Source organism: Bufo gargarizans, chromosome 1, assembly GCF_014858855.1.
Source record: "Bufo gargarizans isolate SCDJY-AF-19 chromosome 1, ASM1485885v1, whole genome shotgun sequence".
Lineage (NCBI taxonomy): Eukaryota > Metazoa > Chordata > Amphibia > Anura > Bufonidae > Bufo > Bufo gargarizans.
In genome coordinates, this window is record NC_058080.1 from 596,582,044 (window position 1) to 596,654,132 (window position 72,089).

The following is a 72,089-nucleotide window of genomic DNA, read 5'->3' on the forward strand; positions in this document are numbered from 1 at the left end:
ACAGCCACTCTGAGAAGCTCTTGTTATACCCAATCATGTTGCCAATTGACCTAATTAGTGTTAATTGGTCTTCCAGCTCTTCGTTATGCTCAAATTTACTTTTTCCAGCCTCTTATTGCTACTTGTCCCAACTTTGTTGGGATTTGTTGACACCGTGAAAATTTGAATCAACGTTTTTTTCCTTTAAAATAATACATTTACTCGGATTAAACATTTGATCTGTCATCTACGTTCTATTACAAATAAAATATTGACATTTGCTATCTCCACATGATTGCATTCAGTTTTTATTCACAATTTGTTTAGTGTCCCAACTTTTTGGGAATCCGGTTTGTACAACCACATGCATCCATTCAGAACGGATACGTTTGTATTATCTTTAACAATGCAAAAATGGATCCGTTTTGAACACTATTGAAAGTCAATGGGGGGCGGATCCGTTTTGCATTGTGTCAATGAAAAGGTATCTGTCCCCATTGACTTACATTGTGTGTCAGGACAGATTTGTCTGCCTCCGCATCGTCAGGTGGACACCAAAACGCTGCAAACAGCGTTTTGGTGTTGGCCTCCAGACCGGAATGGAGGCAGAACGGAGGCAAACTGATGCATTCTGAACAGATCCATTTTGGACCGCTTGTGAGATCCCTGAATCGGATCTCCCAAGCGGAAACCAAAACGCCAGTGTGAAAGTAGCCTTATTGCAGCACAATGCGTTCTTTAAAACTGCAGGCATCGTAATGCAATGCGTTAACTGAAACCATTATATTGACGCAGATATAGTAGCACAGTGAGTTTGGTAAAACTGCGGTTTCTTCAGGCAATATAATGCATTAACTGAAACTGATATATTAATGCAGTATTACAGGGCTGACCAACCTGTGGCTCTCCAGCTGTTGTAAAACTACAACTCCCACCATGCTTTGCTGTAGGCTGATACCTGTAGGCAGTCTGGGCATGCTGGGAGTTGTAGTTTTGCAACAGCTGAAGAGCCTCAGGTTGGCCATCCCAGCAGTATTACATGAAAGTTTGTTAAAAAAAAACTGAAGATATTTTGAAAAAATACAATGCATGGAATAAAACTGCTATATTAATGCAGTTATTGCATCACTAAACCTTATAGTGCCTTGCAAAAGTATTCACCTCTCTTGAATTTTTTTGTTTTGTTACATTACAGCCTTAAAGGGGAACTTTCATGGGTCCGAACATTGTAAGATAACTATCTAGACATGTAGAGCGGTGCCCAGGGATCTCACTGTACTTAGTATTATCCCTGGGCGCCGCTCAGTTCGCCCGCTGTGGCCCCGTTACCTTCTCCCGCACTGTAAAGCCCAGATCTCAATCCAATAGAAAATCTGTGGTCAGACTTAAAGATTGCTATTCATAAGTGCAAACCATCCAACTTGAAGGATCTGGAGAAGTTTTGCAAGGAGGAATAGGCAGAAATCTCAGTGGTAAGATGCGGCAAGCTCATAGAGACTTATCCAGTGACCTGGAGATGTGATTGCCGCAAAAGGTGGCTCTACAAAGTATTGACTTTATGGGGGTGAATAGTTATGCACATTTACTTTTTCAGATATTTTTTCCATATTTGTTGGCTTCACAATAAAAAAAAAATCTTCAAAGTTGTGGGCATGTTCTGTAAATTAAATAATGCAAATCCTCAAACAATTCATGTCAATTCCAGGTTGTGAGGCACCAAAACACGGAAAAAGTCAAGGCGGGGTGAATACTTTTGCAAGGCACTATAATAAAACTATACTGTATCTTGATGTAATATCTTTACAGCAGAATGCATGCTATTGATGCTGGTGCTGGAGATGCTGACAGTAAGCCTATAAAACATTTATGACTAGAGATGAGATAATTTTTCAAAAATTATATTCGCCAGTTTGCCAAATAAAGGTAAAAAAATTGGTTCGATCCGAATATATTTGCGGCGAATTGCGTTAAAAAATTGGTATTTCCTCGCTGCAGAGAGCCTTTATAGTGGCGTAGAACACTGTGCCTTCCAGTAACACGCATAGGGAGTCTGCTTTGGTAGTGAAATAATACTGTGAGTCCGTATGACATGTAGATCACAAGCGTCGCTCTTAGAATCACTGCACTCTTCACTTCTTTGGGCAGTTACGGGGCCAAAACTGACCAAATAACTCAAGTGTGAACTTGATGTTAGCGTCAGGTATAAAGAACTGTTCAGAGGCCCAAGATCCTACTATAGCGTGAAAAAGCGCACTCCTTTTACACCGTCGTCAGCTGATTCCACATAGATGTCTACAGAACCTATTCTATTAAACGCTTATACAAGAAGAGCCCCCCGAAAGAGTGGAGAGGGTGTCAGCAGTTTGTTTGTGTTGAAGTCACTGATTATTTTGCCCTTCCCCTGATCCGTCAGAACAATACCCCCCAAAAAATGGATCCTGTCTGTTGAGCATCCGCCTGTCTGTCAGCATTTGGTCAGTAATACATCAATATTGCTAATGCCCAAAAAAAACAGGAGTGGAACCAAAACAGAGATGACACATGAATGGAATATTTGCATGTCTTCTGTGTTTTCTACCCACTTCTGCTTTTGGCCACCAAATCTTAAGCCAATTCTGATGGGACCATACAGGCCTTACAGCTACGCAGCCAATAAACGTACAGGTGAGTACTGCCCTCACTGTAATGCCGTAGCCATGTTGGCATTACAGTAATTGGCTGGCTGGAACTCGTCATCGGGTACTATATAGCACCTGATGACGCGTGTTCGGCTCAGTCTTAGTCAGGGAGAGCTGTGCTGAGGAAGGGACAAACAGTGTAGGGAGCGATATAGGAATAATTTTATTAGAAAAACTTTTCAGAGACCCAAAAGTCCTTTCAAGGACTATTGTTGTGTGTGGCAGCAGCAATATCTATTTTTAGCGCAAACTGCGCTAAATAGTTAAAACTATACAGACCCAAAAGTCCTTTTAAGGACTGTTGTGTGTGGCAGCAATATCTATTTTTAGCGCATCCTGTGCTAAATAGCGTGCAATAGTTAGGCCGCTCCAGACAGCGACATTAGCTGCGCCACATTTCCAGTGTAAAGTGTGAACATCCCAAAAATATCTGTGACATCCAGTGTACTTTTTTCGTAGACAGTGTCTGCTGCGTACAGTGACATTAGCTGCACCGCATCTCCTGTGTAAAGTGTGCGCATCCCAAAAATATCTGACATCCAGTTCACTTTTTCCGTAGACGGTGTCTGCTTCTGACAGTGACATTACCAGTGCCACACCTGCAGTGTAACGTGTGTGCTGAAAAATTTTTATCTGTGACATACAGTGTACTTTTTTTGTAGATGCTGCGGTACCGGTGGTACCTCTCCTGTATAACCTTTCCTCATCCCAAATACCTGTGATATTCCCTGTAATTTTTTATTAGCTGCTGCTGACCGCATTGACATTTTCTGCAGGATATCTCCTGTGTGATGTTTCCACATCCCAAATACCTTTATAAATGTGTATGCGCATACACTTCCAAATTCTACGCTACTGTACGTGTGACAGACTTTAGAGCATATATAACATTTAATATGAAGAAGGCAAGCAGTAAGGGACGGGGCAGTGGCTGTGATGCTGATGGTGCACGTCGTGGCCCTGGGCGTGATGAAACTATGTCTGCTGCCAGAGCACAAGAAAAACAATCATCCACGATACCTAGCTTTATGTCCCAGTTTGCAGAGCGGCGCAGGACACCACTCTCAAAGTCAGACCAGTGCGACCAGGTGGTCGGTTGGATTTCAGCAGATAATGCTTCCAGTCGCTTAAGCATCACCCTGTCTTCCACTAAGTCCAGTCTCCATAGCTAAGTCTGCTCAACACAATCCTCACCCTGATCCTCCTTCCTCCCACCATGGAGAGTCTGGGCAAACAAGTGATGCCACACTTGGATATTCTGAGGAGCTCTTTTCAGCGCCATTCCTTGGTTTGGTCCTCTCGCCAAGCATGCTTGAAGAGGGACAAATCTTGTGCCCCGATTCCCAAACTTTTGAGAATCCACAGTCACAAGAAGATGACAGTGGGGAATGACAATTACTGTTTAATGAGGTGGATGATGATGAGACACAGTTGCCAATAAGTCAATGGCAATTACTGTCCCAAGAGGTTGATGAAGAGACACAATTGTCAATCACTGAGGTTGTGGTTAGGTCAACAAGTGAGGAGGATGAGGATAGGGAGGAAGTGGAAGAGGAGGAGGTGGACGATGAAGTCACTGACCCAGCCTGGGAAGGTGGAAATGCGAACTAGGACAGCTGTACAGAGGGGGAGGGAACTACTGCACCGCAACAGGATGGAAGTGGGGTGGCAAATGGGAGAAGGCGGGCCAACACCAAACTTAACAGCAATTACTGTCTCAAGAGGTTGAGGAAGAGGATGAGACACAGTTGTCAATCACTGAGTTTGTGGTTAGGTCAACAAGTCAGGAGGATGAGCAGAGTGAGGAAGAGGAGGTGTTGGACGATGAAGTCGCTGACCCAACCTGGGAAGGTGGAAATTAGAGCAAGGACAGCAGTACAGATGGAGAAGGAGGGCCACACCAAACAGGCCTGCAACTGTTCCACGGAGTACCCCCTTGCGGAAATCTCCCTTGCAAAGGGGTAGGTGTTCCGCAGTATGGCGCTTTTTTGAGGAAAGTGCATACGACAAAAGAATAGTAGTTTGCAACCTGTGCTGTACCAAAATGAGCCGGAGCATGAACACTAGCAACCTCACCACCACCAGCATGATCTGCCACATGGCTTCCAAGCACTGTAATAAGTGGGAGGAACTCCTGGGTCCACAATCTCTGTCTGCGGGTTAAACCACTGCCTCCTCTTTCCCTGAGCTACCAGCAGGCCAATCCCCTGTTGAAGGCGCAGGCCCGGATGCCTCCCGCTCTGCACCTGGACCTTCACAAGCACCATCAGCGACCACATTCACTTCCGTGTCTCAGCGCAGTGTCCAAATGTCCTTACCCGAGGCCTTTGAACGCAAGCGCAAATACCCAGCCACCCGCCCACAGGCCATAGCACTAAATGTACAGCTTTCCAAATTAATGTCCCTCGAAATGTTCCCAGCCACCACTATTTTTCAAGGTGTGCCATGCCCGCCTTACACCAACATGTATCCCATAATATCACACGTGACCTGACCAATGCCGTTACTGGGAAGGTCCACTTAACCACGGACACATGGACAAGTGCATTTGGCCAGGGACGCTACATTTCCCTGCCGGCACACTGGGTGAATGTTGTGGAGGCTGGGAGCGAGTCGTACCCTGGGATGGCACAGGTGCTACCGACGCCAAGGATTGCAGGCCCTATGTCGATCAGGGATTCTGCCAGCACCTATAATAGTGGCTCTAACCCCCACTTCTCCTCCTCCGCCTTCTCCTCCACTTCCACCTCTGAATTATCCGTGTGCAGCACCAGTCAGTCATCAGTCGGTACCTGGAAGCAGTGTAGCACTGCAGTGGGGAAGCAGCAACAGGCCGTGCTGAAGCTGATATGCTTAGGGGACAAACAGCACACCGCCGCAGAGCTGTGGCAGTGGATAAAAGACCAGACTGAGCTATGGCTCTCGCCACTCAACCTAGAAACAGGCATGGGTGTGTCTCATAATGGCCGTAACAAGCTCACACACATCCCATGCCTAGCCCACTTCTTAAACTTAGTTGTTCAGCGGTTTCTCAAAACCTACCCCAATTTGCCTGAGCTACTGGTGAAGGTGCACCGTGTGTGTGCACATTTCCACAAGTCATCGACAGCTTCAGCCGGTCTGTCAATGCTGCAGGAACGCTGAAAATTGCCAGTTCACTGGGTTTTCTGCAACGTGAGCACGCGCTGGAACTCAACTTTCCACATGTTGGCCAGGAGTTGTGAGCAGCAGAGGGCAATAGTGGAATACCAGCTGCAACATGGTCGCTGCCTCTCCAGTCAGCTTCCGCTATTCACAAGTGAGGAGTCGGCATGGATGTCTGACCTCTGTGAGCTATTAGGAAACTTTGAGGAATCAACTCAGTCAGCGGCGATAACACTATTATCAGCGTAACCATCCCACTTCTGTGTCTACTCAAACGCTCGCTGCTCACGGAAGGAAGACTCTTTGCATCTGGAAGAGGTGGAAATGGGGGAAGACATTACACAGGGTGATAGCCAGACCACCCTCAGTTCGTCTTCTCAGCGCAAATTGGACGATGAAGAGGAGAAGGAGGAGCAGAAGACGGTTACCTCCGCTATAGAGGGTAGTACCCATGGAAGTTTAATTCCATCTGTTCAGTGTGGGTGGGCAGAAGAGGAGGAAGAGGATGAGGAGTTTGAGAGTCCTCCTCCTGATGATGACAGCGAAGTCTTGCCTGTTGGTATTCTTGCACACATGGCTGACTTCATGTTAGGATGCCTTCCCAGCGACCCACGCGTTATACGCATTTTAGACAACACGGATTACTGATTGTTCACCCTTCTCGACCCCCGCTTCAAAGAGAACTTCTCATCTCTCATTCCTCTGGTGGAAAGGATCAGCAAAACGGTGCAATACCAGAAGGTTCTTCTAACAATGCTAGCGGCAAAGTAGTTCCATGGGCAACCGAGGAAGGGAGACAAAGGGAACACACAGCAGTTCCAACAGAGGCAGGGCAACACTCTCCAAAGCCTGGGACAGTTTCATGACACCCCGCCAGCACCCTAAACCTGATGCACGGCCTACTGTCACAAGGAGGGAAAAATGCTGGAAGATGGTGAAGGAGTACATAGCAGACCTTGTCAGCATCCTCAATGGTTCCCTCAGTGCCTTACAACTAATGGGTGTCCAAGCTGGACACGTGGCATGAACTGGCGCTCTACGCCTTGGAGGTGCTTACCTCCCTGCCGCCAGCATTTTGTCTGAGCCGGTATTTAGTGCTGCTGGTGGCATTACAACAGATAAGCGTATGCACCTGTCAACTGAAAAATAAAAACTTATAAAAATGAACAAGGCCTGGATTGACCATGACTTCTTGACTCCACCAGAGGAAAGCTGATGAACATAAAGGCACTTTAAATGTGTTGTTTATAATGTACTGAATACACTGTATTCCCATGCACCCCTTCCACCACAAACAAGGGTATATGGTTGAATCTTCCTTTTGTCCTCCTCCTCTTCCATCATATCAACATACTTATTCGTCGCATTATATGCTCTTGCATATAAAGTTTTACAGGATCAGCTCACCTGCAGGCTCTTGTATTTAATTTTTTTGAGGGTCAGCTCACCAGCAGGCCCTCACCAACAATCTTTTACAGGGTCAGCTCACTTGCAGGCCCTCACATATAAGTTTTTTAAGGGGTCAGCTTACCAGCAGGCACTCACCTACAATCTTTTACAGGGTCAGCTCATCTGCAGGCCCTCGCATATAATGTTTTACAGGGTCAGCTCACCTTCAGGCCCTCGTATATAATGTTTTACAGGGTCAGGTCACCTGGAGGCCCTCACCTACAATCTTTTACAGGGTCAGCTTACCTGCAGGCCCTCATCTACAATCTTTTACAGTGTCATTTCACCTGCATTCCCTCACCTACAATCTTTTACAGGGTCATCTCACCTGCATTCCCTCACCTACAATCTTTTACAGGGTCAGCTCACCTGCAGGCCCTCACATATAATTTTTTTGAGGGTCAGCTCACCAGCAGGCCCTCACCTACAATCTTTTACAGGGTCATCTCACTTGCATGCATTCACCTACAATCTTTTACAGGGTCAGCTCACCTACAGGCGCTCACCTACAACCTTTTACATGGTGAACATACCTGCAGGCCCCCACCTACAATCTTTTACAAGGTCATGTCACCTGTAGGCCCTCACAATCTTTTACAGGGTCATCTCACTTACAGGCAATGGCATATCATGTTTTACAGGGTCAGCTCAACAGTAGGCCCTCACCTACAATCTTTTACAGAGTCAGCTCACCAGTAGGCCCTTGCATATAATTTTTTAGAGGGTCAGCTCACCAGCAGGCTATCAATCATAATTTTTCAAGGTTGTATGATGCCCTCCTTTATGTGTAATAAAGGGTGTATTGGAGTGCCGAATCCTTGTAATTTTTAGCAGCCCTTTCCCTTAGTGCATAGGCTTTATGAGTGTAGGAGTCCCACTACCTGAACAATTGTACCACAATGTAAATTAGGCACTCCTTTATGTGATATACAGGTTGTATCTGAGTGCCTCTTCCTTGTAATTTTTAGCAGAAGTTGCACTTTATATACAAGTAAATGTACAGGAAAGAATGTTTCCTAACAATTTTACCTCTAAAATCAATTTTTGGTTTTGGTTTTGTGCATATTATTGTCAGTCTGTAAAAGTGGCGTAATACTCGGACAACATCATTACCAGCAGCGACCTGGGAGTCCAAGATGCATCCAGACATCCTCCCCATTCTGTTCCTGAACCATTTCAGTGGTGTTTCCATCAATTTCTTACCTTTTCATGTGAACCAGACACCCTCCCCTCTTCAGAGCAGGGTGTTACTGGTTTAATGCTTGGGTTCTCCCCTTGACTTCCATTGTAGAGCACCGGAGAATCCCGGGGTGTTCGACCCGAGCACCCGAGCACTTTGGTGCTCGATTAACACTAATAGCAACCCGACAATTAAAGAGAGATGTAAACCCAGTAACATGTGGGATGCCAAGTCCGGGGAACAGCCTCCACGATTACTGTGCTCGATACAGGGAAGCGGCTTCAATACCAACTACTCCTTCTAGCGACAGCGAAGTGGTAACGTAGCTACATAGTAGCAATAATAATCTCATGTTTCAACTGGAAACTACTATTTGATACATATGGTGCAAGTGTTTTAAACACATTATTAGTTACAGGCACGCTTTAACAATCGAAAATATCACATGAATTCACATGTATTGATATAACCAATCGAATTTATATATCATTAATTAACAGAGACATTTGGAGACTACCACCTATCAAATCATGTCTCATTTCTATACAAGTTGGTTTATTTCATATCTAATCACCAACATTTTTTGGACTGTCTGTGGGACAAATATTATTTTGTGTAGATCACAAATATATATATTTTTGGACTCTATACATTTTTTGGACTTTATATTCTTTAGAATTTTATATGGATTTTTTGTAAATACTTTGGGATTCCTTTTAGATATATTTTGGAATCATGTAATTTACAAATTTTCTATTCCAGCATCATGAGATAACAGATATAATCAGGGAATTGAATTTTATTTCCTGAAGCTTGCTGTACTAAGTGGGCTGCTGAATAAGTGGCGTTTAAAGAACCAGAGTTTAAGACAAGGAGCAAGAAACTAAGGTTTGATAGATTTTCATTGTGTATTGTTGGCTTGATTCTAGCTAGTCCTCTAACTACAGCAGACAGGGTCTAATTCTAACTCATATTTACTGTTTTCCTTCTTTACTGTCCATCCCCATTTAAACATGTGCTCCATGGACAATGCTACTAAGAGTGTGTCCTGTGCAATGTATGCGTGCCTTGAAACACTTAGGGGCATTGCAAACCTGGAGAGAGGCTTAGACCTCACTGAGCAGGCACTGACTGGGGTCAGTGAAATGGAGGTGGGAGGAGGAGGGAAAGATCAGGACTATCAGATCAGCAGGGTTAATGTAGGAAGAAGGGGTAGAGGGAAAAGTGCCAGGAAGGCTAGTCCTGAGCTGGAACGCCCTAGTAAATATTTCTGTTTGGCTGATATTAGGGATGAAAGCCCAGGGCCAGCAACACTAGCAGGGCGTTTCTGCTAGCAACCAGGAGGATGACAGCAGCAGGAAGGATGGGAAAAGGAGTGCAACAAAGGTTAGACAGATGCTGGTGGTAGGGGACTCTATTATTTGGAGGACAGACAGGGTCATCTGTCGCCGAGACTGTGAATGCCGAACAGTGTGTTGTCTGCCGGGTGCTCGGGTTCGGCATATTGTGGATCGGATTCACAGATTGCTGGGTGGGGCTGGGGAAGACCCGGCGGTCATGGTACACATTGGCACCAATGACAAAGGGAAAAATGGTTAGACCGCTGGAGGAGCTTTTAAACTAGGATCTGGGGAGAGGGTGGGGGATCATACTAATAAGGGGGTAGATAGTGTAGAGAGAGAGTAGGATGTAGAAGGGGACAGTGGGGATTTAGTGGGGGCTGGGGTTAGCGAGGAAAGTAGGGAGAAGACTGGGCATAACAATTAACTTATGAAAAATAGAACTGCTGGTAACAAGAACCTGTTACATACAAACATTAACCAAGGTAACCAAAAATCCCAGATATTCACTTTACAGGTAATAGTAAATTAAAATGTATTTTCACAAATGCCAGAAGTCTAGCTAGCAAAATGGGGGAGCTGGAGGCTATGGTACTAGAAAAACACATAGATATAGTTGGTGTGGCTGAGACATGGTTGGATTCTTTGCATGACTGGGTTGTAAATATTAAGGGTTTTACACTATTTATGAAAGACAGGGTCAATAGAAAAGGTGGCAGCGTGTGCCTGTATGTGAGGAGTAATCTGAAGACAAGTGTGAAAGAGGCAATTGTGGGTGAGGATGTGGAAACCTTAAGGGTGGAAGTTCAAAGGGATATAAACACTGAAAAAATTATACTTAGTGTAATCTATAGACCCCCTAACATCACAGAGGATATAGAAACGCAACTGTATAACCAAATGGCGAGGGCTGCACTAGCTGGTACAGTGGTCTTAATGGGAGATTTTAACTTCCCAGACATTGACTGGGGTCATGATTCAGCCTCAACCACAAAGGGGAGAAGATTCCTCAACTTGCTGCAGGACCACTTTGTGGGCCAGTTTGTAGAAGCTCCCACTAGGGGCGATGCTCTGCTGGATCTGGTAATTTCTAATGATGCAGAGCTTGCTGGAAATGTTACTGTTCAAGAAACACTAGGTAATAGTGACCACAATATAATTATATTCCCCCTAAACTATAAGAAGCAAACTCTGTCAGTCAGAGCAAAGATACAGTACTAAATTTCAAAAAGGCTAATTTCCCTAGGTTGAGGGCAGCATTTCAGAGCATAGACTGGGAGCAGCTACTGTCACATAATACTGAGGATAAATGAATGAGCTTTAAATTCAAATTGAGCAATTGCACAATTTATTTTTATTCCTTTAGGTAACAAGTATAAACGGCTAAATTAAACCCCCCATGGCTTACAGCTACTGTAAAAAGGGCAATAAAAGACAAAAAAGGGCATTTGAAAAATACAAATCTGAGGGGTCAGCTGGAATGTTTTGAAGATTACAAAGGGCTTAAAAAAATCTTTAAAAAGGAGATAAAATTAGCAAAAATACAAAATGAACAGCAGGTAGTAAAAAAGAGAGCAAAACAAATCCTGAAAAATTATTTAAATATATAAATTCTAAAAAACCTAGGTCTGAGCAAGTAGGTCCTCAATCTGTTTGTTCGCAAGCTTCGCTGGGATAAATTCCATAAATTTGAACAGCAGGAAGGTCTGGGACCTTTCACCAATCTCAAGCTTAAAAGTAATAAAATGCCACCTAATTCTGGTGAGTTGTCGTGTGTGGATGTTTTCCTCAGCACGGTTTCACAACAGATTGAGGACTTACGTCCTTCACACTGTTCTAATATTGACCAGGCCTGGGCCAATGTAATTTACAATCTTGAGAATGATCACTCTATAGTAATCAAACCCTCAGATAAAGGGGGAAACACAGTAGTCATGGACCACGGTCAATACAGTGCTATCTGCAAGACCTTGCTGAGGGACTCATCCACATATTAGGTTCTGGCACATAACCCTTTGGAAGAGTTCAGAGCAAAATTGAAGACCATTTTGGACGAGGCTAAGCTATCACAGATTATCACGGATGATGAATACAAATTCATGCTACCTTCCCATCCCCGTTTGGAAGACAATAAAAAGTTGCCAAAGTTACACAAGAGGACGCACCCTCTTAAGGGGCGTCCCATTGTGTCGGGGCTGGGCAGCCTCTGCCAAAATGTGGGGATTTATGTGGACCGGGTTTTGGCACCTTTCGTCACTGCGCTTCCCTCTTATACCCGAGATACCACGCATCTGTTGAAACAGTTAGAAGGGATCCACATAGAGGAGGAGAATATGCTGGCTAGCATCGATGTGGAAGCTTTGTATTCCAGCATTCCCCACACCTTGGGTATTAGGGCAGTTGAACACTTTTTGAGCACCCGTGGATGTCAGTACCGCGCCCACAGCCTTTTTGTCCTCTCCCTATTGGAATTCACTCTGACCAGTAATGTGTTCTCTTTTAATGGGAGGATCTACCACCAGCTCAGGGCAACAGCGATGGGGAGTTCATGTGCCCCATCGTATGCTAATTTGTTCCTGTGCTGGTGGGAAGAGACCTTGGTTTTCAGGGAGGACCGGTCTGTACTTATGGACCAGGTAGGCTTGTGGGCGCGGTACATTGATGACATCTTCATCATATGGAGCGGAAGCGTACCTTCGTTCCATTCATTGGTGGAGATGCTCAATGACAATAGCATTGGTATGCATTTTACCTGTGAGGTGGACGGTAAACAGCTGCCCTTTCTTGATGAGTCCCCAAGGCGGCGGAGCCAGGGGACCCTGTGGCCCACACTAGCATGAGCAGCTCTGGGGTTCGTACTAGTTTTCCGGCCCACCAGATAAGTCCATCTGAGCCCCCTACCGGTGAACTTGTCTTGTGTACCCCAGAGGATTTTGAACCCATGAGTCCTGACTTTGTTGGCCAACCAGGAATCCAGATACGCACAGTGGGCTTCACTGAATATAACTTATTTAGGTTTTTTTCAGTGACCACTTTGTAAATCTGATGGTGGAGAAAACGAACTTGTTAGCACAACAGTTCATTGCTCAACACCCGGGCTCCTTTTTGGCTAGGTCCGGTGGCTGGACTCCGGTCAGTGCAGCCGAGATGAGAATGTTTTGGGGCCTCGTACTGTACATGGGCCTAGTCGAGAAACCTAGTGTCAGGCAGTACTGGAGTGGGGACGTCCTCTACCATACCCCACTCTACTGTATGGCCATGACACATTCCCATTTTGAGGCCAGATAATGCATCATGTCCCCCCCCCCCCGAGGTGATCCTGCACAAAATCAGGCCGGTCATTGATCAGCGGGCGAGGTATGGCGTGTAGCTGTACAAACTTTGTGAGAGTACCTCAGGCTACACTTACAAGTTTTGCGTGTATGAGGGGTGAGATTCCCGTATTGAACCCCCAGAATGTTGCCCCACTGTGGATGTTAGCGGGAAACTTGTGTGTGACCTTATGCACCCACTGCTAGATAATAGTTACCACCTGTACGTGGATAACTTTTATACTAGTATCCCCTTGTTCCAGTCCCTTGCTGCCAGATCCACAAGTGCTTGTGGGGCGGTGCGGAAAAATCTACGCGGCCTCCCTACCCACCCCCTCCAGGTACCTATCCCCAGGGGTGAGAGGTGAGACACGTGCCCTTACCAGTGGAAACCTGTTGCTGGTCAGATATAAGGACAAGAGGAATGTCCTTGTACTGTCCACAATTCACGGTAACGGCATCACCCCTGTCCCTGTGCGAGGTACTGCGGCAATGGTCCTCAAGCCCGATTGTATCGTGGACTACAATCGGTATACGGGAGGAGTTGATCTCTCTGATTAAGTGCTCAAGCCATATAATGCCATGCGCAAAGCCCGGGCAAGGTACAAAAAAGTTGCGGTCTACTTGGTACAGGTTGCCTTGTACAACTCTTTTGTGCTGTCCCGGAGCGCTGACAACACAGGGATATTTTTGCAGTTCTATGAGGCAGTCAGTTCTATGAGGAAAGAGCAGGCCAGAGTACCTCGAGAACTAGAGGCGCCCGGATCGTCCCAGGCCAACACTTTCCAGGTGTGGTCCCCCATACTGGTAAGAAGGGACGGTCCCAAAAAGAAGTGCAGAGTGTGTAAGGAGGGGGATACGGAAGGACACCACAACTCAGTGTAACATGTGCCCCGATCATCCGGGCCTCTGCATTGATGCTTGCTTCAGGGAGTACCACACTTCCATGGAGTAATACATTTATAATCCCCTTTCCCAATTTTAATTCTATTTGGCCAGAGACAATCGTCCAGAAAAAAATAAAAAATAAAAAAAAATATGGCTCTCAGACTTTGGAGACACTAACAAACATATTTTTTTTCAAAAATGTTATTATTTTGTAAAACTAAAATAAATAAAAAAGTATACATATTAGGTATCACCAAGTCCGTAAGAACCTAAACTATAAAAATACCACATTACCTAACCCATCAGATGAACACAGTCAAAAAAATGAAATCAAAACGGTGTAAAAAAAGCCATTTTTTTGGTCACCTTACATCCCAAAGAGTGTAATAGCCAGCGATCAAAAAGTCATATGCACCACAAAATAGTGCCAATAAAACTGTCCTCTCATCACGCAAAAAATGAGCCCCTACCTAAGATAATGGGCAAAAACAAAAAAAAAATGACTCTCAGACTATGGAGATACTAGAATGTTTATTTTTGTTTAAAAAAGGATATTATAGTGTAAAACCTAAATAAATTTCAAAAAGTAGACATATTAGGTATTTCCGCATCCGTAAGAATCTGCTCTATAAAAATACCACATGACCTAACCCGTTAAAGGAACACGGTAAAAAAAAAAAAAAACTGTGCCAAAACAGCAATTTTTTACCAAATTTTCCATTTTAATATTTATTTTTTTCGTTAACAAAGCAAGGGTTAACAGTCAAATAAAACTATTTTTATTGCCCTAATTCTGTAGTTTACAGAAACACCCCATATGTGGTTGTAAAATGCTGTATGGCCAAATGGCACGGTGCACAAGGAAAGGAGCGCCATACGGTTTTTGGAAGGCAGGTTTTGCTGGACTGTTTTTTTACACCATGTCCCATTTGAAGCCCCCCCTGATGCACCCCTAGATCCTGGAGTATAAACTCCATAAAAGTGACCCCATCTAAGAAACTACACCCCTCCAAGGTATTCAAAACTGATTTTACAAACTTTGTTAACCCTTTAGGTGTTGCACAAGAGTCATTGGCAAATGGGGATGAAATTTGAGAATAAAATTTTTTTGTAACCTTGCCTCACAAAAATGTAATATAGAGCAACCAAAAATCATATGTACTCTAAAAATAGTCCCAACAAAACTGCCACCTTATTCCATAGTTTCCAAAATGGGGTCAGTTTTTTGGAGTTTCTACTCTAGGGGTGCATCACGGGGGCTTCAAATGGGACATGGTGTAAATAAATCAGTCCATCAAAATCTGCCTTCCAAAAACCATAGGGTGTTCTTTCCTTCTGCGCCCTGCCATGTTTCCATACAGCAGTTTACAATCACATATGTGATGTTTCCGTAAACTACAGAATCAGGGCTATAAATATTGCGTTTAGTTTGGCTGGTAATCCTTGCTTTCTTAGCTTAAAAAAATGATTATAATGGAAAATCTGCCAAAAAGTGAAATTATGAAATTTCATCTCCATTTGCCAATAACTCTTGTGGAACACCTAAAGGGTTAACAAAGTTTGTAAAATCTGTTTTGAATACCCTGAGGGGTGTAGTGTCCAAAATGGGGTCACTTTTTGGGAGTTTCTACTCTGGGGGTGCATCAGGGGGTCTTTAAATGGGACATGGTGTAAATAAACCAGTCCAGCAAAATCTGCCTTCCAGAAACCATATGGTGTTCCTTTATTTCTGCGCCCTGCCGTGTGCCCGTACAGTAGTTTACGGCCAAATATGGGGTGTTTCTATAGACTACAGAATCAGGACAATTAATATTGAGTTTTGTCTGGCTGTTAACCCTTGCTTTGTTACTGGAAAAAATGGATTAAAATGAAAAATTTGCCCAAAAATGAAAATTCTGAAATTTCATCTCCATTTGCCAATAACTCTTGTGGAACACCTAAAGGGTTAACAAAGTTTGTAAAATCTGTTTTAAATACCTTGAGGCTGTAATTTCTAAAATGTCATTTTTGGGTGGTTTCCATTATGTAAGCCTCACAAAGTGACTTCAGACCTGAACTGGTCCTTAAAAAGTTGGTTTTGTAAAATTTCTGAAAAATTTCAAGATTTGCTTCTAAACTTCTAAGCCTTGTAACGTCCCCAAAAAATAAAATGACATTCCCAAAATCATCCAAACATGAAGTAGACATATGGGGAATGTAAATTAATAACTATTTTTGGAGGTATTACTATGTATTATAGAAGTAGAAAAATTGAAAATTGGAAATTTGCAAATTTATTTTTTTTTGTTGTAAATTTGGTATTATTTTTATAAATAAAAATGATTTATTTTTTACTCCATTTTACCAGTGTCATGAAGTACAATTTGTGACAAAAAAAATCAATCTCAGAATGGCCTGGATAAGTAACAGCGTTTTAAAGTTATTCACACATAAAGTGACTCTGGTCAGATTTTCAAAAAATGGCCTGGTCCTTAAGGTGAAAATGAGCCCGGTCCTTAAGGGGTTAAAGAGCTCATTTTAGTAATTGCTGTGTCCCTGTTTATAATTTTTTAAGATTCTCTAGGTACGGGTACAGTGCCAAGTGATTGGCACAAGGCAAACTTCAAAAAAGGATCAAGGTCCTTCACAAGTAATTATAGACCTATAGGCTTGGAAAGTATAGTTTGTAATTGGATTGAAAACTGGCTAAAGGACCGTGTTCACAGAGTTGTGGTCAATGATTCCTATTCAGAATGGTCCCGGGTGGTGTACCCCAAGGTTCAGTGCTGGGCCCTTTATTATTTAATTTACTTATTAATGATATTGAGGACGAGATTAATAGCACCATTTCTATTTTTAAAGATGATACTAAGCTATGTAGAACTGTACAGTCTATGGAAGATGTCCATATACTACAAGCTGGCTTGAACACTCTGAGTGATTGGGCATCAACTTGACAAATGAGGTTCAATGTAGACAAATGTAAAGTTATGCATCTTGGTAGTAATAATCTCTGTTCTTCATATGTCCTAGGTGATGTAACACTGGGAGAGTCACTTGGAGAAATATCTGGGTGTCCTTGTGGATGGTAGATTAAATTACAGCATACAATGTCAATCAGCTGCTTCTAAGGCCACCAGGATATTGTCATGCATTAAACGAGGCATGGACTCGAGGGGCAGGGATGTAATACTACCACTTTACAATGCGTTGGTGCGGCCTCATCTGGAATATGCAGTTCAGTTCTGGGCACCAGTCCATAGAAAGGACACACTACAGCTGGAAAAAGCACAGAGGAGAGTGACTAAAATGATAAGTGGCATGGAGGGTCTTAGTTATGAAGAAAGAATTGAATTTATTTAGTCTTGAGAAGAGCTATCTAAGGGGGGACATGATTAAACTATACAAATATATAAGTGGGCCATACAAAAAATACGGTGAAAAACTATCCCATGTAAAATGCCCTCAAAAGACAAGAGGGCACTGCCTCTGATTGCAGAGGAAAAAGTTCAGTCTCCGGAAGCGTCAAAACTTCTTTACTATAAGAACTGTGAAGCTGTGGAATAGACTTCCTCAGTACAAGGTTACAGCAGGAACAGTGGACAGTTTTAAAAAGGGTTTAGATTAATTCCTAAATGTAAACAACAATAATGCTTATGAAAACGTGTAGAAATCTGAGTCTCGATTCCTTCTGGGATTCACATCCCCACCTATCCCTTAGTTGAACTTGATGGACTTATGTATTTTTTCAACCGTATTAACTATGTAATTTAACACATGACGTTATACAGGTCCTTCTAAAAAAAATTGCATATTGTGATAAAGTTCATTATTTTCTGTAATGTACTGATAAACATTAGACTTTCATATATTTTAGATTCATTACACACCAACTGAAGTAGTTCAAGCCTTTTATTGTTTTAATATTGATGATTTTGGCATACAGCTCATGAAAACCCAAATTTCCTATCTCAAAAAATTAGCATATCATGAAAAGGTTCTCTAAACGAGCTATTAACCTAATCATCTGAATCAACTAATTAACTCTAAACACCTGCAAAAGATTCCTGAGGCCTTTAAAAACTCCCAGCCTGGTTCATTACTCAAAACCGCAATCATGGGTAAGACTGCCGACCTGACTGCTGTCCAGAAGGCCATCATTGACACCCTCAAGCAAGAGGGTAAGACACAGAAAGAAATTTCTGAATGAATAGGCTGTTCCCAGAGTGCTGTATCACGGCACCTCAGTGGGAAGTCTGTGGGAAGGAAAAAGTGTGGCAGAAAACGCTGCACAACGAGAAGAGGTGACCGGACCCTGAGGAAGATTGTAGAGAAGGACGGATTCCAGACCTTGGGGGACCTGCAGAAGCAGTGGACTGAGTCTGGAGTAGAAACATCCAGAGCCACCGTGTCCAGGCGTGTGCAGGAAATGGGCTACAGGTGCCGCATTCCCCAGGTCAAGCCACTTTTGAACCAGAAACAGCGGCAGAAGCGCCTGACCTGGGCTACAGAGAAGCAGCACTGGACTGTTGCTCAGTGGTCCAAAGTACTTTTTTCGGATGAAAGCAAATTTTGCATGTCATTCGGAAATCAAGGTGCCAGAGTCTGGAGGAAGACTGGAGAGAGGGAAATGCCATAATGCCTGAAGTCCAGTGTCAAGTACCCACAGTCAGTGATGGTCTGGGGTGCCATGTCAGCTGCTGGTGTTGGTCCACTGTGTTTTATCAAGGGCAGGGTCAATGCAGCTAGCTATCAGGAGATTTTGGAGCACTTCATGCTTCCATCTGCTGAAAAGCTTTATGAAGATGAAGATTAAATTTTTCAGCACGACCTGGCACCTGCTTACAGTGCCAAAACCACTGGTAAATGGTTTAGGTATTACTGTGCTCAATTGGCCTGCCAACTCTCCTGACCTGAACCCCATAGAGAATCTGTGGGATATTGGGAAGAGAAAGTTGAGAGACGCAAGACCCAACACTCTGGATGTGCTTAAGGCCGCTATCGAAGCATCCTGGGCCTCCATAACACCTCAGCAGTGCCACAGGCTGATTGCCTCCATGCCACGCTGCATTGAAGCAGTCATTTCTGCAAAAGGATTCCCGACCAAGTATTGAGTGCATAACTGAACATAATTATTTGACGGTTGACTTTTTTGTATTAAAAACACTTTTCTTTTATTGGTCGGATGAAATATGCTAATTTTTTGAGATAGGAAATTTGGGTTTTCATGAGCTGTATGCCAAAATCATCAATATTAAAACAATAAAAGGCTTGAACTACTTCAGTTGGTGTGTAATGAATCTAAAATATATGAAAGTCTAATGTTTATCAGTACATTACAGAAAATAATGAACTTTATCACAATATGCTAATTTTTTTAGAAGGACCTGTATATGTGTGTGTATATATATATATATATATATATATATATATATATATATACAGGGAGTGCAGAATTATTAGGCAAGTTGTATTTTTGAGGATTAATTTTATTATTGAACAACAACCATGTTCTCAATGAACCCCAAAAACTCATTAATATCAAAGATTGAATATTTTTGGAAGTAGTTTTTAGTTTGTTTTTAGTTTTAGCTATTTTAGGGGGATATCTGTGTGTGCAGGTGACTATTACTGTGCATAATTATTAGGCAACTTAACAAAAAACAAATATATACCCATTTCAATTATTTATTTTTACCAGTGAAACCAATATAACATCTCAACATTCACAAATATACATTTCTGACATTCAAAAACAAAACAAAAACAAATAAGTGACCAATATAGCCACCTTTCTTTGCAAGGACACTCAAAAGCCTGCCATCCATGGATTCTGTCAGTGTTTTGATCTGTTCACCATCAACATTGCGTGCAGCAGCAACCACAGCCTCCCAGACACTGTTCAGAGAGGTGTACTGTTTTCCCTCCTTGTAAATCTCACATTTGATGATGGACCACAGGTTCTCAATGGGGTTCAGATCAGGTGAACAAGGAGGCCGTGTCATTAGATTTTCTTCTTTTATACCCTTTCTTGCCAGCCACGCTGTGGAGTACTTGGACGCGTGTGATGGAGCATTGCCCTGCATGAAAATCATGTTTTTCTTGAAGGATGCAGACTTCTTCCTGTACCACTGCTTGAAGAAGGTGTCTTCCAGAAACTGGCAGTAGGACTGGGAGTTGAGCTTGACTCCATCCTCAACCCAAAAAGGCCCCACAAGCTCATCTTTGATGATACCAGCCCAAACCAGTACTCCACCTCCACCTTGCTGGCGTCTGAGTCGGACTGGAGCTCTCTGCCCTTTACCAATCCAGCCACGGGCCCATCCATCTGGCCCATGAAGACTCACTCTCATTTCATCAGTCCATAAAACCTTAGAAAAATCAGTCTTGAGATATTTCTTGGCCCAGTCTTGACGTTTCAGCTTGTGTGTCTTGTTCAGTGGTGGTCGTCTTTCAGCCTTTCTTACCTTGGCCATGTCTCTGAGTATTGCACACCTTGTGCTTTTGGGCACTCCAGTGATGTTGCAGCTCTGAAATATGGCCAAACTGGTGGCAAGTGGCATCTTGGCAGCTGCACGCTTGACTTTTCTCAGTTCATGGGCAGTTATTTTGCGCCTTGGTTTTTCCACACGCTTCTTGCGACCCTGTTGACTATTTTGAATGAAACGCTTGATTGTTCGATGATCACGCTTCAGAAGCTTTGCAATTTTAAGAGTGCTGCATCCCTCTGCAAGATATCTCACTTTTTTTGACTTTTTTGAGCCTGTGAAGTCCTTCTTTTGACCCATTTTGCCAAAGGAAAGGAAGTTGCCTAATAATTATGCACACCTGATATAGGGTGTTGATGTCATTAGACCACACCCCTTCTCATTACAGAGATGCACATCACCTAATATGCTTAATTGGTAGTAGGCTTTCGAGCCTATACAGCTTGGAGTAAGACAACATGCATAAAGAGGATGATGTGGTCAAAATACTAATTTGCCTAATAATTCTGCACTCCCTGTATATGTATATGGGCCTAAAACTGCCCATGTATGCCCCAGGTTTATAATGAGTATATATGTGTATATAGATGCGCCCCAAGTATCTATATACATATATATACTTAAATGCCCCCCAGAGGGACAGTGTTTCCTAACCAACCCCCTCCTAAATGGCAGTTCCTGCAGTGGGGTGGATATGTCTCCAGGTGGCTGGTGACTTCAAAGGCTAAGGGATCAATAGATCTGAGGCCTTTTGTTGAGTTTATCAGCCTAGTTACTATGCTCTGCCCCACATTGTGTTTGTGACATGGCTGGGCGTGTGGTGCTGCTAGCCTCATGGGGGCAATTGGCTGTCCTGAGTGCAGGCATACATCACAGTCACACTATGATGTCACATCCCTGAGGAGGGGGGAAGTGGGCTGTTTCTGAGGCTGATATATGAGCCTACAAACAGAGACACATGGGAGAGAGCAGCTCCATGACGTGCACCTGGAGAAGGACTAGTAACCCTTGAAGGGCTAAGTATCTACCTGTCTAGCCCCTACCTACCCCTCACATACCCCCTATATCCCCAACAAAAGTAACCCCTTCCCTGCCACCAACACATCCCATTGCCTCACCAACTATCCCCTAACCCTGGCTGCTGATCTCCTGCAGCATTAACCTCAGCCCTGTACCCTTGGCGCAGCCACATTTACATCTGTAGCTGCCCTGTAATCCTTTACCCCTTCACTGCTGCTTGCTTACCCCAGCAGCAGCTGAGTGTGTGTTAACCCTTTGCCTCCTATAGGGATAGCTTAGAGCCAGGTTGGGTGGGCTGCTAATGAATGTATGTAAGTGAATTGTATAGTTAGCTTGTGGGTGGAACTTGGGATTGAATAGTGTATTTAGTGCTGTATTTATGGTGCTGTATTGTGTACTGTAGGTGGTAAATATCTTGTATTATTTGTATTATACCTATTGTGTAACGTGTTGTTATTAGCGGTAGCTAGCTCAGTTAGGCGCTTGCAGCTAGTTTAGTGATTAGCGTAAGGCAAAGTAAAAGTGTTATTAATATAAAGGTATAAATAGGCGGAGTCATCGGTAGACAGCTCCTCCTATTTATGAATATTCATTATTGATATTTGCATAAATATTTGTAATTAATATTCTCCCTTTACAACATGTATTATCCTTGACCGTAATTACAGCTCCACACGTTGGCGCTGCCGTGCACTTTGGCAGACACTGACAGGCTCAAGGACTGGCCCACCTTCTGTTCTACATATGTGTGCAGGGCTGGTTACTTTTTGGCAAAGAAATGATGGCTTGGGACTCTCCACCTCGGCTTGGCACAAGCCATCATTTCTCTGAAAGGTGCAGAGTCCACCACTTGGAAAGGGAGGAACTGTAGCACCAGCAACTTGGCCAGGAGCACCATCAGCTTCTGCACCGTTGGATGAGTGCATGCATAATGTTGTCTCTTGCTTCGGTGATTGATTGCTGATGGAATGACTGACTAGGAGGAGGAGCAGGAGCACCAGGACCAGCAGATGATGGGAAGGACAGACAGTTTCCTTCAGCTCAGGTGGTGGGGCCTTGACTGCCTGAATTCGGGTGCTTGCCACTAGGTGATGCAGCGGTTGCTGTGGCAGATTGAACCACCACATCGGAGCCACGGTTCTCCCAGGCCACTTTATTGTGACGCTGCATATGTTGACGCAGGGCCGTGGTGCCAACATTAGCACCCTGGCCACGCTTCACCTTCTGCCCACAGATTTGACAAATGGCCATGTTCACCTCTCCCGGCGGCGTAACAAAAAACTGCCACACCGCCGAGTAGGGGATTTTACCCCCAACACTCCGCACTAACTAACTGCTACCGCCACTGACTCTGTGAACCCCTGCACTACTACTCTCCAGGCTGGTAGACCCCTGCAAAGCGGGAGGTCTACCCCCGGCACGTTTGGCCCACAACCTCCCACTGCTGCCACCATGCTGACTCTCAGCCATGCTACTGACTTGCTGGCTCCACCGCTGCCTCACGCGCAAGCTGCCACCCTCTTCTTCCGATGATGATGAAGCCCCTTCATCACCCGGCTCCCAATTTTGATCAGCTACATCATCATCGAGCACTGTTTGCACATCACTGATGTCCTCCTCAATGGTCTCTGAGCCAGGAGCCTGACCACTCGCAACACCAGCTTCCACTCCACTCTCCTTATCACTACTTGCCTGCCTACCGGAGGAAGTGGCGGATGTCTCCTTCGGACTTTGGCTGGGCAGTAACTGCTGACTGTCCTCTAGTAGCTCGTCCTCGCTGTATAGTGGAGCTGAGCCCACAGCATATAGTACTTCTCTGGCTGAGGGAACAGAAAAGGACAGAGGCAGGTTGAGGACAGGTGAGGGCACAGGGCCTGCTCCCGGACGTTGCCAACTAAGGGTTGTGTCTGACAAACCCACCAACTGTTGGCTGGGGGTGTCTGATGTCACTTGTGGCGAAGTCGAAGATCGAGTCAACCATTTAAAACCCACTGGCTTGCTGACCACTAGCTGACACTGGAAGCTCAGGCTTCTCGAAGTGACCCCTGCTGCCATGCCCCCTTTAATTTTCTCACTTCACCAAACAGCTAATAAGCCCTTTTTCTTTTTCCCCACTAATACACGCCAACAAATGGCTTTAGAACATATAACTGTGGCCGTGAAGTAACTGCGGCAAGTAATATATATTTTTTTACCACTAATACACACCAAAAAGGTCTGTAATTATCTCACTTCACCACACAACAGCTAATAAGCCCTTTTTTTCCACTAATACTCAACAACAAAAAAGCTTTAGAACATATATATAACTGCACTGCACAAGGGCTAATAAGTCCCCAATAACAAGAACGGTTTGCTGGAATTGCAGAGGTATTGCAAACTTGAAATGAGCAGCAGTATAATGGCAATTTAGATCTGCAGTCAGTGCAGCAAGGTGTAATAGGATTGTTTCTATTACCCAGGCTGTAAACACCCCTAATGAACCCTGTTCTGCCTCAACACTGTGGAATAATTCCTCCCTATCCTTTCCCTACACTTCTAATGCTCTTTCCCTGAACTTCTATTGAGCAAAATATAAGTTTTCAAGTCTTTCCTAGCACTGCTCCTAGCGCCTGCTAGCATCTCTCCCTACATTAAGTACACTGGAAAATGGCAGAATCCAAGATGGCTGAGGCTATTTTTTATGGCTGTGACATCACAGGGCTGGCTGACTGCTGATTGGCTGCATGCATGGCATTGTGGATGATCCCTCGTTCCCAGAGTTCTTTGCTCCATGTCTTGACATGTGCAGAAGCCATAGGAAAAAATTTGATTCGTTACCACGAAGCGTGAGGAACTTCGGATTCGGTGCGAATCGAATGATTTCTGAAATTCTGATCAAATTCCACTTTGTTAGCTTCGATTCGCTCATCTCTATTTATTAGTCATCAGGCTAAAAAAAAATGTATTTATTGTTTGTCTAATTCTAAGAATGCCTTACAATAACATGGACTTGAGGACACCAAAAATACAGCCTACTGGAGTGTTTACTGGTACTGTAGATGACGGGCCCACAAACAACCACAAAAACAATAAATTAGTCTAGAACTAAATCTAGGAAAGGACAGTTGTCTGCAATAACATGGTAAATATAACTTTTTAACAAGGACCTTTAGGAACTTTAGGAGTCTCTACTGTAGTAAATACTTATATTCCTCTTGAGAAAAAAAATAAATGAAGCATCCTTTATTAGGGTACTTTCACACTTGGGGCAGAGGATTCCGGCAGGCAGTTCCGTCGCCGGATGCAAATGGATGCATTTGTCAGACAGATCCGGATGCAGATCCGGAAAAATGGATTCGGTATTTATTTTTTTCACAGATTTAAAAGTCTGCGCATGCGCGGACCTGAAAAACGGATCCGTCAATGCGGAAATTTTAATGCTGGATCCGGCACCAATACATTTCAGTGGAAATTTATGCCGTATCCGGCATTCCCGCAAATGTTCAGGATTTTTGGTCGGAGAGAAAACTGCAGCATGATAGGTCTGTGGATAGTACTTGCAGAGCTTCAGTCCTGGGTTTGACTCCAACCAAGGGTAGCATCTGCATGCAATTGCAAGTTTCAATCTAACTTCACAACAGGAGAGAAGTAATGTCGAAAGACTGAAGTGTTAGACTTAAAAATTGCCAAAGTAAAAAAGAAATCATGTGACAAATTCTGGCAATGCAAATTTCTGCAAAACTGACTTGTTTCCTGGAGCCCCATGGAAATACCTAAATCCAGACAGCATGGCACCTCCTACAGCAGAGGTCCAGAAGCTTTTCAGATGGACTACCAGAAGATGAAGAAAACATATCATAAGTTATATCTCATCTCTGGTACAACTGACCTCCTAATCATTATAATAATTGCATTCCATATAATGTGGGCATTGCAGGGAGTCTAAACATCCCACCCCTGACAGCCAGCATTACCACATAACGAGTATCTCACCTTCTGGGACCCCCTACAGTGGTCATATTTGGTATTAGAATGATTAAAACATGTTGGACCTCGGATATCCATTTGTGCGAACAGAAGGACATGTTTTATTGATATTTCATGTATACCCGCTAAGTAATTGAAGTGTAGGTTATGGAAACCTTCCCAGAAGGCTGGGCTGAGAATGGGAGGGAGACCCCTCTTAGCTCCACTTTCTACCATTTGGGGATAGTAATGAGGTATTTGGAACCTTTCATTAAAACTATTTGCGGATCCGATCAACATTGGGTTGTGTTCCACATTATCCTGTCCCCAGAACCAGAATGGACTCTTACCAAGAAATTTGCTTAGTAGGAAGAACCTGTCGATAGGACTTATTTTTTCTGTCTTACAACAAAACAACAAAAAAAAAATAATGGACTGCCACATTCTTATTCATAGTTATAGGTGCATATCCATAAAGCAAACATGGTTGATAAAAAAATAATGGCTGCACACACATATAAGCAGTAAAGCTGATAAATGGGGATCATTCTAAATTCAAGTGGTATTATACCTACTATAAATGGATCAATGGAAGCTCTTAGCGCACTTTGATCAAACTTGTGTCTGACCCATCTACCAAGCGTCAAGGTGGCTTCCGCAGACGGGTCCCTATCACTAATATACTGCCTCTCTTGGACTTATCCAAGTCCACACTTTCAGGGCAGTGTAGGAACCAGCTACATTTGTACTTTGCTCAGATAAGTCCAAAAGAGGCGGTATATTAGTGATAGGGACATGTCTGCAGAAGCCACCTTGACGCTTGGTAGATGGGACCGACACAAGTTTGATCAAAATGTGCGCTAAGAGCTTCCATTGATCCATTTATAGTAGGTATAATACCACTTGAATTTAGAATGATCCCCATTTCTCAGCTTTACTGCTTATATGTGTGTGCAGCCATTATTTTTTTATTACAACGAAACAAGACAGAACCGTTATTTATGTCCATAGAACTCTATTAGGACGGATCAAAACGGAATGTTTTGTATTCTGTCCTTAAATTGCGTTATATTTAGTGTTGAGCAAATTTGTGTTTTCAAGTTCGGTGTACAGGTTTGGCTAAGAATCCCATTATGAACTCCCTTACCATGGACCATAACGGAATTCTATGACGGCATGCACCACGGAAGTCTATAAGAGGCAATCTGTATTGCATTCCGTCATAATAGAAGTCTAAGACCAGGATAGACTTCTATGATGACGGAATGCCTCTTATAGGTTTCCGTGGTGCATGCCATCATAGAATTCCATTATGGTCCGTAGTAGCGGAATACATAACGGGATTTTTAGATAACCCAAACCTGTAGGCCGAACTTGAAAACACAAGTTTGCTCATCCCTAGCTATATTCCGTTATAACCCTGTTATGATGGAATGTTATAACGGAATATGCAATGGATACGTGAACCCTCTCTTAAAGGGGCTGTCTCACTTCAGCAAGTGGCCTTTATCATGTAAAGAAGTTAATACAAGGCACTTAATAATGTACTGTTATTATCCATATTGCTTTCTTTGCTGGCTTGATTAATTTTTCCATCCTTGCACAATATAGGAAAAAGAGCTGGCCTCTTTGGTGTCTGGGACCGTGGGAGCTTACATAGTCTAGTGCGTTTTCCTGCAGTGTGCAAGCACAACCACCAGTGATGGATTGCAGGGTGGTCGTGAGTCGTGACCATGGAAATGAGCAGTGTAAATTGTGATGGAAAAATTCAAAGAAAGATTCAAGCCAGCAAAGGAGCCAATATGGACAATCACAATACATTAGTAAGTGCCTTGTATTAACTTCCTCTACATAATAAATGCTTTTTGCTGAAGTGAGACAACACCTTTAATGTTAAAATATTTTGATATTTTTATTCCATCATATATTGAATTGTCTTGGTCTTCTTTTTAGGGAACTCCAGACAATATGTCCTAACTTTTCCTGCTGCCTGTAGTAAGGCAAAGCAATATTGAGATATTGGCCATTCTCTCTAAATATCCCAGGGCATTATTACTCAGCAGCATCAGCTTGAGCCACCTAAACATCTACAGGATTTACTAATCCTCTAATAAATGGAACAACCCAACATAAAACACCTCACCAGTATTTATTTCCATTGTTCTGCTCTTATGCAGATACCTGCGCAGCTTCAGACAACTATATCACTGCATTGGTGTCTAAAGATAAGTAAGATGACTTCGGGGCAATACAAAATGGTAAGACTCTGTACCCAGATGTATGCACCTGTATGTCAAAGCAGGTATTCTGTGCAGTATGAACTTTTTTGAAGGATGTGCTTGTATTGGAAAGTGTAATTCACTGTGCTTTCCAATAGAGTTCAAAAAACCTCTGAACCCTCTGATTTCGGATGACATCTCGGGGAACAGAAGGATTGGTCTGTTGGATTTCAACATGTTAGATTCTCATAAGGCACTATCAGGGGTGTCTGGCAAAAGTTTTATTTCGCATTCAGAACACATGTACACTTGGCTGAGCTGGATTGCACATGTATGGGGGTCCAGAGGAATAACTGTGGGCCAAACATTGCTATCTAAGGTGGATGGCCAACACTACTCATCCAAAGAACAAATCTGTCTAGTGGTATGTCCATGTAGGTCTGAAAAGATGCAGATTTTCAGCTGCAAATTTGCATAGCAAATCAGTTGCATTTTACAGTACCAGCAAAGTAGACAAGATTTTAAGAAACAAAATAAGAAGAAGGCCAATTTATGCTACATCTTTCCACCATGGCATTTACTTTTTGCAGTGCACAGTGTAAAATCCACAAAAAATTGGAATGCAACTCAGATTTCTTGCTAATTTTCTGCTGCAGATTCCATCCCATGGGTGACAGACCCTTATCTCTAATTATAGCTGTATTTGTTTTTACTCAAACATTGATAGCATATTGCTAAAATATAACATCAGTGTCAGATAGTTCCTATATGCAGACAGGGGCGGCGTGCTATCCATTCACTCCTATGGGAGTTCTGAAAACAGCCGAGCAAACGCGATCAGCTAAGTCCTGCAGCGGTGAACAGACAGGGCACCACGCAAGCACAGCTACCTTGCCATGCACTGCTATAGGACTGCCGAAAATAGGCAAGCCAGCGCTCAGCTATTTTCCAAACATTTTAAAGATGTATCGGTGAACGCAGGGTGGCTGCACTTGGACAGTGCGGTTTCCTTCACCTCGGGGGGCCCGTTCTGGATATAGGAGCCAGAGGTGGAACCCACACCTATCTGACATTGATAGCATATTGTAGCGAAATGGAAATACCCCTTTAACATTGTGAAAGTCACCTTTTGGAAAGGTTGAATATCTGATCTGACTGCTCAGTAAAGTCACATCTATAAACAAAAAGTAAAATTTACAAATTGAGATTACCACAATTGCAGCTGCTTCGTGGGTGGAAACATTCTATTTTATGATCATTTACATTCTAAAGCTTCAGATATACATAGTTCTACTACTGCTTACAGCCAGATGGACATTAATTCCAGCGAAGCATGCATTGTAATATTTATAGACATCTGCGTGCCAGTGATAAAGCAATGTAATTCTCATGCTTAGAACAATAAACAGTGATGTTATTGATGATTCTGGATGCTGAGGGGTTATCATAGCAGCCAGGGGTCAAGTTTTCATTATGTAAAAAAAACTTTGGGGGAGGTAGGACTTAACAGGATCTTCTGCAACAAAAGAGAAGATGCATCTGACCAGATCTTTCCCCTCCAGTGGCAGGTGTAGCAGAAATTGCTGAAAAATGAACGCCCTGGCCATTAATGCATGCTTGCATGCAGGCCAGGTCCACTGGAGCAGGAGCCAACTCTTAAAAAGTGCTCTCTGTTCTGGCTCATAGAGAAAATTTGAATCATGTTAATTATATAATTGAGATACAGTGATGCAATTTAAGTTTGTTGTGTGTTTTCCATTTACTGGAAGAAAATGCATTTTTTATGCATTATTTAGCCACATCCAAGATACAGCACTGTCGCAACATGTAGCAACACCCTAACGAAGCCAAAGTCAGCAGCCATTTCACCAGTGTCCTAATATAATAACAAACTAATTAATTAATCAATCAATCACTTACAGGGTAAATGGATTTGGTTACAATAGACAACTGTAACGACCCAGAGTGCCATTACCACTCTTTTGCACCTTGTTATTACCTCCTATGAGCTGAGAGTGTGTCATCTAATTCATTTGTATAATGTCATTCTCACTGTGTATATTTATTCCTATGCAGATGTAATGTTAACATGTAATGTGCCTGGTTCACCAGCAGGTGGGAGCAAATCTGTGCAGAGCTAGTTTATCTGGAGAGGGACCTTCTAGTTCCTTCCAGCCCTCTCTAGGGAGGGAGGAGTAAGTTAGTGGGTCAGTCTAGTCTACCCACCTCAGGGAGAGGATGTGTGTCGGCCAGCAGGGCATTGTCTGCTCTGCTGGGCCTGCAGGCCCTGCCTGCAAGTTCTACATGGTTGCTTGTCCCCTCCTGGGCTTGCATTGCCTATAACCCCAAGCTATGTAAGCTTGAAGCCAGGAAGAAGTTCCTAGGATTAAAATAAGAGACAGACTACAGACAGCTAACCTAAGTTAGGAAGAGGAAAAGTTCCTATTTACTCCATCCAAGCATAACAGGCTGAGAAAACTACCGCATAGCAGGGCTGAGATTGTTGCAGAAGTGTTTGACTGCCAGTTAATCCAATACCTGCTGATGACCAAAATAAAGTCTTTAAACTGTTTGGATTATCGTTTATGCCAAGTAAAGCTGTGTAAACGTCACTACAAAGTCTGGTCTGTATTAAGTAAAACAAATTCTAGCGGGTACTTGTCACGAACTTCAAGGTTTTATTACTTCATATCCAATTAATACATGGACGCTTTTCAGCATATCCAGCTTTCATCAGCATGAATGCTGATTTGTTTTACTTATATTGTGGTCATGTATCCTCCCGGGTGCACTCTTGGTTCAGGTGCCGGCTATTCTTTGGATGACTGTTCTACTTATTAATCATCCAAGTTAATAACCCCAGTTGCACTTTCTTCGGACTGCACCACATCTGGGATTCAAGGATATCCAGGTAGGAGCACCATGACATGTGCATACAACATCTACAGAGACATTGTAGGCCACTCTACACCACTCTACACTGGCAACAAGTTTACTTGCTCTATAAGAGGGACATATTTCGTAGAAACCTTCTAAGGGGCAAGGGATACCCCAGACTTTGGCAATAGCCCGCTGCACAACTTTCTATCTTCAAATGCTAAATCAAATCAAGGGTTAAAAAATTGTCAAAACAGTGCAACATTCTTCGAAACATCAGGTTTTATTGTTTAGTGAAATTAGGGATATGTCATATGAAAGTTGTCATGAAAATAAGAATTTGCTTAGGTTAGATTAAAGGATTTATGAGAAGCCTTCAGCCTGGCTATGTGTCAAAATAGGGTGGGTGTTTGATGGAAGCGAGTATTGGGGAAGGAATAGAAGAAGAGGATTTCCTTTTTTAATCTTTTCATATACTAAATGAAAATGTTGGTTGAAAATGTATGAAACTGCATTAAAAAACTCTCAATGCTAACTAAACACACATGGGCAAACTTGGGTAGGGTATCCTTCCATTAAAGAAAGAAAGATCCCACAATGGTCACTAAAGTAACTCAAAACTGAAAATAGTAATGATAAATAAAAATAAATCTGAAAATCAGCTAATGAATTATTTATAAAATTGGAATAATTTATAAAACATACCAACTGGCCTGGACAAAAATGACGGTACTCCTAGAAAAGATTGAAAATAATTTGACCATAGGGACACGTTAAACTCAGATGTGTCCTGTAATTAGCATCACAGGTTTCTTCAAATTTGTAATCAGTTAGTTTGCCTATTTAGAGGGATGAAAAGTAGTCACTGTGGTGTTTAGTATCATGGTGTGTACCACACTGAAAATAGTCCAAAGAAAGCTAAAGAGAGAGTTGTCTCAGGAGATTAGAAAGAAAATTATAGACAAACTTGTTAAAGGTTAATGCTATAAGACCATCTTCAAACAGCTTGATGGGTTTTTCTTTCTTTAACGGAAGGGTACCAACAATTTTGTCCACATGTGTATCTTGTCAGAATTAAGGAAGCATGGGTTAGTGATCAGACTAAATATTTTCACGCTATCTATGAAAAAGCCAAAACAGAAACATTTTTGAAAGCATGCAAACTTAGCCAGTTGCGGTCACAAATAGAGTTTGGCTGCCAGGTAGTCCAGAGGATCTTCAATGTGGGGTGGCAGGGTGCACTCCAAGTATGCCACAATCTGCTGGTTCAGGTTCTGCTCTATGTCTACTTGCTGCTGCTGGTGAGTAGTTTATTCAGTAGGCGGGTGAAGAAAATTGCTCTTAAGTGACTGTAGACTTAAATTGCTGCTGATGCAGCTGGTACTGCTCCTGCCCCCCCACCCTCCACCAGCAGCCATGGCAATGGAACGTGAGCACAGAGGGCCTCCCCGGTCAGATCTGTGTGAGGATGGGCGATGGAGCGCATAGGCAGCGGCCAACTGACTACATAAGATGTCCCAATAGTAGTTCAGTTTGTCCTCCTCGCATCGAGTGTAAAAAAAAGGCACTCACTTTGGACCGGTAGCGAGGGTCTCAGATGGTGGAGAGCCAGTAGCCATCCCTCTGCTGAATGGTGACAATTCTCCTGTCATTACGCAAGCAACTAAGCATGCATCGGGCCATTTGCGCAAGTGACTCGGAGGGACTCCTTGCCTCCATCTCCACTACATACTGCCATGGTGTGTGTGGGTCATCTGCCTCGCCTTCCTGATCCCCCTGTAGCTCCTACGACTGCTCCTCCTCTCCTGTCACCTGTGTAGAAAAACCAGACACTTCTCTATTCATTGCTTGTGCTTGAACGTCCTTCTCCTCCTCCTCTAGTTCAGCTCCCACAGGGTTCATGTGACCATGAGATGCACTTGCCACATCTCCTGTCCCCTGGTCAGCCAGATCGTATGTTGGTTAGCCCAGGCAAACTAAGTGCAGAACACCGTAACACCGCCATGTCCTGCACATGTGGTATGCTGGGGGAGCACTGTGAATTGTCCCTGCAGTGAAGGCCGAGGACACAGTGGTGGATGAGGAGACAGAGGTGGACATTGTCACAGGTAGCGGCATCACCTCACCAAGTTGCTGGTGTGGCTGGGCAGGAACCACAATTACCCAGTGGGCCGTGAAGGACATACACTCACCTAAAGAATTATTAGGAACTCCATACTAATACAGTGTTGGACCCCCCTTTTCATTCAGAACTGCCTTAACTCTACGTGGCATTTATTCAACAAGGTGCTGATAGCATTCTTTAGAAATGTTGGCCCATATTCATAGGATAGCATCTTGCAGTTGATGGAGATTTGAGTGATGCACATCCAGGGCACGAAGCTCCTGTTCCACCACATCCCAAAGATGCTCTATTGGGTTGAGATCTGGTGACTGTGGGGGCCATTTTAGTACAGTGAACTCGCTGTCATGTTCAAACCAATTTGAAATGATTTGGGCTTTGTGACATGATGCATTATCCTGCTGGAAGTAGCCATCAGAGGATGGGTACATGGTGGGATGGACATGGTCAGAAACAATGCTCAGGTAGCCCGTGGCATTTAAACAATGACCAATTGGCACTAAGGGGCCTAAAGTGTGCCCAGAAAACATCCCCCACACCATTACACCACCACCACCAGCCTGCACAGTGGTAACAAGGCATGATGGATACATGTTCTCATTCTGTTTAAGCCAAATTCAGACTCTACAATTTGAATGTCTCAACAGAAATCGAGACTCATCAGACCAGGCAACATTTTTCCAGTCTTCAACAGTCCAATTTTGGTGAGCTTGTGCAAATTGTAGCCTCTTTTTCCTATTTGTAGTGGAGATGAGTGGTACCCGGTGGGGTCTTCTGCTGTTGTAGCCCACCTTTCTTTTCCATTCTGACATTCAGTTTGGAGTTCAGGAGATTGTCTTGACCAGGACCACAGCCCTACATGCATTGAAGCAACTGCCATGTGATTGGTTGAATAGATAAGAAATAGAACAGGTGTTCCTAATAATTCTTTAGGTGAGTGTATTTTGTCTTTGACTGTAGTTACAGCTCCACATGCCGGCGCTGATGTGCACTTTGGCAGACACCGGCAGCCTCATGGACCGGCACACCTTCTGTTCTACATGTGCAGGCATGGTACTGCCTTTTTCGCAAAGAAATTACAGCTTGGAACTCTCAACCTTTGCTCGGCACCAGCCATCAGTTCTCTGAAAGGTGCAAGTCCACCATTTGGAAAGGGAGGGACTGCAGTACCAGCAACTTGGCCAGGAGCATGCTTACTGTTGTTTATTGGCAATCACTTCAGTGATCGATTGCTGACGGAATGACTGAAAAGGAAGAGCAGCATATGCATCAAGACCAGCAGATGATGGGAAGGACAGACAGCTCCCTTCGGCTGAGGTGGTGGAGCCTTGACTGCATGAAATTGGGTGTGTGCCACTGGGTGATGCAGTTATTGCTGCGGCAGGCTGGACCACCACATTGAAGCCACGGTTCTCCCAGGCCACTTTATGGTCACGCTACATGTGTTGACGCAGGGACGTGGTGCAAACACGCTTCACCTTCTGCCCACAAATGGCAATGTTCACCTCCTCCGGCAGCCTAACAAAAAATTGCCAAACCGCCTAGTATGGCATTTTCCCCCCAACACTCTGCGCTGACTTCCTTCTACCGCTGCCTCCGTGAACCCATTGTAGGAAGGCGCAAGGGTCCGTCGTTGACGGAAGGTATGTTTGACTGAGGTTCCTGGCCTCGGTGAAGTAAGAGCAGGTATATTCAGGTGTCAGTGGCAGCTAATGCTGATTGACACTTTGCTATTTTAGTATGACTGTATAGCTGATCCGGGACGGCTCTTACTGGGAGTAGTCAAAGTGATAGGTGGGTGACTACTCCCCATGTTCCAGGCGAGGTCTTGACTGGCCTATAATAAATCCAGCCAGCAGTGTCAGCTGTAAGTTATTACCTCTCTCTGACAGAGGAGCTCTGGCAATCGCTGGTGTGGGAACTGAGCCCTGCGCTGGGCTGAAAAGCTGACACCTGTGTTTTGGGAGAGCAGCCCACCTAAAGCCTGCATTTTGACTGCTGGAGGCAGAACCGCCGACAAGGTGAATTTTTTTTGTTATTCACAAACTTTCTATTAAATAATGAGATAAAAGAAGAAATGAATCGCACATCCACTGCTAATGCTATGATCTCATCCCTGCGTTCCTGCAAGAGACAGCACTGAATAGCGCATGTGTACTACCTCCATGCTACATGCTAAATGAGGCATTTGTGTACATTTTGATCAAAAGTCAATAAGCCCAATCACCACGCCAAGGTTGCCTCTATAAGTGGGTCCTAACCTAAAATTGGCGTGGCACTACACGGCGACCACCAGCGCTGTGGCGCCATCCCGGCCGGCGGCTGGACCCAGTGGCCAAACAGTACCCCTGCTGCCTGACCATGCCATACCTAGCTCTGGGCCCCACCAACCAGCCAGAAAAACAGCACAGTGGCCCCCATGCAGCACCGCACCATGTGAACAGTTGTCAAAGCTCACCTGCTCTGAAGCTCACAGGAACTCCAACTGAGAGCATGATAGTCTAATTTAACCCCTACTACTGAATACTAGGCTAATTAAAATCACCTGGCTAGTGGAAGGAGTGCAGATCCAGGGACAGAATTCTATGTATTAAATAATGAGAGAAAAGAAGAAATGAATCACACATCCACTGCTAATGCTATGATCTCATCCCTGCGTTTCTGCAGGAGACAGCACTGAATAGCGCATGTGTACTACCTCCATGCTACTTGCTAAATGAGGCATTTGTGTACATTTTGATCAAAAGGCAATAAGCCCACTCACCACGCCAAGGTTGCCTCTATGAGTGGGTCCTAACCTAAAATTGGCGCCGCGCTACACGAACTTTCTACTTGGTGTGAACAAACATCAACCTTGCAAAACCTTTTGTTTGAACTTATGTGTGAATAAACACGGACATTTGAATTACGAACTTCTACTTGTTATTCTCTTCTGCTTTCCACCCGCAGTCGAATGGCCAGACAGAGCGCGTCAATCAGAATCTGGAGACATATCTGCACTGTTTTGTGGTGGAGAATCAAGAGGATTGGTGTTCTTTTTTGTCCCTTGCTGAGTTTGCTTTAAATAACCGTCGTCAGGAGTCCTCTGATAAGTCACCATTTTTTGGTGCATATGGGTTTCATCCGCAGTTTGGGACTTTCTCGGGAGAGGGGTCTTCTGGTTTACCTGATGAGGACAGATTCTCCTCGTCTTTGTCATCTATTTGGCAAAAGATTCAGGATAATCTAAAGAGCATGAGTGAGAGATATAAGCGTGTGGCAGATAAGAGACGTGTGCTTGGTCCGGACCTGAATGTTGGTGATCTGGTGTGGTTGTCTACCAAGAATATCAAATTGAAGGTTCCCTCCTGGAAGTTTGGTCCTAGGTTTATTGGGCCTTACAAAATCCTGTCTGTCATCAATCCTGTTGCATACCGTCTTGATCTTCCTCAGACTTGGAAGATCCATAATGTTTTTCATAAGTCCTTATTGAAACCTGATGTTCAACCCATTGTACCCTCGCCTTTGCCTCCTCCTCCGATTATGGTTGATGGGAATCTTGAATTTCAGGTCTCTAGGATTGTGGATTCTCGTCTTGTCCGCGGTTCTCTTCAGTACCTTGTTCATTGGGAGGGGTATGGTCCTGAGGAGAGGATGTGGGTCCCAGTGACGGACATTAAGGCCTCTCGTCTCATCAGGGCTTTCCATAGGTCCCATCCTGAGAAGGTGGGTTCTGAGTGTCCGGAGTCCACTCGTAGAGGGAGGGGTACTGTCACAACCAGACAGATGATAAGTTCTGACAGAGGCCTTTCAGAAACTCCTCCTTGAGTTTCTTTGTTGTGGTATTCAGTTCCTCATCTCGTTAGCCTCTCTCAGCTGTCATGTGTTGGACTAATTGCTTCCCTTTAAATTCCTCCCCAGAATGCTTTTCTGGGCGGCTTATACTTCTTCCTGGAGTGTGTGTGCATGCTGACCTTGTTCTCCTGTCTGGTACTAAGTTAAGTGTTGAACATTTATCTGTTATTTTCTGTTTGCTGGATCCCAGGTGACCCTGACTCCCTCCGTATCTTGTGTAGGGAGCCGGTGGTCGTGTCCCCTCACTATTGTAGGGTGCTCAGGGGTATATAGTCAAGGTACGTGGATATGCAAACTTCCACCATTCGGATCTTTGCATAGGCTGAGCAGCCAGGGAAAGTGCCAAGTCTTCTGCAGGGGTCTCCCCTTGGTTCCTTAGCTTTTGGATCCAGCGAGTCATTTATGCATGTTGCTTTGCCTTGTTTCCTGTACACCGTCCGTGACATAAACGTGCAGCTAAGTACTGCCCTCACTGTAATGCCATAGCCATGTTGGCTGCTGGCATTACATTGATTGGCTGGCTGGAACGCGTCATCGGGTGCTATATAGCAGGGAGAGGAAGAGCTGGGAGAGCAGTGCTGAGGAAGGGACAGACAGTATAGGCAGTGACTGAAGAATATTTTTACCACCAAAATTATTCAGAGACCCAAAAGTCCTTTTAAGGACTATTGTGTGTGGCAGCAGCAATCTATAATTTTAGCTCAACCTGCACTAAATTGCTAAAACTTTACAGACCCAAAAGTCCTTCTAAGGACTAATGTGTGTGGCAGCAATATCAATTTTTAGCGCATCCTGCACTAAATAGTGTTCAATAGTTAGGCCGCTGCAGACAGCGACATTAGCTGCGCCACATCTCCAGTGTGAAGTGTGCGCATCCCAAAAAAATCTGTGACATCCAGTGTACTTTTTCTGTAGACGGTGTCCGCTGCGGACAGTGACATTAGCTGTGCCACATCTCCTGTGTAAAGTGTGTGCATCGAAAAAATATCTGTGACATACAGTGTACTTTTTCAATAGACGGTGTCCACTTCTGACAGTGACATAACCAGTGCCACATCTAGAGTGTAACGTGTGCGCTGAAAAAATTTATCTGTGACATACAGTGTACTTTTTCCGTAGAAGTTGTCTGCTGCGGACAGTGACATTACCAGCTCCACATCTGCAGTGTAAAGTTTTCGCTTAAAAAATGTATCTGTGACATCCAGTATACTTTTTCTATAGACGGTGCCCGCTTCTGACAGTGATATTACCAGCGCCACATCTGCAGTGTAACGTGTGCGCTTAAAAAATGTATCTGTGACATACAGTGTACTTTTTCCGTAGACGGTGTGGACAGTGACATAACAGGTGGTACCTCTCCTGTATAACGTTTCCTCATCCCAAATACCTGTGATATTCCCTGTAATTTTTCATTAGCCGCTGGTGACAGCATTGACATTATTTGCGAGACGTTTCCACATCCCAAATACCTTTATTAATTTGTTTGCGCATACACTTCCAAATCCTACGCTACTGTACGTGTGACAGACTTTCGATCATATATAACAGGCATGCTCAACCTGCGGCCCTCCAGCTGTTGTAAAACTACAACTCCCACAATGCCCTGCTGTAGGCTGTTCAGGCATGTTGGGAGTTGTAGTTTTGCAACTGCTAGAGGGCAGCAGGTTCAGCATGCCTGATATATAACATTTAATATGAAGAAGGCGAGCAGTAAGGGACAGGGAAGTCGCTGTGATGCTAATGGTGCACGCAGAGGCCGTGGCCCTGGGAGCGGTGTAACTGTGCCTGCTACCAGAGCAAAATAAAAACAATCATTCACGATACCTAGCTTCATGTCCCAGTTTGCAGGGCGGTGCTGTCACGAACCTTGGTCATGGTCGTGACTTCTTGTGGCCGCATGCAGTTGCCTGCGGTCTAGTTGTGGTTGCCGCTGGCAACATTGGATATGTGGCAGCAGTGCTGCCTGAGTGGTGTTAGGCAGCTATCTGCGGTAGGCATGCGGTTGCACCTTGGCAACCTCTCCTTTAGGTGTGCCTTTTATTGGTGGGCACAGTGTGTTTGTTGTGTGTGGACACTGTTCCTTTAAGTTGCTGTCTTCCCTTCTGTGGTGTTGGAAGGGTTAATTCCCTTCCCAGTGTGTGTGTGATGTCACTGGGTGTGTTCTGACCATTGGGTGTGGCCTCTTGGCCTATAAAGCCTCTGTCTCTGGCTTGGCTCAGTCCCTCGAAAGAGGGTGAAGCGTGCATCGCCATAGGCCGATGGGGTGCATGCGCGTTCTCCGGAGGGAGAGCGTTATGGGGTTCACCGTTAACGGCGCGGTTGGTGGCTTTTTCCCCGCCACCTTGCGAACCGTGTCCGTGTTGGTGACCCCTCGTCCCTCTCAGGGTTCCTATCTCTGGTCGTCTGCTGGCAGCATCCCTTTGGTGTTCCAGCAGGTGTGCTGGTTGGGGAGTGTCTGCTGGCAGCGACCTGGAGTAGGAACGTCCTCCTGAGTTGGACGCGGTGTCCTGTGTTCCTCCTCCAGACTGCTCTGTTGGCTGGCGACCTGGGACTGTTGTGTACGGTCCAGGTCTGTTGGCGGCAGTTCGTTCTGGGGGGAGATACGGGCATCTGTCTGGCAGTGCCTCCAGTGTTCTCTCTTCCAGTCTGCTTTGTTGGCTGGCGACCTGGGACTGTTGTGTACGGTCCAGGTCTGTTGGCGGCAGCTCTGGAGGGAGACACTGGTGGTTATCAGGCATTGCCCCTCCCCCTCCCTGTTGTTTGGTCCCTCCAGCTTCCCTTTTCAGTTGGGGGGGGCTTTGAGGGGAGGGAGTGTCACGACCCTTGGTCATGGTCGTGACTTCTTGTGGCCGCATGCAGTTGCCTGCGGTCTAGTTGTGGTTGCCGCTGGCAACATTGGATATGTGGCAGCAGTGCTGCCTGAGTGGTGTTAGGCAGCTTGCTGCGGTAGGCATGCGCTTGCACCTGGCAACCTCTCCTTTAGGTGTGCCTTTTATTGGTGGGCACAGTGTGTTTGTTGTGTGTGGACACTGTTCCTTTAAGTTGCTGTCTTCCCTTCTGTGGTGTTGGAAGGGTTAATTCCCTTCCCAGTGTGTGTGTGATGTCACTGGGTGTGTTCTGACCATTGGGTGTGGCCTCTTGGCCTATAAAGCCTCAGTCCCTGGCTGGGTTCAGTAGGTTGCTCTCAGCCATGCTGGCTGGAGCAGCCTCCTGTCTCCTCCATCTGCCTGGTGGGGACCATCCTTCTGGTCATAAACCTCTGTTGGGAATTTCTATGTTTCACGGTGTTATTTAGGTGTGTGTGGGGTTTTATGTTAGTGCAGCTTGTGGTCCTGGGTTCCTGTGGGATGTCTGGTGTGTGCTGTGTTCGTTGGTGTCTGAACTGCAGCACCTGCACATGGGATCCAGGGTTTGTTGTCTGTGGCAGGTGAGTGATGTGTTGGTCCCATTGGCCTGTCACTGCCATAAGTCTGTTATTGTAATTCTGTGTTGTTTGGCCAAGTGGTAACCCTACCATCTCCTGGCACCGCACAGGCTGGGGGTTTCCCCCACCTCCAGCCGTGACAGGTGCAGGACACAACTTTGACCAGTGCGACCAGGTGGTCGGTTGGATTGCAGCAGATAATGCTTCCAGTTGATTAAGCACCACACTGTCTTACAACAAGTCCAGTCTCAGTAGCCAAGAGTCTGCTCAACACAATCCTCACCCTGATCCACCTTCCTCCCACCATGGAAAGTCTGGGCAAACAAGTAATCCCACATTCGGATATTCCGAGGAGCTCTTTTCAGCGCCATTCTTTGATTTAGCCCTCTCGCCAAGCACGCTTGAAGAGGGACAGATCTTGTGCCCTGATTCCCAAACTCTTGAGCATCCACAATCACAAGAAGATAACAGTGGGGAACGCCAATTACTGTTTAATGAGGTGGATGATGATGAGACACAGTTGTCAATCACTAAGGTTGTGGTTAGATCAACAAGTCAGGAGGATGAGCAGAGTGAGGAAGTAGAAGAGGAGGTGGTGGATGATAAAGTCACTGACCCAACCTGGGAAGGTGGAAAGCCGAGTGAGTACAGAGGGGTACAGAGGGGGAGGGATCTGCTGCACCGCAACAGGCTGGAAGAGGCAGTGGGGTGGCAAAAGGGAGAAGTCGGGGCACACCAAACAGGCCTGCAGCTGAGTCTCACTTGCCAAGGGGTAGATGTTCCGCAGTCTGGCGCTTTTTTGAGGAAAGTGAGGAAGACAAAAGAATTGTAATTTGCAACCTGTGCCATACAAAAATGAGCAGGGGCGTGAACACTAGCAACCTCACCACCACCAGCATGATCCGCCATATGGCATCAAAGCACTGTAATAGGTGGGCCGAACCCCTGGGTCCACAATCTGTGTCTGCGGGTCACAGCACTGCCTCCTCTTTCCCTGTGTTACGTGCTGGCCAATCCCTTTTGAAGGCACAGGCCCGGATGCCTCCCGCCCTGCACCTGGTCCTTTGCAAGCACCATCAGCGACCACATCCACTTCCATGTCCCAGCGCAGCATATAAATGTCCTTACCCAAGTCATTTGAACGCAAGCGCAAATACCCAATCACCCACCCACAGGCCATAGCACAAAATGCGCAGCTTTCCAAATTACTGGCCCTGGAAATGTTGCCATTTAGGCTTGTGGACACTGAGGCCTTCCACAGCCTGATGTCAGCGGCCGCCCTAGGTTACGTAGTCCCCAGCCGCCACTATTTTTCAAGGTGTGCCATGCCTGCCTTACACCAACATGTGTCCCGTAACATCACACGTGCCCTGAACAACGCAGTTACTAGGAAGGTCCACTTAACCACGGGCACATGGACAAGTGCATTCGGCCAAGGACTCTACATTTCCCTGATGGCACACTGGGTGAATGTTGTGGAGGCCGGGAGTCATACCTCAGGATGGCACAGGTGCTACCAACCCCAAGGATTGCGGGCCCTACATCGATCAGGGATTTACCAAGCTCCTACATTAGTGGCTCTAATTCCCACTTCTCCGCCTCCAAATTATCTGCGTACAGCACCAGTCAGTCATCAGTCGGTAGTTGTAAGCAGAGTAGCAATGCAGTGGGCAAGTGGCAACTGCAGTGGGGAAGCAGTGGGGAAGCGGCCGTGCTGATATGCTTAGGGGACAAACAGCACACCGCCGCAGAGCTATGGCAAGGGATAAGATACCAAACTGAGCTGTGGCTCTCGCCACTCAACCTAGAACCAGGCATGGTTGTGGTTGCGGCTTTAGAGCTCAGCAAGCTCACACACATCCCATGCCTAGCCCACATCTTAAACTTACTGGTTCCGTGGTTTTTCAAAACCTACCCCAATTTGCCTGAGCTACTGGTGAAGGTGCGCTGCGTGTGTGCACATTTCCGCAAGTTATCGACAACTTTAGTCGGTCTGTCAACGCTCCAGCAGCGCTGGAAATTGCTAGCTCACCGGCTGTTGTGCGACATGAGCACACGCTGGCCAGGCTTTGTGAGCAGCAGAGGGCAGTAATTTAAATACGAGATGCAACATGGTTGTCGGCTTTTCGGTCAGCTTCCTCTATTCACAAGTGAGGAATGGGTATGGATGTCTGACCTCTATGAGGTTTTAAGAAACGTTAAGGAATCAACACAGATGGTGAGCGGCGATAATGCTATTATTAGCGTAACCATCCCACTTCTGTGTCTACTCAAACGCTCGCTGCTCACAATTAAGGACGATGCATTGCAAGTGGAAGAGGTGGAAATGGTGCTCAGTTCGTCTTCTCAGCGCAAATTGGACGATGAAGAGGAGGAGGAGCAGGAGACATTTGCCTCCGCTACAGAGGGTAGTACCCATGGAAGTTTAATTCCATCTGTTCTGCGTGGGTAGGCAGAAGAGGAGGAAGAGGATGAGAAGATTGAGAGTCATCCTCCTGATAATGACAGCAAAGTCTTGCCTGTTGGTACTCTGGCACACATTGATGACTTCATGTTAGGCTGATTTTTCCGTGACCCGCGCATTATACGCATTTTATAAAACACGGATTACTGGTTGTTCACCTTTCTCGACCCCCGCTACAAATAGAACTCATCTCTCATTCCTCTGGTGGAGAGGATGAGCAAAACGTTGCTATACCAGAAGATCAAAAAATTTCCATCTGACAGCACTGGCGGCAGAGTCCGTAGTTTCTTAGCCAATCGAGGAGGGGAGACAAGGGGAACATACAGCAGTTCCAACAGAGGCAGGGCAACACTTTTCAAAGCCTGGGACAGTTTCATGACACCCCGCCAGCACTCTCGCCCTGATGAGCAGCCTAGTGTCACAAAGAGGGAAACATTTTGGAAGATGGTGAAGGAGTACATAGCAGACCGTGTCAGCATCCTCAATGATCCCTCAGTGCCTTGCAACTACTGGATGTCCAAACTGGAAACGTGGAACGAACTGGCGCTCTACGCCTTGGATGTGTTGGCCTGCCCTGCCGCCAGCATTTTGTCTGAGCGGGGATTTAGTGCTGCTGGTGGCATTATAACAGATAAACGTATCCGCCTGTCAACTGAAAATGCTGACAGGTTGACTCTTATCAAAATAAACAAGGCCTGGATTAACCATGACTTCTTGACTCCACCAGAGGAAAGCTGATGAACATAAAGGCACTTTAAATGTGTTGTTTATAATGTACTGAATACACTGTATTCCCATGTACCCCTTCCACCACAAACAAGGGTATATGGTTGAATCTTCCTTTTCGCATCCTCCTCCTCCTAATTTTTTAGAGGGTTAGCTCACCAGCAGGCTCGCACTTAAAATCTTTTACAGGGTCAGCTCACCAGAAGGCCCTTGCATATATTTTTTTAGAGGATCAGCTCACCAGCAGGCCTTCACCTACAATCTTTTACAGGGTTGTAATGCATCTCCTGGCACCCCAACCGGGTACCTCCGTCGATAGATGCTCCTAGTGCTTCCCGAGGACTCCAAGCACTCCACTTGACACTGTAAGTGCTGCAGACCCCACGAACCGCCGAAGCTTGGTTGAGGTCTCACCGTCTCCTACCCACCCTGGATCTAGACAAGGCTCCAGGCTCCAGTGGGTGAACTTCTCCTAAATCCAGAGAGCAGGAACAGCTCTTACAAGAGCTAATAGTATAGCCAGGGGAGTATAGAAAATCATCAGCGTATAGCAATCCCCAGCCTCAACATGATGAAGGGTAAAACAGGAACTCTTTATTGAACACACAGCATTGACTTATACACATTTTCCAACAAGGTTACCACCCACAGGGTTTTGTAAAGACAACCAATAAACACGTACAATACACTCAGACACTCCCACACAAAACCTCCCCTCTGCCTGTGATACAATTACCTTACACAATGGGTTGATGCAATTGTATCACAGGTAGGAGAATACACAGTGTCTTCTGTCCTGGAGACAACCGAGGAGTAATTCAATTATCTCTCAGGACAAAGGGAAATCGCCAATACACACGTGGGGACAATAGGACAGACATCACTACTCAACTATACAATGTCCCACCCTTCACAGTACACATAGACATTTAACATATCCCAAAATGGCACGAATTAGACCAGGGGTTCAAAAGTTAGTAAGCCTGGCTGATGAGAGAAGCCCATAATCCTGGTAGCCAGGCTTCGCCACCACCCAGTGGCGAGGTTGGTTTCGTCACAAGGGTCAACTCACCTGAAGGCTCTCACATATAATGTTTTAGAGGGTCAGCTTACCTGCAGGCCCTCACCTACAACCTTTTAGAGGGTCAGCTCACCTGTAAGCCCTCACCTACAACCTTTTATAGGGTCAGCTCACCAGCAGACCCTTGCATATAATTTTTTACAGGGTCAGCTCACCAGTGGACCCTCACCCACAATCTTTTACAGGGTCAGCTCACTTGCAGCCCTGCACCTAAAATCTTTTACAGGGTCAGCTCACCAGCAGGCCTGCACCTAAAATCTTTTACAGGGTCAGCTCACCAGCAGGCCTGCACCTAAAATCTTTTACAGGGTCAGCTCACCAGCAGGCCCTCGCATATAATGTTTTAGAAGGTCAGCTCATCTGTAGGCTTTCACCTACAACCTTTTAGAGGGTCAGATCACCAGTAGGACCTCACCTACAATCTTTTACAGGGTCAGCTCACCTGTAGGCCCGCACCTTAAATCTTTTACAGGGTCAGCTCACCAGCAGGTCCTCTCATATAATGTTTTTCAGGGTCAGCTCACTAGCAGGCCCTCGCATATAATGTTTTACAGGGTCAGCTCACCAGCAGGCCCTCGCATATAATTTTTTAGAGGATTAGCTCAGCAGCAGGATTTCAACCTTAATTTTTCGATGGTCAGCTCAGCAGCAGGCCCTTTCCCCTAATGTTTTGGATGGTCAGATCAGCAGGCCCTTGCTCCAAATGTTTTAGAGGTTCACCAGCAGGCCATCAATCATAATTTTCCATGGGTGTGTATGATGCCCTCCTTTATGTGTAACAAAGGGTGTATTGGAGTGCCGGTTCCTTGTAATTTTTGGCAGCCCTTTCACTTAGTTCATAGGCTACATGAACAATTGTACCACAATATGAATCAGACCCTATTTTATGTGATATACAGGTTGTATTGGAGTGGCTCTTGCTTGTAATTTTTGGTAGAACTTTCACTCTATACACAAGTAAATATACAGGAAAGAATGTTTCTTAACAATTTTTCCTCTAAAATCGATTTTATCTTTGGTTTTGTGCGTATTATTGTCAGTCTGTAAAAGTGGTGTACTACTCGGACAACATAATTCCCAGAAGAGACCTGGGAGTCCAAGATGCATCCAGACATCCTCCCCATGCTGTTCCAGAACCATTTCGGTGGTGTTTCCATCAATTTCTGACCTTTTCCAATGGACCAGGCACCCTCCACTCTTCAGAGCAAGGGGTGCCTGGTTTAATGTTCTCCCTTTTACTTAATCCCAATGGGATTAGCTACACTAGGGCACAATAGGGCCAAGTAGCAATAAGGGCAAGGTTCCGGACGGGGTCGTTCTTATTAGAACGGGTGCTCCGTGGTTAGGACGTAAGGGCCGTGATAGTACCCATTATCTAGGGCTGTCTAGGTACCTCCTATGCACCTAACATCACCGCCCAGCCCTAATTGCGCTAATGTATAGCTTATCAAGTGCTATTCGAACATCAACAGTAGCCAGAGGACCCCAAAACCCACTAACGGTGGGACCACTGGCCATCTTAGGTGCTGCCGAAACATCAACTACTTTGTAGGTAAGGCCGTGCACCTTTTTATTCATTTTTGCGTATCCTGTGTTATCATCACCTTCTTTATATCAAAATTAAAACACATAGGGACTGTATTCTATTTATAACCAATAAAAGTTAAATTTTAAATAAATCACCATTTCCACTACATATACCTTAACAAAAATTTGGTGATTCAAATCATCAATTAAATATATAGCTCTTCTTTACTCTCCCTTTTACTTCCATTATACTTGGGTGCTTGGTAGAGCACCCGAGCATCCCAATGTGTTCGGCTAGAGCACCCGAGCACTCTGGTGCTTGATCAACACTAATGTCTACTTGTCCAGCAGTGCCATCAGCTCATAACTGCCAGAAACCAGAGGGCCAGACATGGTCTTCATGGAAAAATTTGATGTGGATATAAACCTAGTTGACTCAACTATACATGAAAACATAGGAACTGTGGTGCAGAAAGATGGCAGGAGATGCTCTGGACTGATTATTTTTTTTTTATATATTTGACTGTAACAGAAAGCATTTGCTGAAGAGTTAGAGAGCTAAACAATAATGAGTGTCTGTAGGCAACAGTAAAGCAGGGTGTAGGTTCCTTGCAAGTTTGGGACTGCATTTCAGCAAATCTAGTTGAGGATTTGGTCAGGATCTCAGAGTAATGGGGTCCTCAGTGCTGAATACAGGCAGAAGCATATCAATCATGCAATACCATCAGGGAGGCATCTACTTGGATCCGGGTTTAGCAGGGGGACAACAACCTTAACCATACAGCCAAGAATGTCATTAAGAACTATCTTCAGTGTAAAGCAGAACAGGGAATCCTGAACATGATGATATGTCGCCAACAGAACCATGATCTCAACATCATCAATTCTGTCTGGGATTACATTAAGATACATGGAGGATTTGAGTAAACCAACATCCACAGAAGATCTCCAGTTACTTCTCCAAGATGTTTGAAACAACCTGCCTGCTGAGCCACTTCAAAAACTGTGTGCAAGTTTGCCTAGAACACAGGTGCATAACGTTTTCTGGTTGGGGGCCACATTGTCAGACTGAAGGAATTCCAAGGGCCGAAAATAAAAAAATGAGTATTACCAACTAAAATACTTTATTTATGGCATATTGTACATATAGTATATACTATAAATGCCTGGTTACATCTTCAGGATTTCCATCTAATGGGAGAATACATGAAAAATGCATGTGAGCAGCCACAAGACATAGACATAAGTGTCTATCACCAGATAGTTGGGGGCCGCACAGAATGGTATCAAGGGCCTCGGGCCCCAGGTTGTGCACCCCTGGCCTAGAAGAACTGATGCTGTTTTGAAGTCAAAGAGTGGCCACACCAAAAATTGATTTTGTTTAGAATTATCTTTTGTTCATTCATATATATGTAAAATTAGTTCCACAGGGGTTGGCCACTTCAGAAAAATATTTCTTTGCCATCTACAGCTGCATCCTCTTCTGTGCAGGTGCTGGACAGGTTTGGCTACTGTTCAGCAGCTGCACAGAAGAGGATGCCGCAGTGAACACAAAGAAAACCACGTGACTACTGCCACTTTGCTTCTCATGGATAGAACAGTCGTGGCACTATCCAGTTTACATAGGACACAGACAGGCAGCCAGAGGACTTTGTAACAGGAGCACTTTACACTTTTACAGGATATACCATAGCATGACTTTTAAAATGAAAACCATGTTAAAATACACAGGTAGGTGTCTGGAAATAGCATTATATTAGTCTGCCATGTTTAAAATGCTCATGAATTCTGACATCTTGCTGGAAAGGCAGTCTGCCAGAATATAGTTGCTAGAGAGCCAGATGTAGGGTATATGTTGCACACCCTGAATAGCTTAAGTTAGCGTTGGTCCAAAAACTTGAAAATTGGAAATGAAAATGCGCCAGACTAAACAACCAGACACTGCTTCTGGATATCGATCAGCCTGCAATATTTCATCTCTGTACTGTATATAGGAAAATGTATTAAGAATTGTAAGGAATATTCATCACAATATGAAGAGAAAGAAATTATTTACAATCAGCACTAGAAAAATAAGAAAATTTAGAAACAAAAGATAATAGAATAAACAGAACAAAATACTATTGCCCCAGGGTAAAACATGTGTTAATATTTTAAAGTACAATATTTCCTATGCCAACAAAGTTAGAATCATACTTTGGAATGTTTATGCTGGCGATGAAAGCAAGACTTATTTCTACAAGTGTATTTGTAGCCTGTTTTTGGAATATAACTTTTAGGGATAAACCCATTGAAATCACAGGATTGTACTATAAGTACTACCATTCCAGAAACATAAGGAAAGGGATGAGAAGAATCTCAGCTGCTGGAAGGTAAAGTGCACCTGCTGTAGGGACAGTAGATTATTCTATTCAATGCTAAACAACTGGGTGAATGGCTCTGAGTGTCACATTCTAACAACTAATCATACTTGATATCTTTTGGATAACTTAATGCCTGTGATCATATAGAGATGAATGGATTTAGCTTTATACAAATTCAAGTATGTAAACCAACCTGTTTACCCTTGCTGCATTTCAGGAAAAAAAGGATTCAAATGGAAAATCTGCCCAAAAAGTGATATTCTGAAATTTCTCCTCTATTTTCCTTTAATTCTTGTGGAACACCTAAAGGGTTAACAAAGCTTGTAAAATCATATTTGAATAACTTGAGGCGTGTAGTTTCTAAAATGTGGTAATTTATGTAAGCCTCACAAAGTGTCTTCATAACTGAACTGGTCCTCAAAAAAGTGAATTTTGGAAATTTTCTTAAAGGGAACCTGTCACTAGAGATGGCCTTGTGGTTCGCCCGGTGGTCATTTTGCGGTGAACTTTGCGTGTTCGCAATTTGCCGAATATGCAAACATATGGAGAAATTTGCGCCCGCGTTATTCTTTTACATTATGGAGAACTTTTACCCATGACCTATCTATCAGATGGTACAGGACAGCCAATTGAGACATTTCAGCACATGGACATACCCCCTACCTTATAAATAAACCTGATCTGGCCGCCATTTTACATTCAGTGTTTTGCCAGTGTAGGGAGAGGTTGCTGTGTGGAGCAGGGACAGACTGTTAGGGACACCAAACACTAGCTAATAGGGCAACAAAAGTCCTTTTAAGGACTAGTATAGGTGTGCTATCGATAGGTATGATACACAGAGGGGTGCGATATACTTATAATATACTTTTATAATGAGTCAAAAAAACATAGGTCTATATAGTGATCACCTGGAAGTCAGGGGCCTAGGGGCTAGGGGCTTACTAGGGCCATTTTTATATAGGGGAAGGTTCTGGGCGGGGTCGCTCTTATCAGGGCGGGTGGTCTGTGGTTAGGCTATCAGGGCCAGAATAGCACCCCCCTGGGCAATATCAGGGACAGTTCTTTGCCCACCCTGTCCTTCATTACCACATCATCATCTAGCCTAGGGATAGATGGTTTTTGCTTTCCCTCCGGGATTCATAGATGGGCACTGGAACCCCCCGAATTGTGGTAGGACATATGGTTTCTGATTTGGTGCCGCCGAGCACCTGATTTAGTGCCGCCAAGCACTTGTTATTGCCTACCACAGCTATGCTTTTTGCTTAAAGGGGTTCTGCACTTTGTTTTAATTGATGATCTATCCTCTGGATAGATCATCAGCATCTGATCGGCAGGCGTCCGACACCCGGGACCACCGCCGATCAGCTGTTTGAAAAGGCAGTGGCGCTTCAGCAGCTCCGCGGCCTTCTCGCTGTTTGCAGCTGGCCCAGTGACGTCACGACTAGTATCAACTAGCGTGTTGATACTAGTCGTGACGTCACTGGGCCAGCGGTAAACAGTGAGAAGGCCGCGCCGCTGCTGGAGCGCCGCTGCCTTTTCAAACAGCTGATCAGCGGGGGTCCTGGGTGTCGGACCCCCGCCGATCAGATGCTCATGAACTATCCAGAGGATAGATCATCAGTTAAAACAAAGTGTAGAACCCCTTTAACTTTAATAATTTAATTTATTTTCATTTTGAGGGATATCTTTTCCATTCACACGTCCGCAAAATGGGTCCGCATCCGTTCCACAATTTTGTGGAACGGGTGCAGACCCATTCATGTTCAATAGGGCTGGAATGTGCTGTCAGCATCTGCATTTGCGGATGCGCATCCGCGGTCCACAAATTGCGGAATGCACATTGCCGGTGTCTGTGTTTTGCGGATCCGCAAAACACTTACGGACGTGTGAATGGACCCTCATAGTAAAATTATTAAAGAAAAAAGAATGAATGGGCACTCATACACGGAAAATATGGGACAAATTTATTAAGACATAGAATAAAAAATAGAATAAAAAGACAATAAAATGCAAAACAGCAATAAAATATAGTGGTCAGATATATATAGGAAAATGGGTGCCGTTTGGACAAAGGTCACAAATCCAAGAATCCTCACTGAAAATGATCCCCAATAAATGAGAGGGGGGAGGATGTATTCTATAGGCAGCCTTCGCCAATAGGCAATATATCTCCTATAAATAAATTTCAGGAACGGACACAGAAAAAATAAAGGAAGGATATGTATCACCACTTCACTAAAAACGCATTAAACAATATAGTTCAGTCCCATTTCGATTGAAAAACACACATGAGTACTGAAATGCCACTAATTATTCTGGCTTAATATAATGTGTATCCAGATCTGAGTACATAAAGTGCTCCACGTAGGTGACTTCTCGTATCCAGCTAATAGTTCTTATAAAATGTATCCAGTCTCTATGATGTCAGCAAAACATTGTTGCGATTCATTCGATTCTGTTAAATGGCTGGAAATATTCTTAGTACATAGCCGGGTGCATTAGTTTCTCAGTCTTATTGGCTTAATGTATTGCCTCAGGAATTTTTGCCCACTATGTGGGCTTACCTTTGCCTGGCTCTCAAGTTCGCTGGAAGCTCCGTATTAAGTGCCGGCGTCCCGGCTATGGAGTTTGTCGCGTCCCACGTGTATTTCGCAGTTACTTCCGAGGGCTGACTCGATATGAGAGTCACGTACTTCAGGCACAGGTTGATGACGTGAACACACACCTTGCCCCCTGAGGAAGCTAACGTGAAACGTACGTTGGGGTTTTCCAGGTTACCACTCAGGTATTTTATGTCATAGTTCTATTATGGATGTTTTATCAATCTGATTCATGTACTTGTACTTTGGCACTTAGCACTTTACCTATCCTTGTACTGTTTTTGGATTTTCATCCGGTTGCATTATCTATGACTTTGCCTGCATCCTTGATATCTGGCATCTTCATTTACCTATATACTTTGTTATATCTATATGACGTTATTAGCCGTGATATCTAGATTGACATTCATATATCTATATCTATTTGCTCATTATCAGTGGTGTCTGTCTTCTTCTTGTGTGTCCCTCATTCACCACAGTATTGTATTTTATCTGGATATCATTACTTCCGGTCTTGTGTCGAGACTATAATAAAGTTTATATTTATTTCTGTGCTGGCCTTATTTCTCTCTTTGGTGTTTCATTTGAAGTCAAGGAGGCAGCGGCCTTCTTGCTTTAAGTCAAGCTAGGCCTGGCCGTTAACCGTCCTCCCTTCACTGTGATTGACATCCTGCTGTGAGGCTGGGATCGTGCAAGTCTCGCGCATGCGCGGTGCGCTCCTTGTCCACTGCGTGATCCCATCTCCCGCTCTTGCACTCAGCCGGCAGCTTTCCTCTCTCTGCGCATATGCCAGGCTGGGATCGTGCAAGGCTGTGGCTCATATATTACAGTTAAGGCCAGCAGGTAGCAGCTCTGTAATATACCTACAATGGAAGAAATTGCATTATTTTATACAAGTTGTAATCTGATGATTGCAAGTTGGAGTCCACTTGGGGACCTAACAAAAAGTTAAAAAAAATGTTTTGAAAAATATAAAATATAAAAATATATAAAAATTGAAATCACCCCCTTTCCTTAAAATAAAAATAAACATATCATGGGCATCGATGTGTGCAAAACACCCATATTATTAAAATATAAACAAACTTATCTCATATTGTGGATGGCGTAAATATGACAGATTATCTATTTTTTTATCACTTTTTATTTTGCGAAAAGTACAGATCGTGAGCCCTCGCACATCTCCGTGGACATACGTGGACATAACTTAAAACAAATCTGGAGGTCACGGTATGGCAATAACAAGAAAAATAGCGTGTTTTTTTTTTCAGATTCCACCTCATTTGGAATTTTTTTCCTGCTTCCCACTACATGCAAAATACATATGTGAACGGAAAAATAAAACGTTATGGCTCAAGGAAGGCAGGGATAAAACAAAAACACAATAAGGCCTCATTCACACGATCATGCTGTGTTTTGTGGTCTGCAAATTTCAGATCCGCAAAATATTGATACGGTATGGGCGCCTATAATAGAAATGCCTATTCTTGTCCGCAAAATGGACAAGAATAGGACATGTTCTATTTTTTTGCGGGGCCACGGAAGTGCTGTCCGTATCTTTTGCGGCCCCATTGAAGTGAATGAGTCCGCATCCGAGCTGCAAAAATTGCGTCTCGGATGCAGACCAAAACAACATTTGTGTACATGAGGCCTAATGGAAAATTGCTGTGTCAGGAAAGGGTTAAATAAATTTTCTGATGCAGAGAAAGTTATAGCATGTATTTTTTAAGGTATAGATGCCATGTTTGAAGGTAAACAGAAGGAAGAATTCTAAGAGAAAATTAAACAAATTCCCTTATCACATTCCATGGCATCATGCTGAACTGTGTGATACAACTGACAATGCCCAGCTCATGGTATCTGTAAGATTCTATGATGAGACAATTGTTTTTGAAGATCTTTTGGCATGACTGCCCTTCATGCGCATACATGAGTTGAAGATCTCTTCTCACGAACGCTCCCATGAGAGGTGCCAGGAGATCAGGGAGACTGGCAACACGTGGGTTAATCTGACTGGTTCCTTGTGGATCATTTGTGTCTGTGTTGTTTTAGTAATGACTAGAGTTGAGCGAACACCTGGATGTTCGGGATCTGAACCCGACCCGAACTTTTCGGCACTAAAAAGGCTGTAAAACAGCCCAGGAAAGGGCTAGAGGGCTGCAAAAGGCAGCAACGTGTAGGTAAATCCCCTGCAAACAAATGTGGATAGGGAAATGAATTAAAATGAAAATAAAATAAATAAAAATTAACCAATATCAATTGGAGAGAGGTCCCATAGCAGAGAATCTGGCTTCACATCACCCACCACTGGAACAGTCCATTCTCAGATATTTAGGCCCCGGCACCCAGGCAGAGGAGAGAGGTCCCGTAACAGAGAATCTGTCTTCATGTCAGCAGAGAATCAGTCTGCATGTCATAGCAGAGAATCTGGCTTCACGTCACCCACCACTGGAACAGTCCATTGACATATATTTAGGCCCCGGCACCCAGGCGGCGGAGAGAGGTCCCATAACAGAGAATCTGGCTGCATGTCAGCAGAGAATCAGTCTTCATGTCATAGCAGAGAATCATGCTTCACGTCACCCAACACTGGAACAGTCCATTGTCAGATATTTAGGCCCAGGCACCCAGGCAGAGGAGAAAGGTCCCGTAACAGAGAATCTGGCTTCATGTCAGCAGAGAATCAGTCTTCATGTCATAGCAGAGAATCATGCTTCACGTCACCCAACACTGTAACAGTCCATTGTCAGATATTCAGGCCCAGGCACCCAGGCAGAGGAGAGAGGTCCCGTAACAGAGAATCTGGCTTCATGTCAGCAGAGAATCAGTCTTCATGTCATAGCAGAGAATCATGCTTCACGTCACCCAACACTGGAACAGTCCATTGTCAGATATTTAGGCCCAGGCACCCAGGCAGAGGAGAGAGGTCCCGTAACAGAGAATCTGGCTTCATGTCAGCAGAGAATCAGTCTTCATGTCATAGCAGAGAATCATGCTTTACGTCACCCAACACTGGAACAGTCCATTGTCAGATATTTAGGCCCAGGCACCCAGGCAGAGGAGAGAGGTCCCGTAACAGAGATTCGGGCTTCATGTCAGCAGAGAATCAGTCTTTATGTCATAGCAGAGAATCATGCTTCACGTCACCCAACACTGGAACAGTCCATTGTCAGATATTTCGGCCCCGGCATCCAGGCAGAGGAGAGAGGTCCCGTAACAGAGAATATGGCTTCATTTCAGCAGAGAATCAGTCTTCATGTCATAGCAGAGAATCATGCTTCACGTCACCCAACACTAGAACAGTCCATTGTCAGATATTTAGGCCCAGGCACCCAGGCAGAGGAGAGAGGTCCCGTAACAGAGAATCTGGCTTCATGTCAGCAGAGAATCAGTCTTCATGTCATAGCAGAGAGCATAGCAGGGGTTCATTCACGGCAAATGGGGGATCATGTTACCCAGCAATACTACAGAGGATTTTGAGAGATTTTGGCCCCTGTCAGCAATGCAGAGCAGGGGTTCATTCACGGCAAAAGGGGTTCATGTCACCCAGCAATAGAACAGAGGATTTTGAAAGATTTAGGCCCCTGTCACCCAGGCACAGCAGTGGTTTGTATACGCAAAAAATGGTAAAATGTCAACCGACAATTGAAAATAAGAATTTTTTCAATTTAGGGCACTAAAATTGGCACTTTTTAAAAATTAAAATGGCTCTAAAATAGTCCTTGAAAAGGCTAGAGGGATGTAAAAGGCAGTAAAATTTGCTTAAGAGCATGGCAACTGCTCTGCAAAAAAATGTGGATAGGGAAATAACTTAAAATGAAATAAAATAACTAAACATTACAAATTATTAACCTGGAACTCAGAGAAGGAGATGGATATGGAGTCGAAGGTTGAGGAGGCGGTGAATGTGGTGTTGTAGGTGGAGGCAGCAATGGAGGAGAAACAGGTAGCCAACAATGTTTTTTTTAAATTTTTTATTGGGGTAGGTAGCCCCCAAAATATTAGGACAAATAAAAATAAAAATAAAACAAAGAATCATTGCACTTGACTTGAATACAAGAATGTATGTTTGATGGTGGTATAAATGTCTATTCTGCACAAGGTACAGACAAGTCTTGTGGGATCCAAGCCTGGTTCATTTTAATGAACGTGAGCTTGTCTACGTTGGCTGTGGACAGGCATCTGCATCTGTCTGTAATGACGCCTCCTGCCGTGCTAAATACACGTTCAGAGAGTACACTGGCTGCAGGGCAGGCCAGCACCTCCAAGGCATACAGGGAAAGCTCTGGCCATGTGGACAATTTGGAGACCCGGAAGTTGAATGGGGCAGAACCATCAGTCAGTACGTGTAGTCGTGTGCACAGGTACTGTTCCACCATGTTGTTCAAATGCTGCCTCCTGCGAACACGCTCCATATCAGCAGTTGGGGCCGGCGAGGTGAAAAAGCTTTTCCACATGTCAGCCATGCTAACCCTGCCTTCTGAGGTGCTGGCGCTGACACAGCTGCGTTGGCGACCTCTTCCTCCTCCCCTGCCTTCGCCTTGTGCTTCCACTTGTCCCCCGGCGTCAGTCGGGAATGCTCTCAGGAGCGCGTCTACCAGCGTGCGCCTGTAGTCGCGCATATTCTGATCACGCTCCAGTGAGGGAATTAAGGACGGCACATTGTCTTTGTAACAGGGATCCAGCAGGGTGGCCACCCAGTAGACAGCACACGTTAAAATGTGGGCAACTCTGCAGTCGTGCAGCATGTAGTAGTTCATGTGTGCCAGGCTGCCCAGAGGTAAGGACAAGCTGTCCTCTGTGGGAGGCGTATCGTCTGCGTCCTCCGTATCCCCCCAGCCACGCACCAGTGATGGGCCCGAGCTGCGTTGGAAACCACCCCAATGTGAACATGCTTCATCCCCATCCTCCTCCTCATCATCATCCTCCTTCTCCTCGTCCTCCAGTAGTGGGCCCTGGCTGGCCAAGTTTGTACCTGGCCTCTGCTGTTGCAAAAATCCTCTGTCTGAGCCACTTCTAAAAGACTGGCCTGAAAGTGTTAGAGATGACCCCTCTTCCTCCTCCTCTTCCTGGGCCACATGCTCTTCCATCATCGCCCTAAGTGTTTTCTCAAGGAGACATAGAAGTGGTATAACGGCGTCATCGCCACTGACCATGTTGGTGGACTACTCGAAACAGCGCAACAGGGCACACAGGTCTCGCATGGAGGCCCAGTCATTGGTGGTGAAGTGGTGCTGTTCCGCAGTGCGACTCACCCGTGCGTGCTGCAGCTGAAACACCACTATGGCCTGCTGCTGCTTGCACAGTCTCTCCAGCATGTGCAAGGTGGAGTTCCACCTGGTGGGCACGTCGCATATGAGGCGGTGAGCGGGATGGCCGAAGTTACGCTGTAGAACAGACAGCCGAGCGGCGGCAGGATAAGAACGCTGAACGCGCGCACAGACGGGCGCACAGACGGCCCGCCGAACGCGCGCACAGACGGCCCGCACTTTATGCAGCAGCTCAGACATGTCGGGGTAGTTGTGAATGAATTTCTGCACCACCAAATTCAGCACATGCGCCAGGCAAGGGATGTGCATCAAACCGGCTAGTCCCAGAACTGCAACGAGATTTCGCCCATTATCGCACACCACCAGGCCGGGCTTGAGGCCCACTGGCAGCAACCACTCGTCGGTCTGTTGTTCTATACCCCGCCACAACTCCTGCGCAGTGTGGGGCCTGTCCCCCAAACACATCAGTTTCAGAATGGCCTGCTGACGTTTACCCCTGGCTGTGCAGAAGTTGGTGGTGAAGGTCTGTCGCTGACCGGGTGAGGAGGTGGTAGAAGAGGAGGAGGAAGCCGAGTAGGAAGAGAAGGCAACAGGAGGCAAAGAATGATGCCCTGCGATCCTTGGCGGCGGAAGGATGTGCGCCAAACAGCTCTCCGCCTGGGGCCCAGCCACCACTACATTTACCCAGTGTGCAGTTAGGGAAATATAGCGTGCCCTGCATCGTCTTCCACCCAGTCTTCATCCCTGACCTCCTTTTCGGTCTGCACACTACAGAAAGATGCAGTAGTTGGCACCTGTGTTTCGCCATCATCAGAGACGTGCTGAGGTGGTATTCCCATGTCCTCATCAGGAAACATGAGTGGTTGTGCGTCAGTGCATTCTATGTCTTCAACCCCTGGGGAAAGGCTAGGTGGATGCCCTTGAGAAACCCTGCCAGCAGAGTCTTCAAACAGCATAAGAGACTGCTGCATGACTTGAGGCTCAGACAGGTTCCCCGATATGCACGGGGGTAATGTGACAGACTGATGGGCATGGGTTTCAGGCGCCACCTGTGAGCTTTCTGCTGAAGACTGGGTGGGAGATAATGTGAACGTGCTGGATCCACTGTCGGCCACCCAACTGACTAGCGCCTGTACTTGCTCAGGCCTTACCATCCTTAGAACGGCATTGGGCCCGACCAAATATCGCTGTAGATTCTGGCGGCCACTGGGACCTGAGGTAGTAGGTTCAGTAGGACGTGTAGCTGTGGCAGAACGGCTACGTCCTCTCCCTGCACCAGAGGCTCCACCAACACCACCACCACGACCATGAGATGTTTGCCTCATAGTTAGCATTTACAAAGCAAAGTAAAAAGTGGTTAAGTCTGTTAAAAATAATTAACTGCCAATAAAAACCCTGATGTAGGGTATTGCACTCAATTTTTTTTAAAACTCTATAGATAGTATATTAGAGGTTTTTTCACCCTCACCAAAAAGCTATATTTCTGTCCTGAATGTGACAGTGACTTATGCATGTGTAATCGCAGATGTGCAGTATATTAGAGGCTTTTTTAACCCCAGTATGCCAAAGCTGTAATTATGGCCTAAATGTGACAGTCACTTATGCACGTGTAATCCCAAATGTGCAGTATATTAGTGGGTTTTTTCACCCTAACCAAAAAGCTGTATTTCTGTCCTAAATGTGACAGTGACTTATGCATGTGTAATCCCAGATGTGCAGTATATCAGAGGGTTTTTACCCTAGTAACCAAAAAGCTGTATTTCTGTCCTAAATGTGACAGTGACTTATGCATGTGTAATCACAGATGTGCAGTATATTAGAGGTTTTTTTCACCCCAGTGAACAAAAAGCTGCATTTCTGTCCTTAATGTGACAGTAACTTATGCACGTGTAATCACAGATATGCAGTATATTAGAGGCTTATTTCACGCCAGCATGCCAAAGCCGTATTTATGGCCTAAATGTGACAGTGACTTATGCACGTGTAATCACAGATATGCAGTATATTAGAGGGTTTTTTCACCCCAGTAACCAAAATGCTGTATTTCTGTCCTAAATGTGACAGTGACTTATGCATGTGTAATCACAGATGTGCAGTATATTAGAGGCTTTTTTCACCCCAGTATGCCAAAGCTGTATTTATGGCCTAAATGTGACAGTGACTTCTGCAAGTGTAATCACAGATGTGCAGTATATTAGAGGGGTTTTTCACCCCAGTAACCAAATAGCTGTATTTCTGTCCTAAATATGACAGTGATTTATGCATGTGTAATCCCAGATGTACAGTATATTAGAGGGTTTTTTCACCCTAACCAAAAAGCTGTATTTCTGTCCTAAATGTGACAGTGACTTATGCATGTGTAATACAGTTACAAGAAAAAGTATGTGAATCCTTTGGAATGATATGGATTTATGCACATATTGGTCATAAAATTTGATCTTATCTTCATCTAAGTCACAAAAATAGACAATCACAGTCTGCTTAAACTAATAACACACAAATAATTAAATGTTACCATGTTTTTATTGAACACACCATGTAAACATTCACAGTGCAGGTGGAAAAAGTTTGTGAACTCTTGGATTTAATAACTGGTTGAACCTCTTTTGGCAGCAATAACTTCAACCAAACGTTTCCTGTAGATGTATATCAGAAGTGCACAACAGTCAGGAGTAATTCTTCACCATTCCTCTTTACAGAACTGTTTCAGTTCAGCAATATTCTTGGGATTTTTGGTGTGAATCGCTTTCTTGAGGTCATGCCACAGCATCTCAATCGGGTTGAGGTTAGGACTCTGACTGGGTCCGTTCCAGAAGGCATATTTTCTTCGGTTTAAGCCATTCTGTTGTTGATTTACTTCTATGCTTTGGGTCGTTATCCTGTTGCAACACCACTTTTCTATTGAGCTTCAGCTGGTGGACAGATGACCTTAAGTTCTCCTGCAAAATGTCTTGATAAACTTGGGAATTCATTTTTTCCTTCAATGATAGCAATCTGTCCAGGCCCTGACGCAGCAAAGCAGCCCCAAACCATGATGCCTCCACCACCATACTTCACAGTTGGGATGAGGTTTTGATGTTGGTGTGATGTGCCTCTTTTTCTCCACACATTGTGTTGTGTGTTTCTACCAAGCAACTCAACTTTGGTTTCATCTGTCCACAGAACATTTTGCCAGTACTGCTGTGGAACATCCAGGTGCTGTTGTGCAAACTGTAAACGTGCAGCAATGCTTTTTTTGGACAGCAGTGGCTTCCTCTGTGGTATCCTCCCATGAAATCCATTCTTGTTTAGTGTTTTACGTATCATAGAGTCGCTAACAGGGATGTTAGCATATGCCAGAGACTTTTGTAAGTCTTGAGCTGACACTCTAGGATTCTTCTTCACCTCATTGAGCAGTCTGCGCTGTGCTCTTTCAGTCATCTTTACAGGACGGCCACTCCTAGGAAGAGTAGCAGCAGTGCTGAACTTTCTCAATTTATAGACAATTTGTCTTACCGTGGACTTTTATAACCCTTTCCAGCTTTATGCAAGTCAACAATTCTTAATCGTAGGTCTTCTGGGAGCTCTTTTGTGCGAGGCATCATTCACATCAGGCAATGCTTCTTGTGAAAAGCAAACCCAGAACTAGTGTGTGTTTTTTATAGGGCAGCTGTAACCAACACTTCCAATCTCATCTCATTGATCTCATTGATTGGACTCCAGTTGGCTGACACCTCACTCCAATTAGCTCTTGGAGATGTCATTAGTCTATGGGGTTCACATACTTTTTCCACCTGCATTTTGAATGTTTAAATGGTGTGTTCAATAAAAACATGGTAACATTTAATTCTTTGTGTGTTATTAGTTTAAGCAAATTGTGATAGTCTATTGTTGTGACTTAGATGAAGATCAGATCACATGTTATGACCTATTTGTGCAGAAATCCATATCATTCCAAATGGGTTCACATACTTTTTCTTGCAACTGTATTAGAGGCTTTTTTTACCCCAGAATGCCAAAGCTATATTTATGGCCAAAATGTGACAGTGACTTATGCACATTTAATCAAAGATGTGCAGTATATTAGAGGATTTTTTCACCCCAGTAACCAAAATGCTGTGTTTCTGTCCGAAAAGTGACAGTCACTTATGCACGTGTAATCACAGATGTGCAGTATATTAGAGGGTTTTTTCACCCCAGTATGCCAAAGCTGTATTTATGGCCTAAATGTGACAGTGACTTATGCATGTGTAATCCCAGATGTGCAGTATATTAGAGGGGTTTTTCACCCCAGTAACCAAATAGCTGTATTTCTGTCCCAAATATGACAGTGACTTATGCATGTGTAATCACAGATGTGCAGTATATTGGAGGGTTTTTTCACCCCAGTATGCCAAAGCCGTATTTATGGCCTAAATGTGACAGTGACTTATGCATGTGTAATCACAGATGTGCAGTATATTAGAGGTTTTTTTCACCCTAACCAAAAAGCTGTATTTCTGTACTAAATTTGACAGTGACTTATGCACGTGTTTTCCCTGCTGTGCAGTATATTAGAGGCTTTTTTCAGCCCAGTATGCCAAAGCCGTATTTATGGCCTAAATGTGAGGCTTTTTTCACCCTAACCAAAAAACTGTATTTCTGTCCTAAATGTGACAGTGACTTATGCATGTGTAATCCCAGATGTGCAGCATATTAGAGGCTTTTTTCACCCTAACCAAAAACTGTATTTCTGTCCTAAATGTGACAGTCACTTATGCATGTGTAATCCCAGATGTGCAGTATATGAGAGGGTTTTTTCACCCTAACTAAAAAGCTTTATTTCCGTCCTTAATGTGACAGTCAATTATGCTTGTCTAATCCCAGATGTGCAGTATAATAGAGGGTTTTTTCACCCCAGTATGCCAAAGCTGTATTTCTGGACTTGCACATAGCCTATGCTGGTGCACTATCGTTGCATAAAATGGCTGCCGATCATGTATTGATATTGACTAACTGAAGAAAAAAAAGACCGTTTTCAGCAGTAGTTGACTCAGGGTAGGGTTAAAAAAATTGTGCACTGCACCCAAAAGATACTTTTTCTGTAGATCGCTGAGTACATAAACAAGTTTCTTGATAAGATTTCTCCCTGATCTCTCCCGCACAGCAGCTGCAGCCTCTCCCTACACTAATCCGAGCAGAGTTACGGGCGGCGCTACATGACTCCAGCTCAAATAGAGGCTGGGTCATATGCTTTAGTTGGCCAATCACAGCCATGCCAATAGTAGGCATGGCTGTGATGGCCTTTTGGGGCAAGTAGTATGACGCTTGTTGATTGGCTGCTTTGCAGCCTTTCAAAAAGCGCCATAAAAATTGCCGAACACCGAACCAGAACCCGAACTTTAACATAAATGTTCGGGTCCGGGTGCCGAAAACCCTAAAGTTTGGTATGAACCTGAACTTTACAGTTCGGGTTCGCTCAACTCTATCCATGACTTTTCTATAGAGCAATAACAGAAATTATGAAGGAAAGGGACATCTACTACTTGACTCTAGTTATTTAAATCGTAACTGATAGAACTCCTGCTATGGTGGGAAAAGAGAAAGAACTGGCATTACACTTTAAAGTGTTCAATGCTGGTTTGATCTTACATCACTGTGTAATACACCAATTTATCTTGTGTGCTAGCTAGGAGAAAAATATGCAAATGTTTTGGAAAATGTTATGAAGCTGATTTATTTTCTCCAGGCCTCTTCTGTACTTCTACAGTATCCTCTGAAAGACTTTCTATCTGATGTTAAAGCTGCTTTCAATGATCTACTTGTCCGCAACAATGTAAGATGACTTAGTAAGGGCAGAGTATTAGAATGCTTCTGGATCATTTGGAAAGAGCTGGAGAAGTGTTTAGCTGAGCAGAAAAGAGAAAAAGCAAATGCATTTTTGACATTTATGCGTAGCAAACAAAAAACATGGAAATCGTTGCTTTCCTGGCAGATATTACATGCTGTTTAAATGTAAAACTACAAAGTAAAAATCTAAATGTATTTGACCAGGTGGAAGCAATGAGGGCTTTTCAGAAGAAATTAGAGATGTTTCACAATGATTTACAAGATGCATTGTGTCACGGACAGAAGGGAAGAGTGTAGCCCTGATATCCACCCGCACCTTTATCCCTACCTACTTGCATGGCCCGTCCTAATCGACGGCAGACCCTCCCTTAGATACGTGCAGGGGCCTAAAGAAGATAAGAGGAGTACCGTAACAGAGTCAAGGAAGCCAAAGTCAAAGCCGGGATTTCACGCAGGTACACAGGGAGCAACACAATAACAAGGTCAAAACATTCCGAAGTCAGATGCCAAGATGTCACGTTAATTCCAGGGAGGTCACAGGGTAGAGGTAGGAAGACCATTCACAGGCAACTTGTGGCCAACAGGTTGCCTGTTTAAATAGCTCTGACTGGTGAGTCACGTGATGTGGCCAACATCACATGACTCGTATCACACATCTCAACATAGCTGAGCGCCGATTCATCCTTAACAAGCTTTTAGCTTCCCAGCTGCTCATTGTCTAGGCAATGGAGGACGCCGACCACGCTGAGGAGGCATGCGTGGCCGGGTCTTTCCCGCCCCCTGGTTACTGTGGAGATGAGGATGCCAGCCGCATCCTCACTCCTCTACCTGCGCAGGATGCCGGTGGCGCTGTGAAGGGAGAGCGCGTCACCGGCTCCCTGTAACACATTGCTTCACTTGCCAAATCTTGAAGACCACATCTAAGAAGCATAGAACAAACAAAGGGGCAAATTTATTAAGACAACATTTTAGACGCTGGTCTTAATAAAGCCCTGCACTGCCAGTGCATTCCACCGCAGTTATGTAGGGGCGGTGGATCTACATAACTTCAGCGGATCCACTGCCGCTTCTAAATGTAAGACAGCTTTATAGCCGTCATACATTTAGACCTTTTTATATGCCTAAACCAGGTGTAGAAAATGGTAAATGAGACGGTCCTGCTGGCCCGTTCCCTTCCTTGTCTACACCACACCCACTTTTTTAGACCTGATGTGTGAGCAGGGAAAATTTGCAGATTGCGGAACAAAAGACCTTTGCGCTGCAATCTGCGCCAGAAATACTGTTTAATAAAAAAAAATTAATGAATGACCATAATACCTTCATGCAGAAAGAAATTTACAATTTTAAAAGTTACTTCCAAAATTTTAACAAAGGGCAAAGAAGTTATATATCTGTGCCTGGTACACAAAAAAACAAAAAAAATAATTGGGTAATTTGTTCCTGAGGTCCATCATGCTTTTATCTGGAATATTCTTATGGAGTTAATCAAGCTGCAAGAAGATACAGCTTTGAAATTCAGTTGAATAACTATGATTATGTTACTTTTTCAAAATTGGTTATCCTAGCCAAATACAGTATAATGGGAAAATAGCAATCCATGTTCTTACAATGTTTGGTTCTATATACGCTTGTGAATCCACATTTTCAACTCTGAAGAACGGGTGCTGCAATTGAATAACAGATGAACATTTGTACTAGTCTGTTTGAATGTCAGTCACCCATTTGTACCTAAGGCTGGTTAGAGAGAAAAGATGCCAGCTTTTTCTGCCAACAAGCAATAAATCTGGACATGGTTACTGTTGTCATTCAGTTTGTTAAACAATAAGACAACATCTGTACTGTTGGAGTACAGCATGTGCAGTGTCCCACTGTGAACGTCATTGTGATTGTATTTTATGCACTGTATGTCTTATAGGCTGTGTATAGAGAGAACAGTGGTTCCCTAGATACTATTGCTAGACATGGGCTGGCACCACCTCTTCCTCTGCAGGAAATGAGTCAGTCTGATGTAGATAGTGAGTGTGCAAGTAGCAAGGAGCAGAATTGTACAGGGAATCTTCTTACCCTGTGGATTACAAAAAAGTGACAGTATACGTGCCAGTCTTTCAGGAAAAGAGTTAATGAATTCTACAGAGAGTGTAGCGGTTCTACAAGGGGCGTGTAAAAGCATTCTGTTAGAGAAGGTAAATGCCTGCACCTTGGCTACAGACTTTCCTGCATGTTGGTGGGTAGTGTTGAGCGGAACAGTTTGGGTTTGAGTTCGGTGTTTGGGCATTTAATAAAGTTTTTGAAAGGCTGCAGGGCAGCCAATCAACATGCTTTTAAGCTGTGGGTACTTAGAAGCCATCATGTCCATGCCTAGTAATGGCATGGCTGTGATTGGCCGGTGCCTCATGTAACCCAGCCTCTATACAAGCTGGATCACATGTAGCACCCCCTATCAGCTCTGAATAGTGCAGGGACAGAAAGCAGGCAGCTGAAGCGAGGGAGAGTGTTATGAATCTGGCAATTTGTTTTGTGGGTGAGCTATAATGATTTTTTGCGGGTGCAATACACCATCTTTGCACCCCTGACACAGAAATATAATAATTCATCTGGCTGTTAATTCTGTGGGTGACCTATAGTGATTTTTTGTGGGTGCAATGCACCATCTTTGTACCCCCTGGCACAGAAATATAATAATTAATCTGGCTGTTAATTCTGTGGGTGACCTATAGTGATTTTTTGTGGGTGCAATGCACCATCTTTGTACCCCTGGCACAGAAATATAATAATTAATCTGGCTGTTAGTTCTGTGGGTGACCTATAGTGATTTTTTGTGGGTGCAATGCAACATTTTTGTACCCGTGACACAAAAATATAATAGTTAATCTCTCTGTTAGTTCGATGGGTGACATATCCCCATTTTCCATTTCATCCACCATGACGGCTATGAATGAGATTGACCCCTTGACCTCTGTAGGGGCAGGAATACACAGAGATGGATAGTTTAAAAGCCCCCACCCACTCTCAACCTTCGGTGTTTTCCTGTCCCTATGGGGGCACTACACAGAGAGGACTCCCTAAGGGAAGTTAAAGAGTTAATTTTTTCTTTACCAATCTTCTCCTCAGCGTGACTCTTGTCCCTGTGTTCGGGGGGCCTGATTTCACTTAGTGCTGTAACGTCTCCCTTGCCTTGGTGTGAGATTTCAAAATAGCGTCTACCCTGACGCCAGAAAGCGTGTCAGCTCCTGATGCTCCCGGGACCCGCATGGACTTCACAGACCCACCTTTGGCTACTCCATCAGTGAGTTCCCCTGTGGGGAATCTGCATTTGCTTCTCCTTGTGTTGGATTGATATGTGCACTGATCTGGGTTGCTCTTCTTTTACCAGGGAGTTAAAGAAGCAAACATTAAACCAAAATATAACAAGTGTGTCACTTGTTCCAAAAAACTACCTGAGGGATATAAAAAGAAACTATGCAAGTCTTGCATTGGTGACCTTCTGAAAGAAGAGCAACCATATATCCTGATGGAAGTAAAATCCATAATTCAGGATGAAATTAGATGCTAACTGGCCTCCCTTACTCCCCTTCAAACCACACCTCCTGCTAAAAAGCCAAGGTTATCTGTTCCATCCTCCTCTGATGTTGAGGACATGCACCAGGAGGGGTCTGTTTCTAGACAGGATTTTGAAGATGATCAGTTGTCAGAAGGAGAGGTAGAAGACGATAAAAAATACTTTTTTTCCTTGGGGATTGAAGACATCAAAAAAACAAGATCGGTACAGGATGAAATGTTTAGGGGATTACGTATAAAAAGATCCACGGTTTTCCCCATGAATGAAAATATTAAGGAAATGATCCTTGATGAATGGGTGGATCCAGAAAGGAGACTAGGGGTCTCTAGGGAATTTAGGAAAAGGTTTCTTTTTGATTCTACAGAAGCTAAAATCTTTAATGAAACACCCAAATTAGACATACAAGTGGCAAAGGTTGTGAAGAAAACTTCCCTGCCGTTTGAAGACGCATCACAATTGTGTGACTCAATGGAACGGAAAGCGGATGCCCTTTTAAGAAAATGTTGGGAAGCGTCCATGTTTGGGGTGAAAACAAATATTGCGGCTACATCCGTTGCTAGAGCAATGTACTTCTGGCTTAATGAGCTAGAAAACCATGTAAGAAATAAAACCCCTAAGGAAGAAATCCTGCATTCTATTCACCTTCTGACATCTGCCACGGTGTTCCTGGCAGACACTTCTGCGGAATTTGTGAGATTTGCAGCAAAAGATGCCACTCTTTCAAATTCAGCTCGGCGGGCACTTTGGATGAAATCCTGGGGGAAGGGGGAACAGAACCTCAAGTCAAAATTATGCTCCATCTCATTCTCAGGAGAATGTGTGTTTGGGCCTGTACTAGATAAGATCCTAGAAAAGGCAGCAGACAAAAGGAAAGGGTTTCCTGAAGAACTAAAAATAAAGTTTTTTCATCCCTACAATCAACAATCCAGACCACACAAGGAAAAATGGGACGCTGGAGTTATCAGAAGGGGGGCAATGGTAGAGGTTTCCTCCTCAACCCCCAAAACAAACAAAATGAAAAACAATGACGCCATAGTATAGGGAGGTTAAGGAATGTTCTGACCCAGTGGGAATCCGTAACATCAATCTCTTGGGCAATATATATTGTAAAAAATAAGTACAAAATAGAGTTTGCCTCAACCCCCTCCCAAGAAGATTTCAGATAACTTCTCAGAGTCCCACCGTTCTGTCAAGCATATGGCAGGGAATACAAGATCTAAAAAAATCGGGTGTAGTAAAAGAGGTTCCCAAGTCAGAAAGGAGACAGGGATTTTACTCAAGACTTTCTCTCATAAAAAAAAACAGATGGCTCACTTCGAACCATTATAAACTTAAGAGATCTAAACAAGTCAATAACATACAGGAATTTCAAGATGGAATCAATCTCGTCCATTGTTCCCCTAAAAAAAAAAAGCAGGCCTACATGAAATCTGTGGATCTCAAGGACGCATACTACCATATACCCATCCATCAGGGCTCACAAAAATAACTTCGGTTTGCACTAGAGGGCCCGGGGCACATATTGCACCACTTTCAATTCTGCACCCTTCCATTCGGGATCTCATCAGCACCAAGGGTCTTCACGAAACTAGTAGTGGAAATGTTATCTTCTCTCAGACAGGAAGGTCTTGTAATCTTCCCATACTTAGCTGACTTTCTCCTAGTGGTAAACTCTAGAGGTAGAGGCAATTACACAAACATATTATTTTCTACACAAAATTTTGTATTTGGGTTGGCTGATATGATAAATACAAAAAAATCATGCCTAATCCCATCACCCAACAGGAGATTTTTAGAGGTAATGTTAGACTTGTTCTCACAAACATCATCTCTGCCTCCAGAGAAAATAAGAGACATCAGGGAAAAAAATTAAGAAATTCCAAGCCCAAGGCGGGTGATCAATCAGGAACTCTATGAGCATTCTAGGCCTTATGACCTCCTGCATAACAGTTGCATGGTGCCAAGCTCACACCAGAGCTATGCAAACCTGAATATTTGGCAGTTGGAACAAAGATTGGTCGTCCTTAGACAATGAAATAAGAATTCCACACCTGGTAAAATCTGATTTAAATTGGTTGAAGGAAGAAACAAATTTATCCAGGGGAGTAATCTGGCTCAAAGAACTAGAAATACAAATAGTGACAGATGCAAGCGCAGTAGGATGGGGAGCAAAAGTAGCCTCCTCAAACTGGCAAGGAGAGTGGCCAGAAGAAATAAGTAATGAATCATCAAACTACAGAGAATTAAGGGTGGTCTGGGAAACTTTAAGACTAAATCAGAGCCTATTAAGCAAAAAGCATCTAAAGATATTCTCAGACAATACGACAGCAGTCGCTTCTATGAAACATCAAGGGCGTACAAGGTTCCAAAATTTGAAATACCTAGCAAGAGACTTTTTTTATGGGCAGAAGAAAATGTCCTATCTATTACAGCTGTTCATCTGAAATAATCAGAAAATTCAGAGGCAGATTTTCTAAGCAGGAAGACTCTGGACCCAGGAGAATGTTCCTTGAATCCAGAGATCTTTCAGAGGATATCAACCAGATGGGGCCAACCACAAATAGATCTATTTGCATGAAAAAGAAACACAAAGGTCAAGCGCTTTTGTTCCCTAAATCCCAGGGAAAAGCCATGGGCGGTAGACGACTTCTCAATAAAGTGGACTTGGAACCTGGCATATGCGTTCCCTTCTTGGGGGTTAATTCCCCACGTTCTGCAGAAGATTTTAACAGACCCGGTAACAGTAATATTGATAACCCCCTATTGGCCCAAAAGAAGCTGGTTCTCCATCCTAAAGAAGTTAGCATTGGAAGATCCCTGGCTGATACCTTTTCAGGAGAACATTCTATCACAGGGGCCAATTCTACATCAAAATCCAAGCTGTCAGCCTGGATCCTGAAAGCGGGATCCTAGGAAGTAAAGGCCTCTCGGATAAAGTTATCCATACCTTCAAAGCCAGCAGAAAGAAGGTTACCGCCACCATTTATTTAAAAATCTGGAAAAAGTACTGTTCCTGGTTGGGAGAAACCTCTCCAGATATACAGGTCCTTCTAAAAAAATTAGCATATTGTGAAAAAGTTCATTATTTTCTGTAATGTACTGATAAACATTAGACTTTCATATATTTTAGATTCATTACACACCAACTGAAGTAGTTCAAGCCTTTTATTGTTTTAATATTGATGATTTTGGCATACAGCTCATGAAAACCCAAATTTCCTATCTAAAAAATTAGCATATTTAATCTGACCAATAAAAGAAAAGTGTTTTTAATACAAAAAAAGTCAACCGTCAAATAATTATGTTCAGTTATGCACTCAATACTTGGTCGGGAATCCTTTTGCAGAAATGACTGCTTCAATGCGGCGTGGCATGGAGGCAATCAGCCTGTTGCAGTGCTGAGGTGTTATGGAGGCCCAGGATGCTTCGATAGCGGCCTTAAGCTCATCCAGAGTGTTGGGTCTTGCGTCTCTCAACTTTCTCTTCCCAATATCCCACAGATTCTATATGGGGTTCAGGTCAGGAGAGTTGGCAGGCCAATTGAGCACAGTAATACCATGGTCAGTAAACCATTTACCAGTGGTTTTGGCACTGTGGGCAGGTGCCAGATCGTGCTGAAAAATGAAATCTTCATCTCCATAAAGCTTTTCAGCAGATGGAAGCATGAAGTGCTCCAAAATCTCCTGATAGCTAGCTGCATTAACCCTGCCCTTGATAAAACACAGTGGACCAACACCAGCAGCTGACATGGCACCCCAGACCATCACTGACTGTGGGTACTTGACACTGGACTTCAGGCATTTTGGCATTTCCCTCTCCCCAGTCTTCCTCCAGACTCTGGCACCTTGATTTCCGAATGACATGCAAAATTTGCTTTCATCCGAAAAAAGTACTTTGGACCACTGAGCAACAGTCCAGTGCTGCTTCTCTGTAGCCCAGGTCAGGCGCTTCTGCCGCTGTTTCTGGTTTAAAAGTGGCTTGACCTGGGGAATGCGGCACCTGTAGCCCATTTCCTGCACACGCCTGTATACGGTGGCTCTGTCCACTGCTTCCGCAGGTCCCCCAAGGTCTGGAATCGGTCCTTCTCCACAATCTTCCTCAGGGTCCGGTCACCTCTTCTCATTGTGCAGCGTTTTCTGCCACACTTTTTCCTTCCCACAGACTTCCCACTGAGGTGCCTTGATACAGCACTCTGGGAACAGCCTATTCGTTCAGAAATTTCTTTCTGTGTCTTACCCTCTTGCTTGAGGATGTCAATGATGGCCTTCTGGACAGCAGTCAGGTCGGTAGTCTTACCCATGATTGCGGTTTTGAGTAATAAACCAGGCTGGGAGTTTTTAAAAGCCTCAGGAATCTTTTGCAGGTGGTTTAGAGTTAATTAGTTGATTCAGATGATTACGGTAATAGCTCGTTTAGAGAACCTTTTCATGATATGCTAATTTTTTGAGATAGGAATTTGGGTTTTTCATGAGCTGTATGACAAAATCATCAATATTAAAACAATAAAAGGCTTGAACTACTTCAGTTGGTGTGTAATGAATCTAAAATATATGAAAGTCTAATGTTTATCAGTACATTACAGAAAATAATGAACTTTATCACAATATGCAATTTTTTTTAGAAGGACCTGTATCTTCTCTCTGCATACAAAATATATTAGAATTCTTTCAGAGGGTCCTAGACTTAGGCCTTAGACCAAGTACTTTAAAAGTACAGATATCAGCCCAAGGGATACCAATCTAGCTGATCATAGATGGATTAGAAGGTTTATAAGAGCAGCGTCCAGACCGTCATTAAAACATAAACTTAGTCCTTAACAGGTTGATCAAATCACCATTTGCTCCAATGACAGACATCGCCATAAAGCACCTTTCTTTTAAAACAGCCTTCTTAATAGAAATAACTTCTGCTAGGTGCCTAGTAGAGATTCAGGCCCTCTCATGTAGAGAACCTTATCTTTCCATCTTCCCTTACAGGATTGTGTTAAAATTAGACCCGAGCTTCCTCCCTAAGGTAGTCTCAAATTTCTATAGAGACCAGGAAATTATTTTACCATCCTTCTGTAGTGACCCGAAAGATCCCACGGAGGAATGATTTTTATCTCCTAGATGTAAGGGAATTTATTATTCAGTACCTGAGGGCCACAGAAGTTTTCAGGAAATATGATAATCTTCTAGTACAGTTTGCAGGGAAAAAAAAAGGAAGAAACTCTCCAATAGTGATGAGCGGCAGGTGCCATATTCGTTTTCGACGAAATCTTTATATTCGTCTAAATCGAATATTCGTAATTATTCTAGTTATCGCGATTAATATGCGATTTAAATAATCGCGTATTGCGATTTTAACTTAAAGGCTACTCTCCTATTGAAATAGCAATGCGATTAATTCAAGTTATAATTTCAATTAACACTGCTATATTCCATATTCATTAATTCTAGCCAAATATGGAATATAGCAGTGCTAAGTTGAAATCGCCATGCGATTACTTCGAGTTATATTAATCGCATTGCGATTTCAACTTGGACCTGGTTTACTATGGTTGGCTTGGTAGAATTAGCGAATATGACGAATGTATTCGTCATATTCCACAAAACGAAGATAACGAATGTATTCGTCATATTCCACAAAAACGAAGATAACGAAGTATTTTTCCATCTTCGTTTTAGCTACCTATTCATCAACTTCACTAATTCTAGCAATTATATAGGAAAGTTTACTATAGAGACAGCTAAGTTTAATTCGCTATGCGATTATATTACAGCTTTTTTTTTTATAAATAGAATAATTATAATAATTATCAGGTATTATAATTATTCTATTCATTTAAAAAAAAAAGCAAAGTAATATAATCGCATAGCGAATTAAACTTAGCTGTCTCTATAGTAAACTTTCCTATATGATTGCTAGAATTAGCGAAGTTGATGAATAGGTAGCTAAAACGAAGATGGAGAATACTTTGTTATCTTCATTTTGTGGAATATAACGAATACATTCGTCATATTCGCTAATTCTACCAAGCCAACCATAGTAAACCAGGTCCAAGTTGAAATCGCAATGCGAATAATACAACTCAAAGTAATCGCATGGCGATTTCAACTTAGTAATGCTATATTCCATATTCGTTAATTCTAGCCTAATATGGAATATAGCAGTGCTAAGTTGAAATCGCAATTCGATTATTATAACTTGAAGTAATCGAATTGTGATTTCAACTTAGCACTGCTATATTCCATATTAGGCTAGAATTAACGAATATGGAATATAGCATTACTAAGTTGAAATCGCCATGCGATTACTTTGAGTTGTATTAATCGCATGGCGATTTCAACTTGGACCTGGTTTACTATGGTTGGCTTGGTAGAATTAGCGAATATGACGAATGTATTCGTTATATTCCACAAAACGAAGATAACAAAGTATCCTCCATCTTCGTTTTAGCTACCTATTCATCAACTTTGCTAATTCTAGCAATCATATAGGAAAGTTTACTATAGAGGCAGCTAAGTTTATTTCGCTATGCGATTATATCACTTTGCTTCATTTTTTTTAAATGAATAGAATAATTATAATGCCTGATAATTATTATAATTATTCTATTTATAAAAAAAAAGCAGTAATATAATCGCATAGCGAAATAAACTTAGCTGTCTCTATAGTAAACTTTCCTATATGATTGCTAGAATTAGCAAAGTTGATGAATAGGTAGCTAAAACGAAGATGGAGAATACTTCGTTATCTTCGTTTTGTGGAATATGACGAATACATTCGTTATCTTCGTTTTGTGGAATATGACGAATACATTCGTCATTTT